Source organism: Oncorhynchus clarkii, chromosome 20, assembly GCF_045791955.1.
Source record: "Oncorhynchus clarkii lewisi isolate Uvic-CL-2024 chromosome 20, UVic_Ocla_1.0, whole genome shotgun sequence".
NCBI classification, from domain to species: Eukaryota; Metazoa; Chordata; class Actinopteri; order Salmoniformes; family Salmonidae; genus Oncorhynchus; species Oncorhynchus clarkii.
The window spans coordinates 72,453,260-72,525,348 of NC_092166.1; the positions used below are offsets into that span (position 1 = coordinate 72,453,260).

The 72,089-nt window shown below is 43.0% G+C and overlaps 1 protein-coding gene across 1 annotated transcript; it reads right to left on the bottom strand.

The window, feature by feature from the left end:
* Positions 1–10,038: 10,038 nt before the first annotated feature.
* Positions 10,039–52,820, bottom strand: LOC139375683 (lutropin-choriogonadotropic hormone receptor-like). The gene is made up of 14 exons (XM_071117490.1): positions 52,630–52,820; positions 51,584–51,700; positions 41,297–41,371; positions 40,752–40,826; positions 40,486–40,566; positions 35,137–35,214; positions 34,753–34,821; positions 33,218–33,292; positions 22,701–22,889; positions 14,916–14,981; positions 14,541–14,765; positions 14,102–14,213; positions 12,546–12,803; positions 10,039–10,602 (listed from the first exon to the last, which is right to left on the bottom strand). The coding sequence occupies exons 1-14, from the start codon at positions 52,818–52,820 to the stop codon at positions 10,039–10,041; spliced, it is 2,175 nt and encodes a 724-aa protein (XP_070973591.1).
* Positions 52,821–72,089: the final 19,269 nt, after the last annotated feature.

The window sequence follows — 72,089 nt, forward strand, 5'->3', positions numbered from 1 at the left end:
GCTACTAGCTACCAATGAATCAGGCTAAAGGCAAATTCAAAATGGTGTTCCCCTTTTAAAATGTACACAAGCAAAAATACAATACAAACAATGCACTTTAATCAACTCACCAATACACTCAACAACAATACTTTAAAACACTTTTGCAAAAACCAGTGTGGCAGCAGCTACCTCACCCTGATCTGGTTTGTATGCCAAGATAACTCCATGTGCTTCTCTTGTATTTAACTAGGCAAGTCAGTTAGGAACAAATTCTTATTTACAATGACCGCCTACTGGGGAACAGTGGATTAACTGCCTTGGTCAGAGGCAGAACAACATATATATATTTTTTAACCTTGTCAGCTCAGGGATTTGATCCAGCAATCTTTCGGTTACTGGCCCAACACCCTAACCACTTTCACTTGAGAAATACTACACCAAACATCTTATTTAGAAATAAAGTTGCACAACTAAGTCCTAAGCAAAAAAAACTTTAAAATGTATTAGATTTCTTGATTTATCTTAATTCAGACTATTTTGGGGAAGTGTATAATGGCTGTTGCTACGGCGTCCCAAGAGGGACAAACCATAATATAATATTGTCTTTTAAGGGAGCATGTGTAGCACAGACATTAATGTGTAGCACAGACATTCACTTTGCCTAGCCGAGTTCTGCTAGGAGCAAACCGAACCTAGTAGGGATGTTTCGATTCACCGATAGGGTTCCCTGGTTCAACTATTCTTGATAGTTCTGCTTTAAAAGGTCAGTGCAGTCATTTTTAAATAAATAGTGTAAATCTGTAATTTCATAACAAGGACAAGTTTTATGAGCTGCACTGGTCTGAATCAGCTCTCCTCAGTAAAGTTCAAAACAGTCAAAACTATTCGCTTTTAGAGAGTGAAATTCAATCCACAGTATCTTATATTAATTGGCTATGTATGTCATAGCTCATTTCTAAAGATACATATTGACATATTACTAGCTCAAAAAAAAATTCATCTGCTATATGACAAGTGACAACAGTGGGGACAAAAATATAAAATGCCCCCCCTAATCTGATAGTGTTAGATGCTCAGTCTGCCCTATGGCTATATACAGTTGAAGTCAGAAGTGTACATACACCTTAGCCAAATGCATTTAAACTCAGTTCTTCACAATTCCTGACATTTAATCCTAGTAGAAATTCCCTGTTTTAGGTCAGTTAGGATCACCACTTTACTTTAAAAATGTGAAATGTCAGAATAATAGTAGAGTGATTTATTTCAGCTTTTATTTCTTTCATCACATTCCCAGTGGGTCAGAAGTTTACATACACTCAATTAGTATTTGGTAGCATTGCCTTTAAATTGTTTAACTTGGGTCAAACGGTTTGGGTAGCCTTCCACAAGCTTCCCACAATAAGTTGGGTGAATTTTGGCCCATTCCTCCTGACAGAGCTGGTTTGTAGGCCTCCTTGTTCACACACTCGTTTTCAGTTCTGCCCACATATTTATGGGATTGAGGTCAGGGCTTTGTGATGGCCACTCCAATAACTTGACTTTGTTGTTAAGCCATTTTGCTACAACTTTGGAAGTATGCTTGGGGTTATTGTCATTTGGGGTGGCAGGATAGCCTAGTGGTTAGAGTGTTGGACTAGTAACCGGAAGGTTGCAAGTTCAAATCCCCAAGCTGACGATGTACAAATCTGTTGTTCGGGGTTTTGGATCAGTGGCTTCTTCTTTGCTGAGCGGCCTTTCAGGTTATGTCGATATAGGACTTGTTTTACTGTGGATATAGATACTTTTGTACCCATTTCCTCCAGCATCTTCACAAGGTCCTTTACTGTTGTTCTGGAATTGATTTGCACTTTTTGCACAAAAATATGTTCATCTCTAGGAGACAGAACTTGACTCCTTTCTGAGAGGTATTACGGCTGCGTGGTCCCATGGTGTTTATACTTGCATACTATTTGTACAGATGAACTTGGTACATCCTGGCGTTTGGAACTTGCTCCCAAGGATGAACCAGACTTGAGGAGGTCTACAATTTTTTTTCTGAGGTCTTGGCTTATTTTCCGACAAGTCCTTCAGCGCCTCCTGGGGAACCAGTTTGTGAAAGTTGAGAAGTGCGAGTTTGACCACTCTACAATCTTCCTTCTGGGATACATCATCGCTGGCTGAAAGCAATGTCCAGATGGATCCTGAAAAAGTGAGAGCGGTGGTGGATTGGCCCCAACCCACGTCCAGAGTGCAATTGCAACATTTCCTGCAGTTTGCCAACTTCTACCGCCGCTTCATCTTGGGCTACAGAACCCTGGCGGCTCCCCTCTCTGCACTCACTTCCCCCAAGGTACCATTCACATGGTCCCCAGCTGTTGACAGGGCTTTTGTAGATCTTTGATTCACTACTGCCCCCATCCTCGTCTATCCCGACCCGTTGCCGTCAGTTTTTGGTTGAGGTCAATGCTTCTGACTTTAGAGTGGGGCCCATCCTGTCCCAGCGATCTTCCCAGGACCAAAAGCTCCATCCTTGTGCCTTCATGTCTCATCGTCTCAATACCGCTGAGAGAAACTACGACGTAGGTAACCGGGAACTTCTGGCGGTCAAGATGGTGCGGGAGGAGTGGAGACACTGGCTGGAAGGCGCGTAACATCCATTTTTGGTTTGGACCGACCATAAGAATTTGGAATATCTCCGCACAGCCAAGCGCCTCAACTCCAGGCAGTCCCGTTGGGCTCTGTTATTCACCAGGTTCAACTTCCCCATCTACTACCGCCCAGGGTCTAAGAATGTGAAGCCAGATGCTCTAGCTTGCCTGTACAGTTCCACCGCCTTACCCTCTGACTCTGAGACCATCCTACCTATCTCATGCCTTGCGGCTTCAGTTGTCTGGGGTATTGAGACCCTGGTCCATAAGGCACAACGGACCCTGGAGGGTTCCCAGCTGACCAGATATTCAGCCCGGTCCGAGGTCCTGGAATGGGCTCATTCCTCCAGGCTTACCTGTCACCCTGGCTCCCGTCGAACCCTGGCCTTCCTCTGACAATGCTTCTGGTGGCCCACTATGGTTCCTGACGCCTCTGCCTTCATCACCACATGTGCGGTATGTGCCCAGAATAAGACTGCGTGGCAAGCTCCGTCGGGCCTCCTTCAGCCACGGCCTGTTCCTCATCGCCCCTGGTCACATATTTCCCTGGATTTTGTCACTGGGCTTCCTCCGTCTGATGGCAACACTTACTTACTTACTGACTTTATTGTCCCCATGGGGAAATTGTTGCAGTGTCATATACACGTTTAAAGTGGCGTTTTAAATACTAAACAAAATTACAATACAACTTTCATAACGGTTACATACCAATAAAAAGACTAGCCTGCTGGCCTTACTGAATTGATAGGAACATTAGCTAGAGCTATTTAGGAGGGATATAACACCTGGCACAAATTATTGTCTAGTTCCTTGACAGTAGTGGATCAGTTTTCCAAAGCCGCCCATTTCATTCCTCTCCTCAAACTACTCTCTGCCAAAGAGACGGCCCAGCTCATGGTGCAGCATGTCTTCTGGATCCATGGACTTCCTGTGGACATGGTCTCCTACCGGGGTCCTCAGTTCTCGTCCCGGTTCTCGAAGACGTTCTGCACCCTTAATGGGTCGTCGGCCAGTCAGAGCGAACGAAACAAGACCTGGAAACGACACAATGGTGCCTCATCTCGACCAACCCCACTATCTGGAGCCACCAACTGGTCTGGGTGGAGTATGCCGGGGACACTCTTCCCTGCTCAGCCACTGGATTTTCCCCTTTCGAGTGCTCCTTGGGGTATCAGCTCCTGCTCTTCTCGGAAAAAGAACACTAAGTCAACATACCCTCGGCTCAGATGTTCGCTTGGGCGGCTCTTCTCCAGGTATCGTCAACAAGCGGACCGCCGCCGGACTCCAGCTCTCCGCTATCGGCTTGGGCAAAGGGTATGGCTATCAACACTGGACCTGCTCCTCCGGGTGAAGTCCCGCAAACTTTCCCCTCGTTTCATTGGTCCCTTTCCCATCTCTAGAGTCCTTAGTCCCACTGCTGTTTGTCATCTGTTACCCCGTGCCCTCCGTATACACTCTACATTTCATGTGTCCAGGATTAAGCCCTTGTCTCACAGCCCTTTGTCTTCTGTTTCCAGGCTCACCCCACTTCCCCGTGTCCTCGATGGCCAACCGGGGTACATGGTGAGACGCCTCCTGAATGTTTGACCACGGGGCAGTGGTTTCCCGTACCTGGTTGACTGGGAGAGTTATGGCCCGGAGGAGAGGTGCTGGGTCCCTGCTAAGGACATCCCGGACCTGGCTCTCATCGCCGACTTTCGCTGCCAGCACCCCGATCAACCAGGTTTGCACGCCCAAGTTAGGATGCCAGGTGGCGCCCCTGGGGATTGGGGGGTGGGTACTGTCACACCCTGATCTGTGTCACCTGTCCTTTGAGCTTGTCTCCACCCCCTCCAGGTGTCACCCATCTTCCCTATTACCCTCCGTGTATTTATACTTGTGTTCTCTGTTTGTCTGTTGCCAGTTCGTCTTGTTTTGTCAAGTAAACCGTGCTCCTGCTTTTTCTAAGTCTCTGTTTTTCTAGTCCTCCCGGTTCGGACCTTTGCCTGCCCTGACCTTGAGCCTGCATGCCACTCTGTACCTCCTGGACTCTGACCTGGTTTATAATCTTTTGCCTGTTCACGACATGTCTCTTGCCTGTCCCTTGTTTTCTAATCAATATCAGAGACTCGAACCATCTGCATCTGGGTCTCGCCCTGTATCGTTATACAGAGAAGTCAGTTCAGACAAATCCAGCTCAGCTTCTGAGCTCCATCAATATCAGATATAAATTTAGAATGAAAAATGTGTTCATGCAATCATTTTTAGTGCATTGAATCATTTCAAACTAAAAGTAGTGTTCCTGTATTGGAGCCCATGCATCTGGAGGCGTATCAAAACGAACTTGTAAGGACTTTAACTTTAATGGGTTACGGAGTTAATGTTTACAGTTAATTAATTGAGCTGTATCTAAATATTTCTTTTACACAGTTATTTACATATGTACAGGAGTAATTGTATTATAATTCATGTAATGGAGATTGTAGAGAACTATGTACATATTTATGTTGTATTGGATTACACTATTGACTGCAAGTACCAGCATGCCTTGCGACAGGACGTAAGAAAAAACAAACGAGAACCCTCCAGTTATGTACAGTTGAAATCGGAAGTTTACATACACTTATGTTGGAGTCATTAAAACTCGTTTTTCAACCACTCTACAAATTTATTGTTAACAAACTATAGTTTTGGCAAGTTGGTTGGGACATCTACTTTGTGCATGACACAAGTCATTTTTCCAACAATTGTTTTAAGACAGATTATTGAAATTATAATTCACTGTTTCACAATTCCAGTGGGTCAGAAGTTTACATACACTAAGTTGACTGTGCCTTTAAACAGCTTGGAAAATTCCAGAAAATTATGACATGGCTTTAGAAGCTTCTGACAGACTAATTGACATCATTTGAGGCAATTGGAGGTGTACCTGTGGAGGTATTTCAAGGACTACCTTCAAACTCAGTGCCTCTTTGCTTGACATCATGGGAAAATCAAAAATAAATCAGGAACAAGACCTCAGAAAAAAATGTAGACCTCCACAAGTCTGGTTCATCCTTGGGAGCAATTTCCAAACGCCTGAATATACCACGTTCATCTGTACAAACAATGGTACGCAAGTATAAACACCATGGGACCACGCAGCCATCATACCGCTCAGGAAAGATACGTTCTGTCTCCTAGAGATGAACCTACTTTGGTGCGAAAAGTGCAAATCAATCCCAGAACAACAGCAAAGGCCCTTGTGAAGATGCTGGAGGAAGCAGGTACAAAAGTATCTATATCCACAGTAAAACAAGTCCTATATCGACATAACGTGAAAAGCCATTCAGCAAGGAAGAAGCCACTGCTCCAAAACCGCCATAAAAAATACAGACCTAGGTTTTCAGCTGCACATGGGGACAAAGAAAGATAAATGGAGAAATGTCCTCTAGTTTGATGAAACAACAATAGAACTGTTTGGCCATAATGACCATCATGTTTGGAAGAAAAAGGGGGAGGCTTGCAAGCCGAAGAACACCATCCCAACCGTGAAGCACGGGGATGGCAGCATCATGTTGTGGGGGTGCTTTGCTGCAGGAGGGACTGGTGCACTTCACAAAATAGATGGCATCATGAGGATGGAAAATTATGTGGATATATTGAAGCAACATCTCAAGACATCAATCAGGAAGTTAAAGCTTGGTCGCAAATGGGTTTTCCAAATGGACAATGACCCCAAGCATACTTCCAAAGTTATGGCAAAAGAGCTTAAGGACAACAAAGTCAAGGTATTGGAGTGGCCATCACAAAGGCCTGACCTCAATCCTATAGAAAATAATGTGGGCAGAACTGAAAAAGCGTGTGTGAGCAAGGAGGCCTACAAACCTGACTCAGTTACACCAGCTCTGTCAGGAGGAATGGGCCAAAATTCACCCAACTTATTGTGGGAAGCTTGTGGAAGGCTACCCGAACCGTTTGACCCAAGTTAAACAATTTAAAGGCAATGCTACCAAATACTAATTGGGTGTATGTAAACTTCTGACCCACTGGGAATGTGATGAAATAAAAGCTGAAATTAATCACTCTCTACTATTATTCTGACATTTCACATTCTTAAAATAAAGTGGTGATCCTAACCTACCTAAAACAGGGAATTTTTACGAGGATTAAATGTCAGGAATTGTGAAAAACTGAGTTTAAATGTGGTGTATGTAATCTTCCGACTTCAACTGTACAAGTGATTATCCTGGCTTTCGCTAGCATCATTTTTTATTGTTTTGTATAATCTAAAGTGGTTAAATGTAACGTGAACAAGTGTTATTACTAAAAACAAGCTTTTATCTTACAACCAACATCCCGAGTCATTCATTTAAAGATGGTCATTCTATACTTTTGAGAGAGATGCAAATCCCTAGATCCTAGTATGCGGGCGCCTTTAGTCAGTAGCCTTGCACGAGCCATGGCTTGTGTGAGCCGGAACAGCTCATAGGCTCCTGCTCCGATCACCTGGTTCTGTAGCATGAGGCAGCTTGATGTACAAGTTCGCCTCTTGGGTATGACGCTACAAGCTTGGCACACCTGTAATTGGAGATTCTCCCATTCTTCTCTGCAGATCCTCTCAAGCTCTGTCAAGTTGGATGGGGAGTGTTGCTGCACAGCTATTTTCATGTCTCTCCAGTCTCTCCAAATGTTCAAGTCCAGGCTCTGGCTTGGCCACTCAAGAACATTCAGAGCGCTCAGAGCCACTCCTGTGTTGTCTTGTATGTGTGGTTAGCGTCGTTGTCCTGTTGGAAGGTGAACCTTCACCCCAGTCTGAGGTCCTGAGCGCTCTGGAGCAGGTTTTCATCAAGGATCTCTCTGTACTTTGCTCCGTTCATCTTTGCCTCGATCACGACTAGTCTCCTAGTCCTTGCCGCTGAAAAACATCCCCACAGCATGATGCTGCCACCACCATGCTTCACCAAAGTGATGGTGCCAGGTTTCCTCCATATGTGACACTTGGCATTCAGGCCAAAGAGTTCAATCTTGGTTTTATCAGACCAGAGAATCTTGTTTCTCATGGTCTGAGACTCACTAGGTGCCTTTTGGCAAACTCCAAGCAGGCTGTCATGTGCCTTTTACTGAGGAGTGGCTTCCAACTGACCATCATAAAGGCCTGATTTGGTGGAGTGCTGCAGCGATGGTTGTCCTTCTGGAATGTTCTCCCATCTCCATAGAGGAACTCTGGAGCTCTGTCAGAGTGACCATGGGGTCCTTGGTCACCTCCCTGACCAAGGCCCTTCTCCCTTGATTGTTCAGTTTGGCCAGGCGGCCAGCTCTAGGAAGAGACTTGGTGGTTCCAAACTTCTTCCATTTAAGAATGATGGAGGCCACTGTGTTCTTAGGGACCTTCAAAGCTGCAGACATTTTTTGGTACCCGTCCCCAGATCTGTGCCTCAACACAACCCTGTCGTCTCGGAGATCTAAGGACAATTCCTTCGTCCTCATGGCTTGGTTTTTGCTGTGACATTCACTGTCAACTGTGGGACCTTTAAAGGACAGTTGTGTCCCTTTCCAAAACATATCCAATCAATAGAATTTACCACAGGTAGACTCCAATCAACTTGTAGAAACATCTCAAGGATGATCAATGGAAACAGGATGCACCTGAGCTCAATTTCGAGTCTCATAGCAAAGGGTCTGAATACTTATGTAAATAAGGTATTTCTGTTTTACAAATTTGCAAAAATATCTTAACATGTTTTCACTTTGTCATTATTGGGTATTGTGTATAGATTGCTGAGGATTTTTATTTTATTTAATCTATTTTGCAATAAGGCTATAACCTGACAAAATTTGGAAAAGGTCAAGGGGTCTGAATACTTTCCAGTACCAGTCAAAAGTATGGGTTTTCTTTATTTTTTACTATTTTCTACATTGTAGAATAATAGTGAATACCTCAACCATGAAATAACACATATGGAATCATGTAGTGACCAAAAAAGTGTTAAACAAATCAAAATATATTTTATATTTTAGATTCTTCAAAGTAGCCACCCTTTGCCTTGATGACAGCTTTGCACACGCTTGGCATTCTCTCAACCAGCTTCATGAGGTAGTCACTTGGAATGCATTTCAATTAACAGGTGTGCCTTGTTAAAAGTTAATTTGTGGAATTTCTTTCCTTAATTGCGTTTGATCCAATCAGTTGTGTTGTGACAATATAAGGTTGGTACACAGAATATAACCCTATTTGGTAATAGACTAGAGTCTATATTATGGCAAGAACAGCTCAAATAAGCAAAGAGAAATGACAGTCCATCATTACTTGAAGACATGAAGGTCAGTCAATACGGAACATTTCAAGAACTTTGAAAGTTTCTTCAAGTGCAGTCGCAAAAACCATCAAGCGCTATGATGAAATTTGCTCTCATGAGGACTGCCACAGGAAAGGAAGACCCAGAGTTATCTCTGCTGCAGAGGATAAGTTCATTAGAGTTACCAGCCTCAGAAATTGCAGCCCAATTAAATGCTTCAGAGTTCAAGTAACAGACACATGTCAACATCAACTGTTCAGAGGAGACTGTGTGAATCAGGCCTTCATGGTCGAATTGCTGAAAAGAAACCACTACTAAAGGACACCAATAAGAAGAAGAGACTTGCTTTGGCCAAGAAACACGAGCAATGGACATTAGACCGGTGGAAATCTGTCCTTTGGTCTGATCAGTCCAAATTTGAGATTTTTAGTTCCAACCGCCATGTTCCAACCGCCAAGGATTATCTCTGCATGTGTGGTTCCCACCGTGAAGCAGTGCGGAGGGTGTGTGATGGTGTGGAGGTGCTTTGCTGCTGACACTGTCAGTGATTTATTTAGAATTCAAGGCACACTTAACCAGCATAGTTACCACAGCATTCTACAGCGATGCGCCATCCCATCTGGTTTGCGCTTAGTGGGACTATCATTTGTTTTCAACAGGACAATGATCCAAAACACATCTCCAGGCTGTGTAAGGGCTATTTTACCAAGAAGGAGAGTGATGGAGTGCTGTATCAGATGACTTGACCTCAACCCAATTGAGATGGTTGGGGATAAGTTGGACCGCAAAAGGAAAAGTAGCCAACAAGTGCTCAGCATATATGGGAACTCCAGCAAGACTGTTGGAAAAGCATTCCAGGCTACTACCTCATGAAGCTGGTTAAGAGAATGCCAAGAGCGTGCAAAGCTGTCATCAAGGCAAAGGGCGGCTACTTTGAAGATAAAAAAAAAATGGGTTACTAAGTGTTATTTCATTGTTTTAATGTCTTCACTATTATTCTACAATGTGGAAAATAGAAAAAATAAAGAAAAACCCTTGAATGAGTAGGTTTGTCCAAACTTTTGACTGGTTATGTATATATATATATTTTTTTACAGACAATTGTTTTTGTTGTCATTCAACCATTGGCTTAAAATGTGATTTTACCCACAGTTCTGATTTACTGAGACTAGTCATGTTGCTCCGCCTCCCTCGCAGAGAAAGCATCCTTGCATCTTGATGTGGTAGGTGTAGAACCTGAAAGAGTGATGTTTTCTGGGGGACGTAGTACTACCCTTAGGCGGTATAGTGTGTGCTTCCAGGTTCTGTGCCCTGTAGAACTCAGCTCTGGCATGGCAAAAACTACAGCGACTCAACAACAAACGTATATCCTTCTGAAACGATCGAGTAAAGATGGTGTAGAGGAAGGGGTTACAGAGGGAGTTGATTGGGTAGAAGAGGACGAGCAGGATCTTGGAGTGGGAGACGGTGATGAGGGGCATGCGGAGAGCCGCCGAGATGCCGAAGAAAGAGATGGGTGCCATGCAGATGAAGTCGGTGAAGATTAGGACGGCCATGCGCTTGGCGATCTTGGAGTCACCGTGGCGGATTGCTAGGTCGGGGTTGTGGATGGACAGGTAGATGCGTACGTAGCAGCAGCAGATGATGAAAAAGGCAGTGACGTTGAGGAGGAGGAGGGCTACAACATACACCTGGGAGGCTAGGGACTCGATGTCCATGGGCAGGCAGATTGACACCTGGAGGATAAAATATCAAAGAAAGTCAGTCAATCAGGTAAATGTGTAAAGCCCGTTTTACATCAACAATTGTCAGGAAGTTATTTTACAGCAGAAATAAAAAGGCTGTGAATGTTCACCTACTACAGTATATGTTCTGTGTAAAGTGAATGTTTGAATACGGGCCCAGGTTTACAGAAAGCATCACAGATTAAGCCTAGTCCTGGTCTAAAAAGCAAGTTCAATGGAGATTGAAAGTGCTGTATAGTCTAGGACTAGGCTTAATCTGTTTCTGATAAACCGGCCCTTTGTTAATACATGCCCTAAACTTAAATGAAAAAAATATATATATACAGTGGGGCAAAAAAGTATTTAGTCAGCCACCAATTGTGCAAGTTCTCCCACTTAAAAAGATGAGAGAGGCCTGTAATTGTCATCATAGGTTCACTTCAACTATGACAGACAAAATGAGAAAAAAAAATCCAGAAAATCACATTGTAGGATTTTGAATGAATTTATTTGCAAATTATGGTGGAAAATAAGTATTTGGTCAATAACAAAAGTTTATCTCAATACTGTTATATACCCTTTGTTGGCAATGACAGAGGTCAAACGTTTTCTGTAAGTCTTCACAAGGTTTTCACACACTGTTGCTGGTATTTTGGCCCATTCCTCCATGCAGATCTCCTCTAGAGCAGTGATGTTTTGGGGCTGTTGCTGGGCAACACAGACTTTCAACTCCCTCCAAAGATTTTCTATGGGGTTGAGATCTGGAGACTGGCTAGGCCACTCCAGGACCTTGAAATGCGTCTTACGAAGCCACTCCTTCGTTGCCCGGGCGGTGTGTTTGGGATCATTGTCATGCTGAAAGACCCAGACACGTTTCATCTTCAATGCCCTTGCTGATGGAAGGAGGTTTTCACTCAAAATCTCACGATACATGGCCCCATTCATTCTTTCCTTTACACGGATCAGTCGTCCTGGTCCCTTTGCAGAAAAACAGCCCCAAAGCATGATGTTTCCACCCCCATGCTTCACAGTAGGTATGGTGTTATTTGGATGCAACTCAGCATTGTTTGTCCTCCAAACACGACGAGTTGAGTTTTTACCAAAAAGTTATATTTTGGTTTCATCTGACCATATGACATTCTCCCAATCTTCTTCTGGATCATCCAAATGCTCTCTAGCAAACTTCAGACGGGCCTGGACATGTACTGGCTTAAGCAGGGGGACACGTCTGGCACTGCAGGATTTGAGTCCCTGGCGGCGTAGTGTGTTACTGATGGTAGGCTTTGTTACTTTGGTCCCAGCTCTCTGCAGGTCATTCACTAGGTCCCCCCGTGTGGTTCTGGGATTTTTGCTCACCGTTCTTGTGATCATTTTGACCCCACGGGGTGAGATCTTGCGTGGAGCCCCAGGCCGAGGGAGATTATCAGTGGTCTTCCATTTCCTAATAATTGCTCCCACAGTTGATTTCTTCAAACCAAGCTGCTTACCTATTGCAGATTCAGTCTTCCCAGCCTGGTGCAGGTCTACAATTTTGTTTCTGGTTTCCTTTGACAGGTCTTTATTCTAGGCCATAGTGGAGTTTGGAGTGTGACTGTTTGAGGTTGTGGACAGGTGTCTTTTATACTGATAACAAGTTCAAACAGGTGCCATTAATACAGGTAACGAGTGGAGGACAGAGGAGCCTCTTAAAGAAGAAGTTACAGGTCTGTGAGAGCCAGAAATCTTGCTTGTTTGTAGGTGACCAAATACTTATTTTCCACCATAATTTGCAAATAAATTAATAAAAAATCCTACAATGTGATTTTCTGGATTTTTTTTCTCATTTTGTCTGTCATAGTTGAAGTGTACCTATGATGAAAATTACAGGCCTCTTATCTTTTTAAGTGGGAGAACTTGCACAATTGGTGGCTGACTAAATACTTTTTTGCCCCACTGTATTTTCAAATTCTGCTGACCTTAGTGTAGCTGCTGACTCCGAGGACAGGAAGCAGAGCGGCCAATAGGGAGAAGCCCCACCCCCCAGCCATCATGGCTACCACATGCCTCAGCCGCAGCCTTTTGTTCTTGTGCATGGCGTTGGTGATGGTGTGCCACCGCTCTAACGTTATAATGGTCAGCGTGTAGACCGACAGCTCGCTGGCGAACACCGTCAGGAACCCCGCCACACCACAGCCCGCACCCGTCTGCCAGAACGTGGCGTGGTTGTAGTATTCCTACAATAAAATACAACTTTATTATTGGATGTGGACTAGAACTCCTACAATCAAATACAACTTTATTATTTGATATGGACTAGAACTCCTACAATATAACTTTATTATTTGATATGGACTAGAACTCCTACAATAAAATACAACTTTATTATTGGAAATGGACTAGAACTCCTACAATAAAATACAACTTTATTATTGGATATGGACTAGAACTCCTACAAACAATACAACTTTATTATTGGATATAGACTAGAACTCCTACAAACAATACAACTTTAGAATTTGATATGGACTAGAACTCCTACAATACAACTTTATTATTTGATATGGATTAGAACTCCTACAATAAAATACAACTTTATTATTGGATATGGACTAGAACTCCTACAATACAACTTTATTATTAGATATGGACTAGAACTCCTACAATACAACTTTATTATTAGATATGGACTAGAACTCCTACAATACAACTTTATTATTGGATATGGACTAGAACTCCTACAATACAACTTTATTATTAGATATGGACTAGAACTCCTACAATACAACTTTATTATTGGATGTGGACTAGAACTCCTACAATACAATGCAACTTTATTATTGGATATAGACTAGAACTCCTACAATACAACTTTATTATTGGATATGGACTAGAACTCCTACAATAAAATACAACTTTATTATTGGATATGGATTAGAACTCCTACAATAAAATACAACTTTATTATTGGATATGGATTAGAACTCCTACAATAAAATACAACTTTATTATTGGATATGGATTAGAACTCCTACTATAAAATACAACTTTATTATTGGATATGGATTAGAACTCCTACAATACAACTTTATTATTGGATATGGATTAGAACTCCTACAATAAAATACAACTTTATTATTGGATATAGACTAGAACTCCAACTTCACAACTTTATTATTGGATATGAACTAGAACTCCTACAATAAAATGCAACTGTATTATTGGATATAGACTAGAACTCCTACAATAACATACAATACAACTTTAGTGTCCAAATAGGAAAGAGTCATTACAAAAATATAAACATTGGAAAGCAAGCATTACAGGGTCAGCCGCAGTGCAGCCCCCCTGGAGAAGTTTAGGTGTTAAGTTCTGCCTTGCTCAAGGGTTCAATGGTAGGTGGTTGGTAGTAATGTACTCAACTGAAAAGAGCAGCCCTACAGAAGCCAGTTCAGTCTCCACCTTTTCATAGCCCAACTTGAGACTTGAACCAGTGACCTTCTGATATACCTCTCTAAGCCTTTGGGCTATGTACCTTGCGTGAGTGGTAGTCCATGGCTGCAATGAGGAGGAGGTAGACCCCCATGCAGAGGTCTGCGAAGGCCAGGTTACACATCAGGAACCGAGAGACATTGAGCTTCTGGTGGCTGGTGAGCAGAATGATAAAAAATGTAAAAAATATAATCAATTACTTGAATATAAGTTGCAATTAAAGCATTGTTTTAATTATATTTTTCTTATTCAAGCAACATTTCTTAGTAGACCACACATGGTCAGTTTACGCAAGAGGATAAGAGTTGAGCACATTCTTCACTATAGAATTAAATCGATTACAAACCATTAATTCAAATTCAATTGGTTTGGAATCTATCCCTGACAAAGATGGTTGGCATTATCAGCACACTTGTCCAGAGACATGCAGGTCTATGACATTGACCACTAGTTAATCCTAAATCTATTTTCTCTCCCTTTACCTGATGATCAGTACGACCAGCACGGCCATGTTCCCGGCCACAGCGAATACAATGATGAGCCAGGTGACTGAACGGAGGAAGGAGTATCCCAGCAGATCCTCACAGGGGTTGAAGGCGTCGGACTCCGGGGTGCACTGGAAGGGTCCAGGACACAGGCTCAGCTGCAGGTCTGGGTATTGGAGGTTGATGTCGTACAGGTCTGTCACATTGTCTGCCGAGTGGTCCCTGTAGAAAAGGGGAAGACAACATGGATTTGTTCAACATTAGGTGTAGGAGGTAGAGACCGCCCCCCAAAAAAGAAAATGGGCAATCAAGGGAAAAACATTACGAAAGCCTTTAACTTTCCCCTGATACATGGTGGAAATATTGTCTTACATGATTTCATCATCGTCATCGCACAGCCTTCTGAGGTTCGGAGAGAGTGCAAGGACAACTTTTTCCCTTTGGATGCATAAAGAGAAAAGGTTAGAGTAGACCCTTGAGTGTCAACCTTTTTGTGTACCTGTGATGAGCACCTATGTGCTAAAATATTACATGACATTACATTTCCTAACACTTTACCCAATACATTTAGTGTGTTCCCTCAGGCCACTACTCCACTATGTGGCAGAGGAATCAGAATTAGTTGGGTAACATAGATAAATAAGATGTTTTATTCATCTAATATGCTTATGTGAGATACTTGTCATTAGAATGTATCCTTTTGGACTATAGTGTTGGCAGTTGCACTTTTTTCTAAGCTGGGGCTCAGTCATTTGGGGCCCAGAGAGGGGAGAGGTCAGGCTTGTCGTTTACATGTCTCTGGTGCTATGCAGAATATCAGAAAGGGAAGAGGACAGGATGGAACCTTGCCTTTACATGTGAATGTATCTGTTAAACCATGTGAAGGGATGGCGTGATTAAGGGGGGAACCAATTAAGTCACTCCCCTCAGTGAGCTTGTCCAGGAGTGGGGAGAAGAGGGGGTTTACTTGAGATGGGAGTATATAGAGTTGACAATTGAGTTATGGCTTGGATGAGGTAATGTTTTGGTACTATGAAGTACCAGGAACGAGATTAGAACCTCGTTTTAGAGACCAAACTGAGAGATAATTATAGTGAATGCAATCTGGCTAAGGGATACTCCTTTCTCAAGTAAAAGGCCCTTTGTGAAGAGTTCCTAAGATCTGTGGTTCTTCATGTACAGTGAGGGAAAAAAGTATTTGATCCCCTGCTGATTTTGTACGTTTGCCCACTGACAAAAAAATGATCAGTCTATAATTTTAATGGTAGGTTTATTTGAACAGTGAGAGACAGAATTACAACTAAAAAAATAAATAAATTGATTTGCATTTTAATGAGAGAAATAAGTATTTGACCCCTCTGCAAAACATGACTTAGTACTTGATGGCAAAACCCTTGTTGGCAATCAGAGGTCAGACGTTTCTTGTAGTTGGCCGCCAGGTTTGCACACATCTCAGGAGGGATTTTGTCCCACTCCTCTTTGCAGATCTTCTCCAAGTCATTAAGGTTTTGAGGCTGACGTTTGGCAACTTGAACCTTCAGCTCTCTCCACAGATTTTCTATGGGATTAAGGTCTGGAGACTGGCTAGGCCACTCCAGGACCTTAATTTTCTTCTTCTTGAGCCACTCCTTTGTTGCCTTGGTCGTGTGTTTTGGGTCATTGTCATGCTGGAATACCCATCCACGACCCATTTTCAATGCCCTGGCTGAGGGAAGGAGGTTCTCACCCAAGATTTGACGGTACATGGCCCCGTCCATCGTCCTTTTGATGCAGTGAAGTTGTCATGTCCCATTAGCAGAAAAACACCCCCAAAGCATAATGTTTCCACCTCCATGTTTGACGGTGGGGATGGTGTTCTTGGGGTCATAGGCAGCATTGCTCCTCTTCCAAACACGGCGAGTTGAGTTGATGCCAAAGAGCTCCATTTTGGTCTCATCTGACCACAACACTTTCACCCAGTTGTCCTCTGAATCATTCAGATGTTAATTGGCAAACTTCAGACGAGCATGTATATGTGCTTTCTTGAGTAGCGGGACCTTGCGGGCGCTGCATGATTTCAGTCCTTCACTGCGTAGTGTGTTACCAATTGTTTCTTGGTGACTATGGTCCCAGCTCCCTTGAGATCATTGACAAGCTCCTCCTGTGTAGTTCTGGGCTGATTCCTCACCGTTCTCATGATCATTGCAACTCCACGAGGTGAGATCTTGCATGGAGCCCCAGGCCGAGGGAGATTGACAGTTCTTTTGTGTTTCTTCCATTTGCGAATAATCGCACCAACTGTTGTCACCTTCTCACCAAGATGCTTGGCGATGGTCTTGTAGCCCATTCCAGCATTGTGTAGGTCTACAATCTTGTCCCTGACATCCTTGGAGAGCTCTTTGGTCTTGGCCATGGTGGAGAGTTTGGAATCTGATTGATTGATTGCTTCTGTGGACAGGTGTCTTTTATACAGGTAATACGCTGAGATTAGGAGCACTCCCTTTAACCTGTTGCGTCTACCAAACCCGGATCCGGGATTCTATTTACAGACCTAAGCTCATTACCATAACGCAACGTTAACTATTCATGAAAATCGCAAATGAAATGAAATAAATATGCCATCTCTCAAGCTTAGCCTTTTGTAAACAACACTGTCATCTCAGATTTTCAAAATATGCTTCTCAACCATAGGAAAACAATCATTTGTGTAAAAGTGGCTAGCTAGCGTAGCATTGAGCATTAGCATTAGCGTTAGCATCCAGCACGCAAGATTTCAACAAAAACATAAAAGCCTTCAAATAAAATAATTTACCTTTGAAGAACTTCGGATGTTTTCAATGAGGAGACTCTCAGTTAGATAGCAGATGCTCAGTTTTTCCAAAAAAAGATTCTTTGTGAATTCCAAATAGCTCCGTTTTCTACATCACATTTGGCTACCAAAAAAAAAAAGAAAATTCAGTCCTCAAAACGCGAACTTTTTTCCAAATTAACTCCATAATATCGACTGAAAACATGGCAAACGTTGTTTAGAATCAATCCTCAAGGTGTTTTTCACATATCTCTTCAATGATATATTGTTCGTGGAAGCATGGTTTCTCCCCTCAATCAAATGGAAAAGTACAAGCAGCTGGCGTTTGCGCACCGAATTCCACGCAGGACACCAGGCGGACACTTGGAAAATGTCTCTTATGGTCAATCTTCCAATGATATGCCTACAAATACGTCACAATGCTGCTAACACCTTGGGGGAACGACAGAAAGTGTAGGCTCATTCCTTGCGCAATCACAGCCATATAAGGAGACAATGGAAAACAGAGCTTCAGAGATTCTGCATAATATGCATAGTCGAGCATCTTTTCATGACAAAATATCGCGCTTAAAACGGGAACGTTTTTTATCCAAAAATGAAATAGCGCCCCTAGAGATCCAACAGGTTAAGAGTGTGCTCCTAATCTCAGCTCGTTACCTGTATAAAAGACACCTGGGAGCCAGAAATCTTTCTGATTGAGTGGGGGTCAAATACTTATTTCCCTCATTAAAATGCAAATAAATGTACAGTGCCTTGCGAAAGTATTCGGCCCCCTTGAACTTTGCGACCTTTTGCCACATTTCAGGCTTCAAACATAAAGATATAAAACTGTATTTTTTTGTGAAGAATCAACAACAAGTGGGACACAATCATGAAGTGGAACAACATTTATTGGATATTTCAAACTTTTTTAACAAATCAAAAACTGAAAAATTGGGCGTGCAAAATTATTCAGCCCCCTTAAGTTAATACTTTGTAGCGCCACCTTTTGCTGCGATTACAGCTGTAAGTCGCTTGGAGTATGTCTCTATCAGTTTTGCACATCGAGAGACTGAAATTTTTTCCCATTCCTCCTTGCAAAACAGCTCGAGCTCAGTGAGGTTGGATGGAGAGCATTTGTGAACAGCAGTTTTCAGTTCTTTCCACAGATTCTCGATTGGATTCAGGTCTGGACTTTGACTTGGCCATTCTAACACCTGGATATGTTTATTATTGAACCATTCCATTGTAGATTTTGCTTTATGTTTTGGATCATTGTCTTGTTGGAAGACAAATCTCCGTCCCAGTCTCAGGTCTTTTGCAGACTCCATCAGGTTTTCTTCCAGAATGGTCCTGTATTTGGCTCCATCCATCTTCCCATCAATTTTAACCATCTTCCCTGTCCCTGCTGAAGAAAAGCAGGCCCAAACCATGATGCTGCCACCACCATGTTTGACAGTGGGGATGGTGTGTTCAGCTGTGTTGCTTTTACGCCAAACATAACGTTTTGCATTGTTGCCAAAAAGTTCAATTTTGGTTTCATCTGACCAGAGCACCTTCTTCCACATGTTTGGTGTGTCTCCCAGGTGGCTTGTGGCAAACTTTAAACAACACTTTTTATGGATATCTTTAAGAAATGGCTTTCTTCTTGCCACTCTTCCATAAAGGCCAGATTTGTGCAATATACGACTGATTGTTGTCCTATGGACAGAGTCTCCCACCTCAGCTGTAGATCTCTGCAGTTCATCCAGAGTGATCATGGGCCTCTTGGATGCATCTCTGATCAGTCTTCTCCTTGTATGAGCTGAAAGTTTAGAGGGACGGCCAGGTCTTGGTAGATTTGCAGTGGTCTGATACTCCTTCCATTTCAATATTATCGCTTGCACAGTGCTCCTTGGAATGTTTAAAGCTTGGGAAATCTTTTTGTATCCAAATCCGGCTTTAAACTTCTTCACAACAGTATCTCGGATCTGCCTGGTGTGTTCCTTGTTCTTCATGATGCTCTCTGCGCTTTTAACGGACCTCTGAGACTATCACAGTGCAGGTGCATTTATACGGAGACTTGATTACACACAGGTGGATTGTATTTATCATCATTAGTCATTTAGGTCAACATTGGATCATTCAGAGATCCTCACTGAACTTCTGGAGAGAGTTTGCTGCACTGAAAGTAAAGAGGCTGAATAATTTTGCACGCCCAATTTTTCAGTTTTTGATTTGTTAAAAAAGTTTGAAATATCCAATAAATGTCGTTCCACTTCATGATTGTGTCCCACTTGTTGTTGATTCTTCACAAAAAAATACAGTTTTATATCTTTATGTTTGAAGCCTGAAATGTGGCAAAAGGTCGCAAAGTTCAAGGGGGCCGAATACTTTCGCAAGGCACTGTATAACATTTTTGACATGCGTTTTTCTGGATTTTGTTGTTATTCTGTCTCTCACTGTTCAAATAAACCTACCATTAAAATTATAGACTGATAATTTCTTTGACAGTGGGCAAATGTACAAAGTCAGCAGGTGATCAAATACTTTTTCCCCTCACTGTAAGTTGAGAGGTGTATCTTTGCTATAAAAGATCTCAGTTGCCATTATGTTGGGACTCTCAACAATTCATTATAGATAGTGAGTTGTTGAAAGTCAAAGGGCTATTGTAAAGCTCATATTATTAAAGATGAAGTTTAAGTATAACTCTGACTGGTGTGTGGTTTATAACTCTCCTCATTTGGTAATACAGGAAATTGCCACGACAACTATCACATACAGTTGAAATCGGAAGTTTACATACACTTAGGGTGGAGTCATTAAAACTTGTTTTTCAACCACTTCACACATTTCTTGTTAACAAACTATAGTTTTGGCAAGTCGGTTAGGACATCTACTTTGTGCATGACACAGGTACTTTTTCCAACAATTGTTAACATACAGATTATTTCACTTATCATTCACTGTATCACAATTTCAGTGGGTCAGAAGTTTACATACACTAAGTTAACTGTGCCTTTAAACAGCTTGGGAAATTCCAGAAAATTATGACATGGCTTTAGAAGCTTCGGACAGGCTAATTGACATAATTTGAGTCAAATGGAGGTGTACCTGTGGAGGTATTTCAAGGCCTACCTTCAAACTCAGTGCCTCTTTGCTTGACATCATGGGAAAATCAAAAGAAATCAGCCAAGACCCCAGAAAAAAAATTGTAGACCTCCACAAGTCTGGTTCATCTTTGAGAGCAATTTCCAAACGCCTGAAGGTACCACATACATCTGTACAAACGATAGCACGCAAGTATAAACACCATGGGACCACGCAGCCGTCATACCGCTCAGGTAGGAGATGCGTTCTGTCTCCTAGAGATGAACCTACTTTGGTGTGAAAAGTGCAAATCAATCCCAGAACAACAGCAAAGGCCCTTGTGAAGATGCTGGAGGAAGCAGGTACAAAAGTATCTATATTCACAGTAAAACGAGTCCTATATCAACATAACCTGATAGGCTGCTCAGAAAGGAAGAAGCCACTGCTCCAAAACCGCCCAAAAAAAGCCAGACTACGGCATGCAACTGCACATGGGGACAAAGATCGTATTTTTTGGAGAAATGACCGCTGGTCTGATGAAACAAAAATAGAACTGTTTGGCCATAATGACCATCGTTATGTTTGGAGGAAAAAGGGGGAGGCTTGCAAGCCGAAGAACACGATCCCAACCGTGAAGCACAGGGCTGGCAGCATCATGTTGTGGAGGGACTTTGCTGCAGGAGGGACTGGTGCACTTCACAAAATAGATGGCATCACAAGGCAAGAAAATTATGTGGATATATTGAAGCAACATCTCAAGATATCAGTCAGGAAGATAAAGCTTGGTCGCAAATGGGTCTTCCAAATGGACAATGACCCCATGCATACTTCCGAAGTTGTGTCAAAATGGCTTAAGGACAACAAAGTGAAGGTATTGGAGTGGCCATTACAAAGCCCTGACCTCCATCCTATAGAAAATGTGTTGGCAGAACTGAAAAAGCGTGGGCGAGCAAGGAGGCCTACAAACCTGATTCATTTACACCAGCTCTGCCAGGAAGAATGGGCCAAAATTCACCCAACTTATTGTGGGAAGCTTGTGGAAGGCTACCCAAAACGTTTTACCCAAGTTAAACCATTTAAAGGCAATGCTACCAAATACTAATTGAGTGTATGTAAACTTCTGACCCACTGGGAATGTGACGAAATAAATAAAAGCTGAAATAAATCATTCTTTCTACTATTATTCTGACATTTCACATTCTTAAAAGAAAGTGGTTATCCTGACTGGCCTAAGATAGGGAATGTTTACTAGGATTAAATGTCAGGAATAGTGAAAAACTGTTTTTAAATGTATTTGGCTAAGGTGTACATAAACTTCCGACTTCCCTGTAAATACAGTACAACATCCATGTGTACGTGCGTGTCTTATCATGTGTATGTGTGTCTGAGCCTGTGTGTGTCCAGTCTCCGCTGTTCCATAAGATGTTTTTTTTAAATCAGATTCTACTGCTTGCATTAGTTACCTGATGTGGAACAGAGTTCCATGTAACCATGGCTCTATGTAGTACTATGCACCTCCCATAGTCTGTTATTGACTTGGGGATTGTGTAGAGAGGCCTATGGTGGCATGTCTTGTGGAGTATGCATGGGTGTCTGAGCTGTGTGCTAGTAGTTTAGACAGATGCCTCGGTGCATTCAGCATGTCAACACTTCTTACAATAACTGTGTGGCAAAATCCTGCACAGAGCCTTCACCGTGCGCTGCCACTTTAAGAGCGCATCAGCAGTAAGGAAGGAGGAAATAAAGACAGCTCGTTCAGCTCTTTGGGGAGGGGCTCTTGGGTGGCGCGACAGTTTGATTGTGTGTGCTGTGCTGCAGAAGTTTTGTTTTCAGCGTGTGTAGTTTATAAAGTATTTAACTCAATCATCGGTGTGATCGCTACAACTCAATCCATCCTCCACTTTGAGCCATGAGAGATTTACATGTTTATTATTCATGCTAGCTCTCTGTGTACATTTAAGGGCCAGCCGTGCTGCCCAGTTCTGAACCAATTGTAATTTGTTCGAGGTCTCTCTTTGTGGCACCTGACCACACAACTGAAGAGTAGTGCAGGTGCGACAAAACTAGGGCCTGTAGGATCTGCCTTGTTGATGGTGTTGTTAAAAAGGCTTTATTATGGACAGACTTCTCCCCATCTTAGCTACTGGTGTATCAACATGTTTTGACCATGACAGTTTACACTCCAAGCAGTTTAGTCACCCCAACTTGCTAAATTTTCACATTATTTATTACAATATTTAGTTGAGGTTTAGGGTTTAGTGAATGATTTGTCCCAAATACAATGCTTTTAGTTTTAGAAATATTTATAGATGTGTACCTACTTGTCTTTGCGTCGCCAGGTGTGAAAGGCACAGCAGTGGCTGGGGTAAGTAATCTCTGCCACCTCCAGCTCTAGGAGGCTTTCTAGAGGAGGTAGAGTCTTCAGGTAGGGGGTAGAACGGGCAATCAGGACCTTTAAATGTTCCAAACCTCGACGGGGGAGTGTGTCGAGAGCTGTGGAGGAGACGTCACTGGGCAACACACACAAGATACAGGAAACACCCAAGTCAAATGTTGACACATTTTTTCCTACCTGTTACAATATAACTTTATTGTCCATAGTTACAGCGAACAATGAAAAATGATCTTCTACTCTCTTCATTTCTAAACCCCTCCCACACATCACACAGAGTAGCACAGGGTAAAGCTGCAGTGCAGCACCCCTGTATGGAGCGCATGGTGTGGTTAAAGGCCTTGCTCAAGAGCCCAATGGTAGGGGATTATTATTAGGATATGAACCCAGCAGCTCTCCAGGTGCCAGATCAATTTCTCCCTTTTTTTCCAAGCGCCTAGCCCGGGAATCCAGAAGGCGACCTTTCGGCTACAGGCCCAACTCCTTAGCCGCTCGGGCTACCTACCCCCAAGACCTAACCCTAAACTTTCACCGTAACAAATTTTTACACTCTTTTGTTTTTAACAATGTCAAGCAGGGTGCAAACAAACAATACAACAAGACAAGACAACATACCATTACAATCTAACAAATACAGAAGGAGACCTGGCCGCCAAATTGTGTATATACACTGAACAAAAATTAAAACGCAACATGCAACAATTTCAAAGAGTTACAGTTCATATAAGAAAATCTGTCAATTTAAATAAATTCATTAGGCCCAAACCTATGAATTTCACATGACTGGGAATACAGATATGCATCTGTTGGTCACAGTGAGCATTTGCCCACTGAATTCGGTTACGACGCAGAACTGCAGTCAGGTCAAGATCCCGGTGAGGATGATGAGCATGCAGATGAGCTTCCCTGAGACAGTTTCTGACTGTTTGTGCAGACATTCTTTGGTTCTGCAAACCAATAGTTTCATCAGCTGTCCGGATGGCTGGTCTCAGACGATCCCCACAGGAGAAGCAGGAGGATGTGGAGGTCCTGGGTTGGCGTGGTTACACTTGGTCTGCGGTTGTGAGGCCGGTTGGACGTACTGCCAAACGATGTTAGAGGCGGCTTATGGTAAAGAAATTAACATTAAATTCTCTGGCAACAGCTCTGGCGGACATTCCTGCAGTCAGTATGCCAATTGCACACTCCCTCAACTTGAGACATCTGTGGCATTGTGTTGTGTGCCAAAACTGCACATTTTAGTGGCCTTTTATTTGACCCCAGCACAAGGTGCACCTGTGTAATGATCATGCTGTTGAATCAGCTTCTTGATATGCCACACCTGTCAGGTGGATGGATTATCTTGTCAAAGAAGAAATGCTCACTAACAGGGATGTAAACAAATTTGTTTTTTGTGCATATGGAAAATATTCGGGGATCATTTATTTCAGCTCATGAAACATGGGACCAACACTTTCAGTGTTCACTTTCGTTCAGTATATCTTCAATATTAAAGCTGATCTGTTCAGGAGTTTGAGTGGTTACATTACCCCAGCGCAATCCCTCAGCTGTGTTCTCTTTGTTATCATTCAAATCAAATCAAAGTTTGTCACGTGCGCCGGATACAATCGGTGTAGACCTTACAGTGAAATGCTTACTTACAGGCTCTAACCAATAGTGCAAAAAGGTATTAGGTGAACAATAGGCAGGTAAAAAAATAAAACAACAGTAAAAAGACAGGCTATATACAGTAGCGAGGCTATAAAAGTAGCGAGGCTACATACAGACAGCGGTTAGTCAGGCTGATTGAGGTAGTATGTACATGTACAGTGCCTTGCGAAAGTATTCGGCCCCCTTGAACTTTGCGACCTTTTGCCACATTTCAGGCTTCAAACATAAAGATATAAAACTGTATTTTTTTGTGAAGAATCAACAACAAGTGGGACACAATCATGAAGTGGAACGACATTTATTGGACATTTCAAACTTTTTTAACAAATCAAAAACTGAAAAATTGGGCGTGCAAAATTATTCAGCCCCTTTACTTTCAGTGCAGCAAACTCTCTCCAGAAGTTCAGTGAGGATCTCTGAATGATCCAATGTTGACCTAAATGACTAATGATGATAAATACAATCCACCTGTGTGTAATCAAGTCTCCGTATAAATGCACCTGCACTGTGATAGTCTCAGAGGTCCGTTAAAAGCGCAGAGAGCATCATGAAGAACAAGGAACACACCAGGCAGGTCCGAGATACTGTTGTGAAGAAGTTTAAAGCCGGATTTGGATACAAAAAGATTTCCCAAGCTTTAACATCCCAAGGAGCACTGTGCAAGCGATACTATTGAAATGGAAGGAGTATCAGACCACTGCAAATCTACCAAGACCTGGCCGTCCCTCTAAACTTTCAGCTCATACAAGGAGAAGACTGATCAGAGATGCAACCAAGAGGCCCATGATCACTCTGGATGAACTGCAGAGATCTACAGCTGAGGTGGGAGACTCTGTCCATAGGACAACAATCAGTCGTATATTGCACAAATCTGGCCTTTATGGAAGAGTGGCAAGAAGAAAGCCATTTCTTAAAGATATCCATAAAAAGTGGCGTTTAAAGTTTGCCACAAGCCACCTGGGAGACACACCAAACATGTGGAAGAAGGTGCTCTGGTCAGATGAAACCAAAATTGAACTTTTTGGCAACAATGCAAAACGTTATGTTTGGCGTAAAAGCAACACAGCTCATCACTCTGAACACACCATCCCCACTGTCAAACATGGTGGTGGCAGCATCATGGTTTGGGCCTGCTTTTCTTCAGCAGGGACAGGGAAGATGGTTAAAATTGATGGGAAGATGGATGGAGCCAAATACAGGACCATTCTGGAAGAAAACCTGATGGAGTCTGCAAAAGACCTGAGACTGGGACGGAGATTTGTCTTCCAAAAAAACATAAAGCAAAATCTACAATGGAATGGTTCAAAAATAAACACATCTAGGTGTTAGAATGGCCAAGTCAAAGTCCAGACCTGAATCCAATCGAGAATCTGTGGAAAGAACTGACAACTGCTGTTCACAAATGCTCTCCATCCAACCTCACTGAGCTCGAGCTGTTTTGCAAGGAGGAATGGGAAAAAATTTCAGTCTCTCGATGTGCAAAACTGATAGAGACATACCCCAAGCGACTTACAGCTGTAATCGCAGCAAAAGGTGGCGCTACAAAGTATTAACTTAACTTCTTGCTACTACTTGAGACGTCTGCGTCTCAAGTAGGCACCTGGAAATGCAAATGCGCTACGCTAAATGCTAAATGTACTCGTTAAAACTCAAACGTTCATTAAAATATACATGTAGGGTATTGAATTAAAGCTACACTCGTTGTGAATCTAGCCAACAAGTCAGATTTTTAAAATGCTTTTCGGCGAAAGCATGAGAAGCTATTATCTGATAGCATGCAACACCCCAAAATGCCTGAAGGCGACGTAAACAAAATAATTAGCGTAGCCGGCGCTACACAAAAACGCAGAAATAAAATATAAAACATTCATTACCTTTGATGATATTCTTTGTTGGCACTCCTATATGTCCCATAAACATCACAAATTGGTCTTTTTCCCGATTAAATCCGTCCATGAATGCCCAAAATATCCATTTGTATGGCCTGTCTGCATCACGAAAAAAGCTCTCTTCCAACACGCAACGTCATGTTTAAAAATTATATAAGTTGCCTATATTCTTTGACAAAAAACTTCAACCTACTTTTATAACCCAACTTTAGGTATTTGTAAACGTTAATAAGCGATCAAATTGATCACTGGGCGATCTGTATTCAATAGCAGCTACAAAAGAAAACAGTGTCCATTTTTCAATCTTCCAAAATCGATTGAGGTAGGCTGGATGGAATCAAGGATCTATTCGTAATGTCTCAATGGATTTTTGTCAATGAAAATGACGTTTTTGGCGACATCGTGTGGAAGCTGTAGGAATTGCATCCGTCTCCATATTAAATTTGGTTTCCTTTAAATAATTCATGAAAGGGGCGCATGGATATTTTTTCAGATTTCAGTGACCAGTTTTTCTTGCGCTTTTTGATGAAACACACGCTCTGTTATAGTCACTGCCGTGATTTAACCAGTTTTAGAAACTTCAGAGTGTTTTCTATCCACACATACTAATCATATGCATATACTATATTCCTGGCATGAGTAGCAGGACGCTGAAGGAGGGGGTAGGATAATAAGGGGGCTGAATAATTTTGCACGCCCAATTTTTCAGTTTTTGATTTGTTAAAAAAGTTTGAAATATCCAATAAATGTCGTTCCACTTCATGATTGTGTCCCACTTGTTGTTGATTCTTCACAAAAAAATACAGTTTTATATCTTTATGTTTGAAGCCTGAAATGTGGCAAAAGGTCGCAAAGTTCAAGGGGGCGGAATACTTTCGCAAGGCACTGTAGATATGGTTAAAGTGACTATGTAAATATGATGAACAGAGAGTAGCAGTAGCGTAAAAGAGGGGTTGGCGGGTGGTGGGTGGGACACAATGCAGACAGCCCGGTTAGCCAATGTGCGGGAGCACTGGTTGGTCGGCCCAATTGAGGTAGTATGTACATGAATGTATAGTTAAAGTGACTATGCATGTATGATAAACAGAGAGTAGCAGCAGCGTAAAAAGAGGGGTTGGGTGGGGCACACAATGCAAATAGTCCGGGTAGCCATTTGATTACCTGTTCAGGCATCTTATTGCTTGGGGGTAAAACTGTTGAGAAGCCTTTTTGTCCTAGACTTGGCACTCCGGTACGGCTTGCCATGCGGTAGTAGAGAGAACAGTCTGTGGCTGGGGTCTTTGACAATTTGTAGGGCATTCCTCTGACACCGCCTGGTGTAGAGGTCCTGGACGGCAAGCAGCTTAGCCCCAGTGATGTACTGGGCCGTACGCACTACCCTCTGTAGTGCCTTGCTGTCAGAGCCCGAGCAATTGCCGTACCAGGCAGTGATGCAACCAGTCAGGATGCTCTTGATGTTGCAGCTGTAGAACCTTTTGAGGATCTCAGGACCAATGCCAAATATTTTTAGTTTCTTGAGGGCTTTGTCGTGCCCTTTTCACGACTGTCTTGGTGTGTTTGGACCATTCTAGTTTGTTGTTGATGTGGACACCAAGGAACTTGAAGCCCTCAACCTTCTCCATTACAGCCCCGTCGATGAGAATGGGGGTGTGCTCAGTCCTCCTTGTCCTGTAGTCCACAATCATCTCCTTAGTCTTGGTTACGTTGAGGGATAGGTTGTTATTCTGGCACCACCCGGCCAGGTCTCTGACCTCCTCCCTATAGGCTGTCTCGTTGTTGCCTAATGCCAATGTCTGTCTATGGTGGTAAATAAACTGCCACGAAAAGTATAGATGAAAACTCTCTAGGCAAGTAGTTTGGCCTGCAATCACAATATACTCTACTTCAGGGAGGCAAAATCTAGAGACTTCCTTAGATTTCGTGCACCAGCTGTTGTTTACAAATATGCACAGACGTCTTATCTTGAGTGTGCAGTTCTATCTTGCCGGTGCAGCGTATATCCCGCTAGCTGAATATCCATGTCGTCATTCAGCCACGACTCCGTGAAACATAGGATATTACAGTTTTTGATGTCCCGTTGGTAGGATATTCGTGATCATACCCTGTCTTTTTTATTGTCCAATGAATGCACGTTGGCGAGTAGTATCAACAGTAACGGAGGCTTTCCCACTCGCCTTTCCCGGGTCCTGACCAGTCATCCGGCTCTTTGTCCTCTGTACCTGCGTTGCTTCCTCTTGCAAATAACGGGGATGTTGGCCCTGTCGGGTGTTTGGAGAGTGTCCTGTGCGTCTTGCTTGTTGAAGAAAAAAATCTTTGTCTAATCCGAGGTGAGTGATCGCTGTCCTGATATCAGAAGCTCTTTGTCTAATCCGAGGTGAGTGATCGCTGTCCTGATATCAGAAGCTCTTTGTCTAATCCGAGGTGAGTGATCGCTGTCCTGATATCTAGAAGCACTTTGTCTAATCAGAGGTGAGTGATCGCTGTCCTGATATCCAGAACCTCTTTTTTTGCCGTAAGATACGGTTGCAGAAATATTATGTACAAAATAAGTTGCAAATAACGCGGGAAAAAACACATAATAGCACAATTGGTTGGGCACCCGTAAAACTGATGCCATTTCTTCCGGTGCAATTTTTCGACCTGCAGATTGGCCTTTTCTGGGATCTTTTATTTCATGAAACATGGGAACAACATTTTACATGTTGCGTTTATATTTTTGTTCAGTATAGATTACTGCATGCCTTTGTCAACAAGCATCAAACTTGTTTTATTTAACTTTTTAATGAATAATAATTAAGAAACCTCTCCAATCAGGATTAGACCCACCCGTTGTATAACACACCATAAACCACAAGGTCTCTATGATAACAGGTCTCAGTAGTCAGATTTAGTGTCCATGTAATCTTTACATGTACTGTATAACTAATGTGTATCTTTGACATTTCCAGTTATAGATAGGAAATACTGGGACTCCATAGAGGTCAGTGTGGCAGGAAGAATCCCACTGGGCACACAAATAAAATACATTTTTATTTGTCACATGCTTCGTAAACAACAGGTGTGGACCTACAGTGAAATGCTTACTTACGTGCCCTTCTGTTACGGATACAGGTATCCTGTGTCTGTGTGTATCCTGTGTGTGTTTCTTTTCACTACCATCCCCCCTAGACTGTCGGGCCAAAAGAGATTCGTAACATAAGTGGAGCCTCATCCGGGATATGTCTTTACTGACACCCATGCCGCTCATGTAGATTGTTGTAGTGGTATAGTTCAGTGTTGAGCGTCATAGCAGATTCCGCAGAGTGTAGTTAAGGCGGAGGTTAAACAGCTAGTGTTAAATGTATTGTTGGAAGAGCAGGTGCTTGTGTTACCGCTGCCTGAGTCTACTAACCCTGTAGGGGATGTAACTGCTCCTATAAGCCCATTGGTATCTGATAATGAGGGTGAGGCTAAAACACCAGCCACATTGTCCCATTTTGATCCACTCTCCCCACTGTCAAACGGTGATGCCAGAAGGGATGTCCGTTTAGCACAGTTCCAACTAGAGGTGGAAGAGAGAGCCCAAATTAGGCGAGAGACTCTCCAGTTGGAGATGTGTAAAATTGAGGCAGAAAAAGAACGAGAACAACGGCAGATGATGTGTAAAATTGAGGCAGAAAGAGAACAGCGGCAGATGACGTTTAAAATGCGCCAGATGGAACTGGAGGCAGAGACAGCGAGGCTAGCCTTCTTTCCTACTGTGCCTGTTTGTGAGCCGTCCTCACCTGCTGTGTCCTCAAACACGTTTGACATTAGTAGGCAGATAGCCTTAGTACCTTTGTTCAGAGAGTCGGAGGTTGACTCCTATTTTTGTGTATTTGAGCGTATAGCCGTAGCATTGAAGTGGCCTGAAGAGGTATGGTGCCTATTACTTCAGTGTAAATTAACTGGTAAAGCCCAAGAGGTTTTGTCAGCGCTACCTCTGGAGGACAGTTTGAATTATGAAGTGGTCAAAGCTACTGTTCTTCGTGCCTATGAGCTTGTGCCTGAGGCATACCGACAGAGATTTAGGTCTCATAGAAAGTCTTCTAGTAAGACTTATGTGGAATTTGCTAGAGATAAGGGAAATCTGTTTGATAAATGGCATGCTGCTAGTAAGGTAACTGATTTCAACTCTCTCCGGGAGTTAATCTTGTTGGAAGAGTTTAAAAATTGCTTACCCGAACGCATTGTAGTTTACCTAAACGAACAGAAAGTATCCTCCCTGGCAGAAGCGTCTGTGTTGGCAGACGAGTTTGTGTTGACGCACAAGAGTGTGTTTTCGGCTCAAACTGAGAGTAGAACCACTGAGTTTCCTACCTTTAGCCCTAGTCGGCCAGCAGTAGTATATCAAGCACGGCAGAAGAATGAGCGTTCCTGTTTCTATTGTCATAAAGTGGGACATATGATTAATGATTGCTTCCTGCTTAAACGCAAACGAGGGATGCCTCTTCGTGCCAAGCCACCAACAGGTGTTGCTCTAATTCGTACGGTTGTGAGGTCTACAACAAAACAGGTGCCTCAGAGTAACTGTAGTTTGAAAGACCCAGTCCCCGACCGTAGTTATGAACCATTCATTTCCGATGGGTTTGTGTCCCTAGAGAATGACGAAGCGTCTCAGCGTCCGGTTAAAATCCTTAGAGATACTGGTGCGGCGCAGTCGTTTATATTGTCTGATGTGTTGCCCTTATCTGACGATACATACTGTGGTTCCAGTGTGTTAGTGCAGGGTATTGAAATGGGTTTTGTCCCAGTGCCGTTGCACTTTGTGAAAGTACACTCTGAGTTAATCAGTGGAATATTCAGAGTGGGGGTACGTCCTATGTTGCCAGTGAAAGGTGTGACCTTTATACTGGGTAACGATATTGCCGGAGGAAAGGTAGTACCCGTATTGGAAGTATTGGATAAAAGTGACCACTCTCTCTCGAATGAGTTGGCACAGAGTTATCCACATGTGTTCCCCGCTTGTGCTGTCACTCGTGCTCAGGCACTACAAGAGGGTGACGTGATAGATTTGTCGAACACTGTTCTGTTCAAAGAGGATGATCAAGAGGATGGATTGTGTGATACCTCTGAGAAGTTGATCACCTCTGACAAACAGCCCAGGAAAGAATTAAAGAACGTTGAACTTATTGCTGATGCAATACCAGTTACTCGTGAGCAGCTGATTGCTAACCAAAAGGTTGACAACAAGCTTGCTAAATGTTTTTCTAGTGTTGTCTCGTTAGAAGAGGTGAAGAAGAAGAATGTGGCTTACTTCATTGATGGTAATCTCCTCATGCGTAAATGGAAATCCCATGTTGACGCGGGTGGAGATTGGAATGCTGTTTACCAAATAGTGATTCCTACAGCCTTTCGACAAAATGTGTTATCCCTTGCTCATGATCACCAGTGGTCTGGTCATTTAGGAATTACAAAGACGTATGATCGGATCCTTCGACATTTCTTTTGGCCAGGTTTAAAACAAGATGTGGCTCAGTTCTGTCGGACATGCCACACCTGTCAGATAACAGGAAAACCAAATCAGGTTATTCCTCCTGCTCCTCTTTGTCCCATACCTGTCATAGGTGAACCATTTGGGCATGTGGTGGTTGATTGTGTCGGACCGTTACCGAAGACAAAATTGGGTAACCAGTTTGTGTCTCGTGTGTGAAAATGATTTTTGTATGTTTTGGCAAGGTTGACGTTGTTGTTGTAAGTATTAATTGTAATACTGTGGTCGCAATCCCTAGGGTTGCTCTTTTAAGGGTGGGAGTGTTACGGATACAGGTATCCTGTGTCTGTGTGTATCCTGTGTGTGTTTCTTTTCACTACCATCCCCCCTAGACTGTCGGGCCAAAAGAGATTCGTAACACCTTCCCAACAATGCAGAGTGAAAGAAGATATAAAAAATAACACATAATAATAATAAAAGTAATAATACTGTAGATACACAATGAGTTGGCTATACGATAACTTGGCTATATGCAAAGGGTACCAGTACAAAGGATACCAGTACAAACGGTACCAGTACAAACGGTACCAGTACAAACGGTACCAGTACAAAGGATACCAGTACAAAGGATACCAGTACAAAGGATACCAGTACAAAGGATACCAGTACAAATGGTACCAGTGAGTCAAAAAAGGTTTGCTCAAAAAGGGTCAATGCAGAAAGTCCAGGTAGGTGATTTGGTTTTAACTATTTAACTAACTATTTAGCAGTCTTATGGCTTGGGGGTAGAAGCTGTTCAGGGTCCTGTTGGTTCCAGACTAGGTGCATCGGTACCGCTTGCTGTGCTGTAGCAGAGAGAACAGTCTATGACTTGGGTGGCTGGAGTCTGACAATTTTAAGGGCCTTCCTCTGACACCTCCTGGTATCGAGGTCCTGAATTGCAGGGAGCTCGGCCCCAGTGATGTACTACAATGTACACACTACCCTCTAGCGCCTTGCAGTTTGATGCCAAGTAGTTGCCATACCAAGCGGTGATACAGCCAGTCAAGATGCTCTCAACGGTGCAGCTTCAATACTTTTTGTGGATCTGAGGACACATGCCAAATCTTTTCAGCATCTTTAGGGGGAAGAGGCGGTGTCATGCCCTCTTCACGACTGTGTTGGTGTGTGTGGACCATGATAGATCCTTAGTGATGTGGACACTGAGGTATTTGAAGCTCTTGACCCGCTCCACTACAGCCCTGTTGATGTGAATAGGGCCGTGCTCAGCCCTCCGTTTCCTGTAGTCCTGGTTGAATCACGTTGTTTCCACGTCATTTCAATGAAATTATGTGGAACCAACGTGGAATAGACGTTGAATTGACATCTGTGCACAGTGGGATGATTATGTTATAGGAATGGACTGTATTGAAGGTGAATGTTACATAAGAGTTCTCTAAGGAAGTATTCACTTACAGCACAGTTGGCCCTGATGCTCCCTCAAAGGCATCTTCATGAATGTTCCTCAGATACCTGTTGTCTTTCAGAATCCTACACGAGAAAACCATCACATGATACACATAGTATTAAATCATGTTTGTCTTTATCACAATGGAAGTTATATACTTGCAATAAATGAGTGGAACATGGGTGTTTTGCTTTTGTATTCTGATGTTTGACCCTTTTGTTTTCTCTTCTCTAAAACCTAGTAGTTTTTCTATGGATGCCCGACAGATCCTCAGCTCTACTAACTAAGCTTTGTTTGTTTAGACTCATGTTTTTGTGATCACGTTTTTATTATTTTCAATTAGGTACACAAGACAGATTGGACAAGGAAACAAGTGACAAGACCGAACAAGACAAACAGTTCACAGGATTTCCTCAACCCAAATTTAGATTAGTGGTGTAAAAAAAACAGCAGTGTTTTTACAGAGTCATAAGTTGATGAAAGAGAAAATATGTTTCTTTCACTCACCCCATGCATGCGTCCTACAGATATTTCCATGTTTATAATGTCCATGAATGATAACAGCCACTGCTGTCTGCTTAAAGAATGAGGAGCCTGCCAACGTGAAGCTATCATCTTTTTGGCTGTTGTTAATCCAGCCAGCCAAATACGTTGCTGTTTGACAGATAGAGTCATGTCCTCATTTAACAATAAAATAGATGGTGAACATTTCTAACCATTATGTCAATGAGACCGGATGAAACACAACCACAGAAACGTAAAACCCCTGGGCACTCACAGACCATATGAAAAAATTGCCAGGAGCCCCCTGAGGGTACAGTGAGCAAATTGAGGATTGTCTGGCTTTCACCTTGAATAGTTTGCATGGTGTGCAGTAAGTTCTATGGGCAAAATTGTAATGTATCATTTGGTGGTTGGGGTTTCTTGAGGAAAATTATATGTTGGACAAAAAACCCTTTTCCAATTAGTCACAGTACTACACACAGAGAGGTCTTTCTTCCACGATGCATGGGTAGGGATTGGTTTATGACAAATTTTCAGATAATGTAATTTAGAGACAATCCCTGGCTCCCAGTGGGTGGGCTGATGACCGAAATCCATAGATTAGGGCCTAATGAATTTATTTCAATTGACCGTTTTCCTTCTATGAACTGTAACTCAGTAAAATCGTATAAATTGTTGCATGTTGCGTTTCTATTTGTGTTTGGTATATGAATGTTTAGACTCATTGAAAGCGATTCTGGCGAGATCAAGATGTTGCAACCCACCGCCACAGCGTGGCGCAGGGTAAAGTAAACAACATGGCACCCACTCAATGTTGTGTCTTCCAAGATGTTATTTTACTGGGTTTCTTTGATTAACCAAGCCTTTGACACATCTCTAATAACAGCAACCAAGGCTTAGCAAAAACCACAAGAGCAGCTCCTGTTTAGATGTTGTGTGAGTGCTTGCACGTGTTTGTGTGTTCAGGCACTTCATTGTAAGAACTGAAACAAAGCAGGAAGCGGAAGAAAAGGTTAATTGTTTGAGAGGAATTACGTACAGTTTATCCAGCTTTGTTCCGTTGAAAGCGTGCGACTTGATTTCCTTGAATCCATTTTTTATAATTTTCCTGAAAGAAACATTTTCACACATTTAATTTCAATTGGTTGTTATCAGCTTGACCGATTTACAATTGCTTACATACAGCAGTAATGGATTGAAAAACATAATTCACAAGTGCTGTCCTAAACCCTGGATTTGATGAAAATGATCATGGTTACCGCAATCAATTAGATGAGATTTAATTAAATCAGCAGTGAAACAATTCTTACATTAAACAGCCAGATGAGATCTTTTTCTCATCACTGATCTGAACACGTGGTGAGACAAAATGAAATTCTCACGAAAATTGGATATCCTATATTATGGCTGTTTGGATACTCACATGTACACACTCTCCTCTGTGATCCCTTGAAAGGCATTGGCAGGTATACTGTGGAGCTGCATGTTGTCTCCCAGCTCACTGCACACAGAAGAGAGAAGAGAAGAGCAGAGGATAGGAGAGAAGAGGATAGGAGAGAAGAGGAGAACAGAGGATAGGAGAGAAGTGGAGAGAAGAGCAGAGGATAGGAGAGAAGAGGATAGGAGAGAAGAGGATAGGAGAGAAGAGGAGCGGATAGGATAGGAGAGAAGAGGATAGGACAGAAGCGGATAGGAGAGAAGAGGATAGGAGGGAAGAGGATAGGAGGGAAGAGGATAGGAGGGAAGAGGAGAGAAGAGGATAGGACAGAAGAGGAGAGAAGCGGATAGGACAGAAGAGGAGAGAAGAGGATAGGACAGAAGATGAGAGGAGCGGATAGTAGAGAAGAGAGGATAGGAGAGAAGAGGATAGGACAGAAGATGAGAGGAGCGGATAGTAGAGAAGAGAGGATAGGAGAGAAGCGGATAGAAGAGGAGCGGATAGGAGAGAAGAGAGGATAGGAGAGAAGAGGAGAGAAGAGGATAGGACAGAAGAGGAGAGAAGCGGATAGGAGAGAAGAGGAGAGAAGCGGATAGGAGAGAAGAGGAGAGAAGAGGAGAGAAGCGGATAGGAGAGAAGAGGAGAGAAGCGGATAGGACAGAAGAGGATAGGACAGAAGAGGAGAGGAGCGGATAGTAGAGAAGAGAGGATAGGAGAGAAGAGGATAGGACAGAAGAGGAGAGAAGCGGATAGGATAGAAGAGGATAGGAGAGAAGAGGATAGGACAGAAGAGGAGCGGATAGGAGAGAAGAGAGGATAGGAGAGAAGAGGATAGGAGAGAAGAGGAGAACAGAGGATAGGAGAGAAGAGGATAGGACAGAAGAGGAGGGAAGCGGATAGGAGAGAAGAGGATAGTAGAGAAGAGAAGAGGATAGGACAGAAGAGGAGATAAGCGGATAGGAGAGAAGAGGAGAGAAGAGGATAGGACAGAAGATGAGATGAGCGGATAGTAGAGAAGAGAGGATAGGAGAGAAGAGGATAGGACAGAAGAGGAGAGAAGCGGATAGGAGAGAAGAGGATAGGAGAGAAGAGGATAGGAGAGAAGCGGATAGGAGAGAAGCGGATAGGAGAGAAGAGGAGAGAAGAGGATAGGACAGAAGCGGATAGGAGAGAAGAGGATAGGACAGAAGAGGAGAGGAGCGGATAGTAGAGAAGAGAGGATAGGAGAGAAGAGGATAGGACAGAAGAGGAGAGAAGCGGATAGGAGAGAAGAGGATAGGAGAGAAGAGGATAGGACAGAAGAGGAGCGGATAGGAGAGAAGAGAGGATAGGAGAGAAGAGGATAGGAGAGAAGAGGAGAACAGAGGATAGGAGAGAAGAGGATAGGACAGAAGAGGAGGGAAGCGGATAGGAGAGAAGAGGATAGTAGAGAAGAGAAGAGGATAGGACAGAAGAGGAGAGAAGCGGATAGGAGAGAAGAGGAGAGAAGAGGATAGGACAGAAGATGAGATGAGCGGATAGTAGAGAAGAGAGGATAGGAGAGAAGAGGATAGGACAGAAGAGGAGAGAAGCGGATAGAAGAGAAGAGGATAGGAGAGAAGAGGATAGGAGAGAAGCGGATAGGAGAGAAGCGGATAGGAGAGAAGAGGAGAGAAGAGGATAGGACAGAAGCGGATAGGAGAGAAGAGGATAGGACAGAAGAGGAGAGGAGCGGATAGTAGAGAAGAGAGGATAGGAGAGAAGAGGATAGGACAGAAGAGGAGAGAAGCGGATAGGAGAGAAGAGGATAGGAGAGAAGAGGAGAGAAGAGGATAGGACAGAAGAGGAGAGAAGCGGATAGGATAGAAGAGGATAGGACAGAAGAGGATAGAAGCGGATAGGAGAGAAGAGAGGATAGGAGAGAAGAGGATAGGAGAAAAGAGGAGAGGAGGGGAGAGAAAATAAGAGAAGGGATAGGAGAGAAGAGAAGGGGAGTGAAAATAAGAGAAGGGATAGGAGAGGATAGGAGAGAAAAGAAGTGGATAGGAGTGGAGAGGAGAGGAGAGAAAAGAAAAGAAGGTTTAAGGTTTAATTTATTTGCACCAAAGAAAATAAGTGATAAACAACAATACAGATGAAAACAAATAAAGATAAACAATGTGCAGGTTGGAAGCCCAAGGGATTACATAAAAACCACACCCCAAAAAAACAATACACAATACATAAGTAAAAAAATAAAGCTTTGTTAAAACAGATAACAAAACCCACTAATCATAAATGTACAAATGAACCAATCGGCAATCACAAAAAAAACTAAAACAGTATATGCTTTGTTTAAATGTGTGTGCATGTGTAGATAGATGTGAGAGTTGGGCTATATGGAGGAGATTACTGAGTAGTTTGGTTCATCAGGCTGACCCCCAGTCTTCGCTTGAAGTTATTGAGGAATGATGAGGTTTTGGCAATGTGAAGATAAGAATTCCAGAGTATGGTACCTCTGTATCTGATAGAGAATTGACTATGTGAGGTGCAGCAGTGGGGAGGGTGAAGGTTATCGCAGTGTCTTGTGTTATATAGATGGATTTCAGAATTAACCTGGAAGAATCCATTGAAGGGTTTAGGTAAATGGTCTGGGTGGTATGAGTATTTGTAAAAATTGGCGTACATTAATGTAGACAAGATATTGAGTTTCTTAAACAAAGGTGCATGTACTGGCTTAAGCAGGGGGACACCTCTGGCACTGCAGGATTTGAGTCCCTGGCGGCATAGTGTGTTACTGATGGTAGGCTTTGTTACTTTGGTCCCAGCTCTCTGCAGGTCATTCACTAGGTCCCCCCGTGTGGTTCTGGGATTTTTGCTCACCGTTCTTGTGATAATTTTGACCCCACGGGGTGAGATCTTGCGTGGAGACCCAGATCGAGGGAGATTATCAGTGGTCTTGTATGTCTTCCATTTCCTAATAATTGCTCCCACAGTTGATTTCTTCAAACCAAGCTGCTTACCTATTGCAGATTCAGTCTTCCCAGCCTGGTGCAGGTCTACAGTTTTGTTTCTGGTGTCCTTTGACAGCTCTTTGGTCTTTGCCATAGTGGAGTTTGGAGTGTGACTGTTTGAGGTTGTGGACAGGTGTCTTTTATACTGATAACAAGTTTAAACAGGTGCCATTAATACAGGTAACGAGTGGAGGACAGAGGAGCCTCTTAAAGAAGAAGTTACAGGTCTGTGAGAGCCAGAAATATTGCTTGTTTGTAGGTGACCAAATACTTATTTTCCACCATAATTTGAAAATAAATTAATTAAAAATCCTACAATGTGATTTTCTGGATTTTTTTTCTCCTTATTTTGTCTGTCATAGTTGAAGTGTACCTATGATGAAAATTACAGGCTTCTCTCATCTTTTTAAGTGGGAGAACTTGCACAATTGGTGGCTGACTAAATACTTGTTTGCCCCACCATGGCTGTCAGCCAATCAGCATTCAGGGCTCGAACATTAAGAACATACAGCTGGCGGGTTATACACTCTATCAGCAAGACAAAACAGCAGCCTCTGGTAAGACACGGGGCGGGGGCCTATGCATTTATGTAAACAACAGCTGGTGCACGATATCTAAGTAAGTCTCAAAGTTTCTCTCACACTCAATGCGCTGTATTCCACCATAAGCAAACAGGAAAACGCTCATCCAGAGGCGGCGATCCTTGTGGCCGGTGAATGCAGGGAATTTTAAATCAGTTTTACCAAATTTCCATCAGCATGTTAAATGTGCAACCTGAGGGAAAAAAAATCTAGACACTTTTACTCCACACACTGAGACGCGTACAAAGCTCTCCCTCGCCCTCCATTTGGCAAATCTGACCATAACGCTATCCTCCTGATTACAAGCAAAAATTAAAGCAGGAAGCACCAGTGACTCGGTCTATAAAAAAAGTGGTCAGATGAAGCAGATGCTAAACTCTAGGACTTTTTTTCTAGCACAGACGTGCCTTTTCCCACCTGGACAAAAGGAACACCTGTGTGAGAATGCTATTCATTGACCACAGCTCAGCGTTCAAACACCATAGTGCCTTCAAAGCTCATCACTAAGCTAAGAACCCTGGGACTAAACACCTCCCTCTGCAACTGGATCCTGGACAGGTTGCACCCAGGTGGTAAGGGTAGGTAACAACACATCTGCCATGCTGGTCCTCAACACGGGGGCCCCTCAGGGGTGCCTGCTCAGTCCCCTCCTGTACTCCCTGTTCACTCATGACTGCATGGCCAGCCACAATTCAAACACCATCATTAAATTTGCCGATGACACGACAGTGGTAGGCCTGATCACTGACAACGATGAGACAGCCTATAGGGAGGACATCAGAGACCTGGCCGTGTGATGCAAGGACAACAACCTTTCCCTCAAAGTGATCAAGACAAAGGATATGATTGTGGACCACAGGAAAAGGAGGACCGAGCACGCCCCCATTCTCTTCGACGGGACTGTAGTGGAGCAGGTTGAGAGCTTCAAGTTCCTTGGCATCCACATCATGAACAAACTAACATTGTCTAAGCACACCAAGACAGTTGTGAAGAGCGCACGACAAAACCTATTCCCCTTCAGGAGACTGAAAAGATTTGGCATGTGTCCTCAGATCCTTACAGCTGCACCATCGACAGCATCCTGACGGGTTGCATCACTGCCTGGTATGGCAACTGCTCGGCCTCCGACCGCAAGGCACTACAGAGGGTAGTGCTTATGGCCCAGTACATCACCGGGGCCAAGCTCCCTGCCATCCAGGACCTCTATACCAGGCGGTGTCAAATGAAGGCCCTAAAAATGGTCAAAGACTCCAGCCACCCTAGTCATAGACTGTTCTCTCTAGTCATAGACTGTTTTCTCTGCTACCGCACGGCAAGCAATACTGGAGCGTCAAGTCTAGGTCCAAGAGGCTTTTAAACAGCTTCTACCCCCAAGCCATAAGACTCCTGAACAGCTAATCAAATGGCTAACCAGACTATTTGCACCCCCGATACACTGCTGCTACTCTCTGTTATCATCTATGGATAGCCACTTTAATAACCCTACCTGCATTTACATAATTACCTCAACTACCTCGACACCGGCGCCCCCGCACATTGACACATTAACTCTGTACCGGTACCCCCTGTATATAGCACCCGCTATTGTAATTTACTACTGCTCTTTAATGATTTGTTTTTCTTACTTTTTTAAAGGTATTTTCTTAAAACTGCGTTGTTGGTAAGTAAGTATTTCACTGTAATTGTATTCGGCGCATGTGACAAATAAAATTTGATTTGAACCACCCAGTTTAGAATATTATGTCATCGAGTTTTAGATTGATCAAGTTCTGGATACATACAGGAAGAAGTACTCCAGTATGACCAGGGAGGAGATGGTGGAGAAGTCTGGAAAGTGTATTATTCCTGTGTTACAGATACTCCTGGAAGAGAGAGAAGAGGGGGAAAGAGGTTTTTAAAAAAGTGGGTGAAATGTGTGTGTTACAAAGCTGTGACAGCATTTCATCAAGTAAACAAAATGCCAAAATGGAATATTGACAAACTGAGTTGTTGTAGCTGGAATTACAGTAGTATGGTAACTAACAATAATATTGCCATAAAAGCTTACAGGTATCTCAGCTTGGGCAGATCAGTGAAGGCCCCCTTCTCTATACTGATCAGATTTCTGATGTTCTGTATCTGTCTAAGGAATAAAAGAAAGCATCACAATAAACATTTATTTAGAAAACTTTAACACTGATTTCCAACATCCCAATCAAGCAACATATTTTTACTCGTGATAAGTGCACTTGTGAATCATACGTGTACATTTTTTTGTTACTGTAATATTCTGTCCAGGAATGAAGAGGATTAAGTAAATAAGTAAAATTCTGCATGAATTGTTGTGTTCAATCCAGACAAATGGATTTAGAAAAAAGTTCAAAGACCCACAACAAAATCCTCAAACAAACCAGTCTATTACAGTAACTTATTAGGGTAGGAGACACATACTAAGAAAATGTAAACACAGTCAAATACAAAACCTTCAATGGAACAAAACGTTATCTCAACAATTAAAACCTTCAGAACTGGGAGAGGAAAATGCTGTAATATGGTGTGTGTGTGTGTGTGTGTGTGTGTGTGCGTGTGTGTGTGTGTGTGTGTGACACTTACATCTCAGTTAGGCTGTGGAGAGAGAGGAATGCATGGTTTCTTATGTACCTGGTGCAGTCACTCTGAGATATCTCACTGTAGAAGAAAAAGAGACAGCATAATGTAAATTCACATTCTAAAGGAATATTCTCCTTAATAATTAAATAGAGACAGAATATGCAGAGAGTAAACTACAAATGGATCGCAAAGTGAAATGAGAAGTATTCTGATAAGGCCAAAGGGGATAGGATCAGAGAGGCTCTAGTGACATGCCCTTGACAGTTTCCTGTCTTCCTGATGATGCCCTTGCTACCCTCCAACCCATCCTCCATCCCAAACCAACCTTCCACACCCTCTCAACCCCTTTCTTCTATTGTTAATTATACTTTTTTTATAGACCTCAATACGTTTTACCCTTCCAGTCCACCGTACCACCCACTGATATGTAATTAACCAACACTTTTCTTTAGCTAGCCTTTTAGATTCCATCTTAAACCAGATAATTAAACCTAGCGACCCACTCTGCTTATATTTTCCCTCAGCCCTGTGTGAGTGTATGTGTTTGTTTGTGTGTGTGTGTACCTCTCTTCTTAAGTTGTTGCATAACATCTTAATTACTGTTACTTTTGTGAAACGATTAAAAAGCCATTTCATTTCAGAGCATCCTCACACATGGAGGAGAGGCTGGGCCATGATTTCCAGACAATGTGAGTCATCCGTGACAAGACAATGCCATCTGAACTCCACCACAGCAAATTAGCCAGTGTGACCTAGGACTGGATTAAATCAGATTGACATCGGCATATTGGTTGTTTTGGTGGTGTCGGAGGTGGAACTGAGTTCGAGCTGTCATATCCACAAGCGGCTCGTTGCAACCTACTATGATCCGACAAATCCCATGCAGCTGTGTTAGAAATTCATGCAGCTGTGTTACAAGTTCAAACACTCAAATTAGACTGGTAGGCTATAAATCCCACATCCAAATTAACATGAAAACATGCAATGGCCTAACATCAATGGTTTGACATTTGAGAGTCATTATTTCTCACATAGATGCAGCCTACACTTTCCAGCATCATTTTGAACTTCTAACACAGTAGGCATAATAAGAAAGTGAGTGGTTTGTGACACAAGAGCAGCAGCTTACCGATATGTCAGTTTTAACCACGGTAACACCTCGAACACCGTCAAAACATCTGCGGTGTTGGCCAAAGCTGGTTAACACTCGATCTGATTGAATCTATGCCCTAGTGTTGATTTTTCAGTGTAACATTTCTAGAGTTGCAAAGTCTTGATTCAGGAGTTGATTTAACACTGCATCAGATAACATTGTCCCACTCAAGTGTAAATGTGGGACAATGTGCATAACAAAAACATTTATTGTGTCACCACAAACTTGAAGACATGAGTTACACAGGGGTCATGTAGGCTATTTGTTAGGAGGAGATTGAAGTGACAGAGACGTCACATCATAATGGAAACAAAAAACAAAGCCTCCATCGATGCACTACTGCTTGGATTTAAAAAATGATCATAACACGATGAGAACCAGACCTGGCCCACTTCTGGACCGCAATTCCAAGTGGTAACTGGGCTTCATAGTAAATGGTAACCTTGCAGATGTGGTGGATACATGTGGTGTCTGGACTGTCCTTAACTTTCTGACCTCATAAGCATGGGGTGAACCTCTCTTGGATCAGGGTATTATGATACTGTTAGCTAGCTATAACACAATATTTGGTTCAATGCTTAACTGATTAATGGTGTTAAGAATTAACAAAAATTCAGGAGAGAGGACCACACTTGAATGTAACACTTAGCTAGTTGCCAATTTAACAAGCACCAGCTGCTAACCATTGACAATCAGCCTCCACTACTGTTGGCAACACTTAACAAGCAAGGTGCCTTGAACGTAGCACCTCAAACAAGCTCTAGCTGCTACTAACTGATAACCAGTCTCCACCTGTTCTCACTCTCCTTAATCACCAATACCACCCTGTTTAAACCTGACCAAACAGTCATTCCTCCTCTTTGTTTTGTGTTGCATGCTCTCTGTGCTGCATTTCATGACACTGAGTTACCAGCCTCCAAATCATTGCCACTTTCTATCTCATATTACTTACATTCCTTCAAGGATCTCCTTAGGGGATTGCCATCCTTACAGAAGCCCAACTACCACGGCCTGACGGTGATGTCTACCTGAAACTCCTGGCCAAAACCTACAGAGTAAATACCTAAGGATCCTTATTCTGCAGTCCATGGCTTCATCTGGTCTATTCTCATTCCCCTCCTGAATCCTTATTCTTACATCCATTCCATTTCTGCAATAAATATTCTAAACCCATTTCAATTGCTGGTCCTTAAACTCATATAAAGAGATAATGATAGCTAAGGGGGCTGCAATAAACCTCAACCAAAATCTCAATCGGACACTAATTGAGTTATCAGTAAGAAGACAGCTGCATCCTGATCAGATCAGGGGAAGCTTGTTCCCCTGGCCATAGGAGTTGGCAAGTCAGCACAAACAGATCTGGAACCAGGCTACAGTAAGCCATCCCCCCTGATGGAATACCATAATATGGGTCTTGCCAATTGACTTGTGAGTGGTGAGGGGTCCTTGACTCAAAGGCCAAGCTGGGGTAAAGCTGTCAGCCCAGATGAGGGATTCACCCAGCTATACATGCAATGCATTCGTTAGATGGGATCTGGATGTACAGTTGTGGCCAAAAGTTTGAGAATTACACAAATATTAATTTCCACAAAGTTTGCTGTTTCAGTGTCTTTAGATATTTTTGTCAGATGTTACTATGGAATACTGATAGTATAATTACAAGTATTTCATAAGTGTCAAAGGCTTTTATTGACAATTACATGAAGTTGATGCAAATATTCAATATTTGTAGTGTTGACCCTTCTTTTTCAAGACCTCTGCAATCCTCCCTGGCATGCTGTCAATTAACTTCTGGGCCACACTGATGGCAGCCCATTCTTGCATAATCAATACTTGGAGTTTGTCAGAATTTGTGGGTTTTTGTTTGTCCACCCGCCTCTTGTGGATTGACCACAAATTCTCAATGGGATCAAGGTCTGGGGAGTTTCCTGGCCATGGACCCAAAATATCGATGTTTTGTTCCCCGAGCCACTTAGTTATCATTTTTGCCTTATGGCAAGGTGCTCTATTATGCTGGAAAATACATTGTTTGTCACCCCCAAAGATTTGTAGACCTCCACAATTCTGGTTCATCCTTGGGAGCAATTTCCAAATGCCTGAAGGTACCGCGTTCATCTGTACAAACAATAGTACGCAAGTATAACCACCATGGGACCTCGCAGCCGTCATACCGCTCAGGAAGGAAACGCGTTCTGTCTCCTAGAGATGAACCTACTTTGGTGTGAAAAGTGCAAATCAATCCCAGAACAACAGCAAAGGCCCTTGTGAAGATGCTGGAGGAAGCAGGTACAAAAGTATCTATATCCACAGTAAAACAAGTCCTATATCGACATAACCTGAAAGGCTGCTCAGAAAGGAAGAAGCCACTGCTCCAAAACCGCCATAAAAAAGCCAGACTACAGTTTGCAACTGCACATGGGGACAAATATCGTACTTTTTGGAGAAATGTCCTCTGGTCTGATGAAACAAAAATAGAACTGTTTGGCCATAATGACCATTGATATGTTTGGAGGAAAAAGGGGGAGGCTTGCAAGCCGAAGAACACCATCCCAACTGTGTTGTGGGGGTGCTTTGCTGCAGGTGGGACTGGTGCACTTCACAAAATAGATGGCATCATGAGGGAGGAAATTATGTGGATATATTGAAGCAACATCTCAAGACATCAGTCAGGAAGTTAAAGCTTGGTCGCAAATGGGTCTTCCAAATGGACAATGACCCCAAGCATACTTCCAAAGTTGTGGCAAAATGGCTTTAACAAGGTAATAGAGTGGCCATCACAAAGCCCTGTCCTCAATCCCATAGAACATTTGTGGGCAGAACTGAAAAAGCATGTGCGAGCAAGGAGGCCTACAAACCTGACTCAGTTACACCATCTCTGTCAGGAGGGGATGGGCCAAAGTCACCCAACTTTTTGTGGGAAGCTTGTGGAAGGCTACCCAAAACATTTGACCCAAGTTAAACTATTTAAAGGCAATGCTACCAAATACTAATTTAGTGTATGTAAACGTCTGACCCACTGGGAATGTGATGAAAGAAATAAAAGCTGAAATAAACCATTCTCTCTACTATTCTTCTGACATTTCACATTGTTAAAATAATGTGGAATTTTTACTCTGATTAAATGTCAGGAATTGTGAAAAGTTTAAATGTATTTGGCTAAGATGTAGACTTCCGACTTCAACTGCAGCTTAACATGAGTTGACAAGTACTAAGTGTTTTTTGTGGTGAGGATACTTGGGATTCAGCCTCACCTGGCCTCAACCTCTTGGTTGACAGCAAACTGACCTTCCTGCCACACCATCAGGTCAGTAAGAGTGACAGATCAGCCAAAGTAAGTTACAGTGTATTTTACAATAACTACTTGCAGCAAGCTGACCATAAATTATAATGAAATAAGCATGAACTAGGCTGGGCGATATGGCCAGAATATCAAATCACAATATTTTTCAAGTTTTTGATGGTATTTGATGTTTTGGAATAATTCAAGTTCTAAATATGCTTTATGAGTAGTTCATGACCCTAGAGTGGCAACACATAAATTATACGTGATTTCAATGGGGCATTCTACATTCTGATTGTTTTATACTGTTCAATCCAACTTCAACCCCAAAAATGTTTCAGCATTTTCAAAAATATTCTGCATTTCCTGCACTCATGTTACAATTTCAGCACTTTGTCACGTAGGGCTGCATGATATGAACCAACAACCTAGGCCTAATTATTTGGTGAACTGTTGGAATCGTAGAAATATATTGATTATTCAAATTCTACATTTGGATAGCAGGCAGTACTTTAAATACATTGTTTTTTTGGGAACTCAGTCTGGTCTCAACTTTTGCAAGGTAGAATTGTTGAATACACAAGGTGCAATATCGAAATGTGGTTGTGCACCAACAGTTTTTCTCTTGTTATGTCAGTCACTAATAGTCACTCAATTATCCCATGTCAGCTAAAATGTTTTAGATTGTTAAATTAGTGTAGCATCCAGCTATCTAAATTTACAGTAACCAAGGTCAGATTATTTCCCTACAAAACCATCAACTCCCTACTAAACCATCAACTCCCTACTACATCATCAACTCCATATTAAACCATCAACTCCCTACTAAACCATCAACTCCCTGCTACACCATCGACTCCCTACTACACCATCGACTCCCTACTACACCATCGACTCCCTACTACACCATTGACTCCCTGCTACACCATCAACTCCCAACTAAACAATAAGCACCCACTTTTCCCATCTGGTTCCACCCACCTTGTGTAAGAAAGATGGCTTAGTAAAACATGTTTGCGGCTTTTGTTCAGTGTGCTAACACAGTCTTGTGTCTCACAAGAAACCAGGGTTTGATACCCAATCAGTCACATTGAGACTTTATTATGTGTCTATGAGACTGAAAAACAAAAGTGATTAATGAAATTTATAATGAAAACTGTGATGCTATTTCTATCCACACAATGCCTAATTGTCACGCCCTGACCTTAGAGAGCCTTCTTATCTCTATTTGGTTTGGTCAGGGTGTGATTTGAGTGGGCATTCTATGTTCAGATTTCTATGTTTTGTTTTTCTATGTTTTGGCCAGGTATGGTTCTCAATCAGGGACAGCTGCCTATCATTGTCTCTGATTGGGAATCATACTTAGGCAGCCTTTTTCCCTTTTGTTATTGTGGGAAGTTATCTTTGTTAGTGGCACTATAGACCCTGTAAGCGTCACGGTCGTTTCTTTTTTTGTTGGCGACATTTATATAAATAAACGCAAATGTACGCTCACAACGCTGCGCTTTGGTCCACTTCTTCAGACGATCGTGACACTTATATTCAGACCAAGACCCTCTATGCTGTTCACTGTGTGTGTTTGTATGTACAAATAGTATCTTTGGGCTGCATTGTGTGTGTCCCAAGTGGCGCTCTATTCCCTAACTATGACCGATGAAGTCTACTTTATCTAACTACACTGAACATAAATATAAATGCAACATGCAACAATTTCAAAGATTTTATTGAGATACAGTTCATATAAGGAAACCAGTCAATTGAAATAAAGGAATTAGGCCCTAACCTATGGATTTCACATGACTGGGAATACAGATATGCATCTGTTGGTCACAGATACCTTAAAGGTAGGGGCTTGAATCAGAAAACCAGTCAGTATCTGGTGTGACCATAATTTGCCTTATGTGGCGTGACACATTTCCTTCGCATAGAGTTGATCAGGCTGTTGATTGTGGCCTGTGAAATGTTGTCCCACTCCACTTCAATGGCTGTGCGAAGTTGCGGGAACTGGAACAAGCTGTTGTACACGTCGATCCAGAGCATCCCAAACATACTCAATGGGTGACATGTCTGGTGAGTATGCAGGCCATGGAAGAACTGGGAAAGTTGCAGCTTCCTGGAATTGTGCACAGATCTTTGCGACATGAGGCCGTGTATTATCATGCTGAAACATGAGGTGATGGTGGCGAATGAATGGCATGACAATAGGCCTCAGGATGTCATCACGGTATCTCTGTGCATTCAAATTGGCTTTTATAAAACGCATTTGTGTTCATTATCCGTAGCTTATTCCTGCGCATTACGGAGGTAAAGAAGCCGGATGTGATGGTCCTGGGCTGGCGTGGTTACACGTGATCTGAGGTTGTGAGGCCGGTTGGACGTACTGCCAAATTCTCTAAAACAACGTTGGAGGTGGCTTATGGTAGAGAAATTAACATTCAATTCTCTGGCAACAGCTATGGTGGACATTCCTGCAGTCAGCATACCAACTGCACACTCCCTCAAAACCTGAGACATCTGTTTAATTGTGTTGTGTGACAAAACAGTCCCCAGCTCAAGGTACAGCTGTGTAATGACCATGTTGTTTAATCAGCTTCTTGATATGCCACACCTGTCATGAAACATGGGACCAACACTTTACGTTGCGCTTATATTTTTGTTCAGTTTAGATAAAGCAGACACATTTTATATGGAGATAGTGTGGTGCCTTATCTTTGAAAATGTATGCAGTATCAGATTATTTTAAACAGCAACCCCCATTATCTACAGTTTTTTGTCTTCAGAAATAGACCGTGGAAGAACATCAGCCATGAGTAGACCTAAGTTTAGCCTTGCACGAGCCTTGGCTCATAGTTTCAAGTTTTATTAGTCGTATGTGGGGATAGACATGGTATACACCACCCAATGAAATGCTTACTTGCAGGTTCCTTATCGACAATACACCAACAATAAGAAATAATACAAGATAAGAATACTCATAGGAGCAGGAGACTATTTCCTGTTTCTGTAGCATGAGGCAGCTTGATGTACAAGTAATCCCTCAGAACAGGTTGCTAGTCTATCACAGGGCCTTACTCCCACTCCATCTCCTAAATGCTGAGTGTCAAGCAGAGACGCATTGGGTCCCATTTTCAGTCTTTGGTATGACTCGGCCGGGGAACAAACTCCCAACCTTCCGGCTGTCATAACTCTCCTGTGACGATCTGAAGGATCGGGTTACAGGGGGGTCCGCTCTACAGCGTGCTCTCTCTCAGAGGTGGAGAGCGGGAAGTAGACTGTTTTATGGTCGGTCATAAAATGCCCCTATGCTCTGTAGTGTTCGAGATTGGAATGTAAACTGTGGAACACAGAGACACCCTTGGACATCAAACGTTTGAATAATTAAACAATGTTTCTATTTTGAATGAGAATGATCCATGGACACTTAAAGGACAGTTATGTTGAGTGTGTTTCATTTAGTGATCTCATGAAAGACAGGAAACATACATAACTGTATCTCTGTCAGGTTTACATATAAATATTGTGAAACGTATGTGATTAAACATTAAACTATTTGTGAAAAGATGTAATGTGATGTTAACCTTCTAAATGAGAGTATGGATTTTCATAAAGTTGTAACTAGTCAGTGGCCACACCCCCGTGAGCCCAGACATCACATTAGGCGTCATAGAACCAACCCTTCTTCCACAGAGTATAAAACCTAGTTCCTATGAAATGTACATTAGACCAGAAAATATGGAGCAACGCTAAATGTTGAAATGGTTAAGAACTACAACGCTATTGACCACGCAAACCACGGTGTAAGCTAAGGTCGCAAATGGTTGAATTTACAAGACCAAAACGTGCTGGGTGATGCTGGACGCTGGTGTGTGAAGCAGTTTAAACTACTACTCTACCAAAGGACAAGACCAGAGGACGTGGAGATCATTCCCATGTTGAAATGGTGAAGAAATCTAGAAAAGTAAGAATAATTATTCAGACTGCAGCTGTTTAAATACTTTAGTCTGGTAAACGCATCCTGTTCTAATAAGATTTCTGAATGGTTCTCTGAAGTATCCATTATAACAACTACGACAGACTGTGACTTCCGGGGAACGCAACCAGAGACTTTTCTGTCAACTCTCTCCAGCAGATGGACCGGTAACCACAGAGAGAGACAGCAAGACATACACTCGTAAATATGTAAATTGCCATTTATTTTCAAATAAGCGGTCGTTCATGTAAAGTATTAGCACTTTCTATGAGTGTAGTTATCAGCTATGTTTCCCGCTATTGAGCGATCCCTACCCCATTTCCTTTGTCTACCAAGCCATCATAACGGTTTGTCCTCTAGGGACTTTCTTTGTATCATGTATGAACTAATTGTGTGTGTTTTCATGTATTTCTGTGATTTGATTATTTAGCTAGTAAATAAATAAATAAATAAGCCAATTTGTATATCACTGATTCATAATTTATGCTAGGGTTCGTGCAGATATCCAAGGGTTTGCGATGTTCAGTAATGAGAACTGATGAGGTACAATTCATTAATAAGCGACTGTTTTGATAACATATTAAAATATCTGAAGAGGTGTTTCGGGAAATAGAGACTATATAAACTTTTTCCCGTGGTGCCCCGACTTCCTAGTTAATTAAAGTTAACATGATTAGTTTAATCACGTAATAATAATTGTACATAGAGAATTGATTTGATAAAATAAGTCTTCACATTTAATGGTAGTCACAGACACAACACAGCGGACACTCTAATCATAAGGCCAGTGAGTTGGTTCATCAACCACGCTTATCATTATTTCACAAATAGTAACCAACAATTTGTTCATATGAATTGACATGCTTTTGATCTCCTAAATAGTGGGTGAAAGGTAATACATCATAAATAAATGTAGGTCAAACTACTTCCTCTAAAAGGATGTGTGTATGTAGGCTTTTCATCTGTAGTGTCTTAGCTCTTATTACTTATTTATATAATAAGAAAGACTCCGAATACAAGGAAATGAACTGGAGCCTCACATTTCCTAAAATGAGTTAGTACCAGAATAACAGAACAACACTGTGCATGATCAAGGGTGCTCCATTCTTAAAGGGGACATCAGTAATTAACAGAACATAACATCATCCAAAGATACCCATCCAAAGTGGACATCTCCTTTCCTCTTCTTAAAGCCCCCAGACAGTCTTTCACTGCATGTCTATTGAATCACAGTGTGTGTTTATTTAATGAAAATAACTCCAAACATATTTTTTATATTTCCCTGAGCCTCCTTTTGCCATTGAAATGCTCAGTCTGACAGTGTGGGTGTGTTGATAAAAATGTAAATATTTAAATACACAGCCCTGGTAGATAAAATCATCTCTAGACTCTAGAGCCTACTCGCTTCCAAAAGTCATTGGTCAGACTAATAGGTCTGATTGCGATGTCATGCTTTGGGCCAAAAACCCCATCCCACCTGAACAGGCTGAAATTCCAGGGCGCCCCCTTACACACAAAACAACCACCTCTTACACTAAAAGGTCATTATCTGAGTGTTACTTTGACCTCATAATGTGGAAATATTATAAAAATGACGACTGTACTGCCACTTTAACATCCATTTAGATACATGTTTCATACAACATAATGTTAGATTATCACACCTTTCATAAAAGCTACCAGCAGTATGTCTTCCACAAAACAAATACGTTTATAACTGGGCACTAGTCAAGTTTTAAACAGCCTCATGAAGCTTTGCAGATCTATAACATTGAAAAGGTAAACCCAGAATGAAACTGAAAATGTGTGATAGGGCTAAAGGAATACTGACAATGCTATATGTCACAGGTGAAAAGGGCTTAATAAATACATTTAATTGAAACTTACATTCTGGACACGTTGATCAGTCCTCTGAAGGCATTGCTTGGAACTTCATTCAACGGCAGATGAGTTAGTCTTCTAAAGATTATACACAAGGAAAAACTTGTTTTAAAAACATGTAGTCTAAGGTAATGCTGGCTGCTGGCAACCAGATCACAGAGCAGTTCTTATTATTCTGTATGTAAATCTGTGACAGTCCATTTAGTTTCATATGGTATGTATTCATATGGTATGTATTAATTTGTATATATCCATCACCCATTTTGTCTGATATGTTTTACATTACAAAGCGGAAAATGTATTTACAAAGCGGACAATATGTTAAAAATTTGTAAAACATGTGATATGTTATGAATTCTAGGTGGCTAGGTGGCTAACATTAGCTAGCTGGCTAAAATTAGCTAGACTAAGGGTTAGGGTTAAGTTTAGGAGTTACGTTAAAAGGGTTAAGGTTAGGGTTCGGGGGAAAGTTTAGCTAACATGCTAAGTAGTTGAAAAGCAGCAAAAAATTAGTAAGTAGTTCAAAAGTAGATAATAAGCTAAAATACAAAAGTTGTAATGAGATTTAAACTCGCAACCTATGGGTTGCTAGATGTTCGTGTTAGACATACATTTTTGCGTTATGTAAGCATCTGTACTATGTAACCATACCAAAGATAACATATCATACCAATTTGATTGGATTTACATTTACTATGTTATGTCTAGTCTATGAGACCAGGCTGAGTATTAGGCTACTATGGTGGCCTGAATTTTAATAAACTGAAGTGAAGAGGGTAAAGCACAATCAGTAGCTAGGTACTGTACTACAGACAGTACTGTCCTGATAAAAGGCCATCATTGTATCTACTGTAAATTGGATTGTGTTTCCTAATTGACTGGTTGAATTCAAAGGTTAAATAAATAATCAAATAATAAATAAATCAACGACAAAAGTGTCGGGCAAATTTTTAAAAAACATGGGGAGATATTGACGCTATAATGTAATATATGCACAATCCCTCCACCAAAACGGAATGACATTTTAGGGTACTTACAAGTTTCGAATAAACGATGGAGCGGCTTGGGACCTCAGTTGCGTTTCCCTCGTGCAACTGAGTTTATCTCCCGTGTCTTTGTAACATGTATCGCTCTTCAATGAACATTTGCAAATTGACGGACAAGTGAAAGTCCAGCAGGAGCGCAAATTCAGAACACCCGACAGCGCGAGAAGAACCCACACCGCCCGCCTTGCTGGTGCCATCCTGTAGGCTACCTGGGCATTGATCAACCGCTTCCCCTTTCTCCCCAATCGTCACTTTCTAAAGAGAACTCAAATAAAACCGACCTCAGATAGACGAACCTAGGTAGCCAACCTAACAAAGCAAATTGAAGCGGAGGAGAAGAGAGAACCATTATCATTTCCACCTGCCCTGCGCTAATGCAAAGTCCTGTATTTTCCTGGGGTGCGTCACTCAGTAAGTCAGCATTCAACAAGGTTACAGTTATAGCCCAGCCCTGACAGGATCACAACATAACTGCTCTACTCTCTCCACATTAAAAATAAAAATTATACAAGACAAAAATGCTGGGTTAAAAACAACTCAATTTGGGTAAATGTTTGGTTATTTTGAGCCAGCTAGTTCACAAACAACAGATTGTTTTCCTTAAATTGGGTTGTTGATGCTGGGTTATTGAGCTATGATCCACTGGGTCAGAGCAGAAGACTGGAGGCGTGGCTTAGTAGGGGCGTGGCTTTTAGATCATATTTTTTCGGGTCACTTTTGAGAGTAAATGTAATTCCGGTTAATCTGTTCTGTTGCATTGTTAATGCATGTTATGGTTGAGCACTGACACTTTTGTAGCTTAAATAGGGTTTACACAATAGTATGAGTTCCTTAAGAGCCTATGCACATCCCAATGTAGGGATAGTTACTACTTTCTTATAATATTTAAATATACATTTTATATTAAAATATGTAATTTCAAAAATATTGAATGAACATTTAAATTTGCAGAGTACACACTTAAAATTATGAACATGAGTGACATTTACTCTCATGGGTGGCCAAAAAAGAGCTGAAAGTCAGGCCCCTACTAAGCCACGCCTCCAGTCTTCTGATCTGACCCAGTGGATCATGGCTCAATAACCCAAGTAAGTGACCCAACTGGCTCGGTCAAAAATAACCAAACGTGTGTTCTGTCCACTATTTACCCAGCACTGGGTTGTTTTTAAAGCAGTATTTTTTTTGTGTAGGCGGCAGGTTAGGTAGGTTAGACTGCACGTCACTCACGTCACTGGTTAAATGCCATTTAGTGGTTCCTATAGGCCACTGCTTTGTGCAGTTTTGAGTTGTTTCCTTAGCTACTACTTTGTAATACACATTAAGTTAGTTCATTTATTCTTCAAAAGTATGCAGTTTAAGCCTATTCGACATGGTGTATCCCCCCAATCCCATGGCACTGGCCTACATTAAATAAAAGAATGTGAACATGAATGTCATTTTACGAGGGGTGCAGGAAACCTTGGAGAGGCAGCTGTGCGGCTATATAACCCTCACTGGTGAATGGATTTAGCCTTCAGTCCTGTCAAGCAGTGGACTTCTTCCTTAATTGGTCATCACTGGTCACCTCCTCTGCTTCTCTGTAATAGTGAGTGGATTGTTGAGCATTGACTATCCAGACCTAGCATGTTTTAAGCATTTCATTGTACTGTGTACACCATGTGTATCCTGTGCATATGGCAAATACACTTGACTTGATATGGAGTGGTGGGAAGAGACACATGCGATGCGATACATTTAGTAAAAAAATTCTTAATTTACACTGATAATTAAGAGAGCAGTTTTATTGTGCAATACAACAGTTTACTGGTTTGGAACAGATGTGCAAGCCAGATATATAAATGACAAAACAAAGATTTAATTAGGCAAACATTCACAGGATAAACCAATCTTAAGGGCACTTGTTATATAAATAATAGTATATATAAATAACATTTATATTATCTTATTTATCTTCACACACATTACCATATTAACTTAAACAATCACTTTTCTTACAGAAGGAAAAATAAGGAAGTAATGAGAAATAGAAATTAGAGAATAAACAGAATGAGCTGCAGGAAAGAGGGATGGTGCCATCGTGAGCATCTTTAGTGGCTTGTGAAAGTCCTTTGGCATTTTTCCTATTTTGCCTTACAACCTGGAATTAAAATTGATTTTTTGGGGGGTTTGTATCCTTTGATTTACATAACATGCCTACCACTTTGAAGATGCAATATACAGTGCCTTGCGAAAGTATTCGGCCCCCTTGAACTTTGCGACCTTTTGCCACATTTCAGGCTTCAAACATAAAGATATAAAACTGTATTTTTTTGTGAAGAATCAACAACAAGTGGGACACAATCATGAAGTGGAACGACATTTATTAGATATTTCAAACTTTTTTAACAAATCAAAAACTGAAAAATTGGGCGTGCAAAATGATTCAGCCCCCTTAAGTTAATACTTTGTAGCGCCACCTTTTGCTGCGATTACAGCTGTAAGTCGCTTGGGGTATGTCTCTATCAGTTTTGCACATCGAGAGACTGACATTTTTTCCCATTCCTCCTTACAAAACAGCTCGAGCTCAGTGAGGTTGGATGGAGAGCATTTGTGAACAGCAGTTTTCAGTTCTTTCCACAGATTCTTGATTGGATTCAGGTCTGGACTTTGACTTGGCCATTCTAACACCTGGATATGTTTATTTTTGAACCATTCCATTGTAGATTTTGCTTTATGTTTTGGATCATTGTCTTGTTGGAAGACAAATCTCCGTCCCAGTCTCAGGTCTTTTGCAGACTCCATCAGGTTTTCTTCCAGAATGGTCCTGTATTTGGCTCCATCCATCTTCCCATCAATTTTAACCATCTTCCCTGTCCCTGCTGAAGAAAAGCAGGCCCAAACCATGATGCTGCCACCACTATGTTTGACAGTGGGGATGGTGTGTTCAGCTGTGTTGCTTTTACGCCAAACATAACGTTTTGCATTGTTGCCAAAAAGTTCAATTTTGGTTTCATCTGACCAGAGCACCTTCTTCCACATGTTTGGTGTGTCTCCCAGGTGGCTTGTGGCAAACTTTAAACAACACTTTTTATGGATATCTTTAAGAAATGGCTTTCTTCTTGCCACTCTTCCATAAAGGCCAGATTTGTGCAATATACGACTGATTGTTGTCCTATGGACAGAGTCTCCCACCTCAGCTGTAGATCTCTGCAGTTCATCCAGAGTGATCATGGGCCTCTTGGCTGCATCTCTGATCAGTCTTCTCCTTGTATGAGCTGAAAGTTTAGAGGGACGGCCAGGTCTTGGTAGATTTGCAGTGGTCTGATACTCCTTCCATTTCAATATTATCGCTTGCACAGTGCTCCTTGGGATGTTTAAAGCTTGGGAAATCTTTTTGTATCCAAATCCGGCTTTAAACTTCTTCACAACAGTATCTCGGACCTGCCTGGTGTGTTCCTTGTTCTTCATGATGCTCTCTGCGCTTTTAACGGACCTCTGAGACTATCACAGTGAAGGTGCATTTATACGGAGACTTGATTACACACAGGTGGATTGTATTTATCATCATTAGTCATTTAGGTCAACATTGGATCATTCAGAGATCCTCACTGAACTTCTGGAGAGAGTTTGCTGCACTGAAAGTAAAGGGGCTGAATAATTTTGCACGCCCAATTTTTCAGTTTTTGATTTGTTAAAAAAGTTTGAAATATCCAATAAATGTCGTTCCACTTCATGATTGTGTCCCACTTGTTGTTGATTCTTCACAAAAAAATACAGTTTTATATCTTTATGTTTGAAGCCTGAAATGTGGCAAAAGGTTGCAAAGTTCAAGGGGGCCGAATACTTTCGCAAGGCACTGTATATATTTTTTGTGAAATAAACAAGAAATAAGACAAAAAACTGACAACTTGAGCGTGCATAACTATTCACATCTCCAAAGTCAATACACCCCCAAAGTCAATACTCTAGAGTCACCATTTGCAGCAATTATAGCTGCAAGTCTCTTGGGGTATGTCTCTATAAGCTTGGCACATCTAGCCACTGGGATTTTTGCCCATTCTTCAAGGCAAAACTGCTCCAGCTCCTTCAAGTTGGATGGGTTCCGCTGGTGTACTGCAATCTTTAAGTCATACCACAGATTCTCAATTGGATTGAGGTCTGGGCTTTGACTAGGCCATTCCAAGACATTTAAATGTTTCCCCTTAAACCACTCAAGTTTTGCTTTAGCAGTATGCTTAGGGTCATTGTCCTGATGGAATGTGAACCTCCATCCCAGTCTCAAATCTCTGGAAGACTGAAACAGGTTTCCCTCAAGAATTTCCCAGTATTTAGCACCATCCATAATTCCTTCTATTTTGAACAGTTTCCCAGTCCCTGCCGATGAAAAACAACCTAACAGCATGATGATGCCACCACCATGCTTCACTGTGAGGATGGTGTTCTCGGGGTGATGAGAGGTGTTGGGTTTGCACCAGACATAGCGTTTTCCTTGATGGCCAAAAAGCTCAAATTTAGTCTCATCTGACCAGAGTACCTTCTTCCATATGTTTGGGGATTCTCCCACAAGCCTTTTAGCGAACACTAAACGTGTTTGCTTATTTTTTTCTTTAAGCAATGGCTTTTTTTCTGACTACTCTTCCATAAATCCCAGCTCTGTGGAGTGTACGGCTTAAAGTGGTCCTATGGACAGATACTCCAATCTCCGCTGTGGAGCTTTGCAGCTCCTTCAGGGTTATCTTTGGTCTCTTTGTTGCCTCTCTGATTAATGCCCTCCTTGCCTGGTCCGTGAGTTTTGGTGGGCGGCCCTCTCTTGGCAGGTTTGTTGTGGTGCCATTCCATTTTTTAATAATGAATTTAATTGTGCTCTGTGGCATGATAAAAGTTTAAAATATTTTTTTTATAACCCAGAAGCTTACAAGAAATTCTCGACATATATATCGACATAACCTGAAAGGCCGCTCAGCAAGGAAGAAGCCACTGCTCCAAAACCGCCATAAAAAAGTCCGACTACAGTTTGCAACTGCACATGGGGACAAAAATAGATGGCATGATGAGGGAGGAAAATTATGTGGATATATTGAAGCAACATCTCAAGACATCAGTCAGTTAAAACTTGGTCGCAAATGGGTCTTCCAAATGGACAATGACCCCAAGCATACTTCCAAAGTTGTGGCAAAATGGCTAAAGAACAGCAAAGTCAAGGTATTGGAATGGCCATCACAAAGACCTGACCTCAATCCTATTGAAAATTTGTTGGCAGAACTGAAAAGTGTGTGCGAGCAAGGAGGCCTACAAACCTGTTTCAGTTACACCATCTCTGTCAGGAGGAAAGGGCCAAAATTCACCCAACTTATTTTGGGAAGCTTGTGGAAGGCTACCCGAAATGTTTGACCCAAGTTAATCTATTTAAAGGCAATGCTACCAAATACTATTTGAATGTATGTAAACTTCTGACCCACTGGGAATGTGATGAAATAAATAAAAGCTGAAATAAATCATTTTTTCTACTCATATTCTGACATTTCACATTCTTAAAATAGTGGTGATCCTAACTAACATGATACAGGGAATTTTTCCTCGGATTAAATGTCAGGAATTGTGAAAAACTGAGTTTAAATGTATTTGGCTAAGGTGTACGTAAACTTCAGACTTCAACTGTACATTTTGAATCTGCGCTAAATCAGCTTGCCAGTACTTTTTAAGGTCATGTTCATTTTGCACCGTAGATTGAATCTGTATCTCACACAAAGAGAGCTAGAGAGAACATGACTTTAGGAGGAGCTCTCCTGTTGCTGTTCTGCTTGTCCTGTCTAGATTGTTGATTGTGCATTTCCTCCCTCCTCTCCTGCTTACCCAGCTGCTCTCTCTCTCTCTTGTTAGTGTCATTCAGTGTGTGATTGTGATTCTGTTGTTGCACTGCCTCAGTAGACGTCATGACATCCCCAAGCAGACCCAGATCGTTAGCAGCCGTCTTAATTATGTTCCACAGGCCGGGTCTCTGACTGGAGCTCTCTCCCATAAAGACCTGGGTTCAAATACTATTCGAAATCTTCCTCAACACGGGGGCTCCACAAGGGTGCGTGCTCAGCCCCCTCCTGTACACCCTGTTCACCCATGACTGCATGGCCACGCATGTCTCCAACTAAATCATCAAAATTGCTTACAACACAACAGTGTTAGTCCTGATTACCAACATCGATGAGACAACCCCCAGGGAGAAGGTGGTGCCAGGAAAATAACTTATCCCTTAATGTCAACAAAGTGAAGGAGCTGATCATGGACTTCAGGAGACAGCAGAGAGAGCACGCCCCCATCCACATCAACGGACCGCAGTGGGGTGAAAAGCTTCAAGTTCCTCGGCGTACACATCACTGACAACCTAAAATAGTCCACCCACACAGACAGTGTGGTGAAGAAGGTGCAACAGAAACCTCAGGAGGCTGAAGAAATTAGTCTTGGCCCCTAAGACCCTTACGAACTTCTACAGATGTACCATTGAGAGCATCCTGTTGGGCTGTATCACCGCCTGGTACGGCAATTGCACCGTCCGCAACAGCAGGGCTCTCCAGAGGGTGGTGCAGTCAGCCCTACAAATAACCAGGGGCACACTGCCTGCCCTGCAGGACATCTACAGCACCCAGTGTCACAGGAAGGCCAAAAAAGATCATCAAGGACCTCAGCCACCCAAGCAATGGTCTGTTCACCCTATTACCATCTACAAGGTGGAGACAGTACAGGTGCATCAAGCTGGGACCGAGAGACTGAAAAACATATATCTCCAGGCCATCAGACTGTTAAATAGTCAACACTAGCCAGCCCAGTACCCTGCCCTGAACCTTAGTCACTGTTACTAACCGGCCCAGTACCCTGCCCTGAACCTTAGTCACTGTTACTAACTGGCCCAGTACCCTGCTCTAAACCTTAGTCACTGTTACTAACTGGCCCAGTACCCTGCTCTGAACCTTAGTCACTGTTACTAACCAGCCCAGTACCCTGCTCTGAACCTTAGGCACTGTTACTAACCAGCCCAGTACCCTGCTCTGAACCTTAGGCACTGTTACTAACCAGCCCAGTACCCTGCTCTGAACCTTAGTCACTGTTACTAACCAGCCCAGTACCCTGCTCTGAACCTTAGGCACTGTTACTAACCAGCCCAGTACCCTGCTCTGAACCTTAGTCACTGTTACTAACTGGCCCAGTACCCTGCTCTGAACCTTAGTCACTGTTACTAACCGGCCCAGTACCCTGCCCTGAACCTTAGTCACTGTTACTAACCAGCCCAGTACCCTGCTCTTAGTCAATCTTAGGCACTGTTACTAGTACCCTGCTCTGAACCTTAGGCACTGTTACTAACTGGCCCAGTACCCTGCTCTGAACCTTAGTCACTGTTACTAACCGGCCCAGTACCCTGCTCTGAATCTTAGGCACTGTTTAGGCCCACTGTTACTAACTGGCCCAGTACCCTGCTCTGAACCTTAGGCATTGTTACTAACTGAACCTTAGGCAACCTGCCCTGAACCTTAGGCACTGTTACTAACTGGCCCAGTACCCTGCCCTGAACCTTAGGCACTGTTACTAACTGGCCCAGTACCCTGCTCTGAACCTTAGGCACTGTTACTAACTGGCCCAGTACCCAGTACCCTGCTCTGAACCTTAGGCACTGTTACTAACTGGCCCAGTACCCTCCTCTGAACCTTAGGCACTGTTACTAACTGGCCCAGTACCCTGCTCTGAACCTTAGTCACTGTTACTAACTGGCCCAGTACCCTGCTCTGAACCTTAGGCACTGTTACTAACTGGCCCAGTACCCTGCTCTGAACCTTAGTCACTGTTACTAACTGGCCCAGTACCCTGCCCTGAACCTTAGGCACTGTTACTAACTGGCCCAGTACCCTGCCCTGAACCTAGGCACTGGCCCAGTACCCTGCTTACTACCCTGCTCTGTAGGCACTGTTACTAACCAGCCCAGTACCCTGCTCTGAACCTTAGTCACTGTTACTAACCAGCCCAGTACCCTGCTCTGAACCTTAGTCACTGTTACTAACCAGCCCAGTACCCTGCTCTGAACCTTAGTCACTGTTACTAACCAGCCCAGTACCCTGCTCTGAACCTTAGTCACTGTTACTAACCAACCCAGTACCCTGCTCTGAACCTTAGTCACTGTTACTAACCAGCCCAGTACCCTGCTCTGAACCTTAGTCACTGTTACTAACCAGCCCAGTACCCTGCTCTGAACCTTAGTCACTGTTACTAACCAACCCAGTACCCTGCCCTGAACCTTAGTCACTGTTACTAACCAACCCAGTACCCTGCTCTGAACCTTAGTTCTTTCTTTTTCTTTTTGGGGTTTGTGTGTATTGTTTTGTATTGTTAGGTATACTGCACTGTTGTAGCTAGAAACAAGCATTTCGTGTGTATGTGACCAATAACATTTGATTTGATTATTTTTTGTTGTTGATACTGTCCTGACATTGGCCTGGGGATAGGTTTATGACAGTCATAAATACCTATTTCCCCCTTTTTCCTCTCTCTACCCTACTGATACATTTGCAAAACCCTTGGTTAACATAGAGATTCTGGGAACATCAGAAGATGGGGGGAAATGAACTATATTCTGGTAATCCGACCATGTCACGCCCTGGCCATAGAGAGGCTTTTTATTCTCTATTTTGGTTAGGCCAGGGTGTGACTAGGGTGGGCGTTCTGTGTTCTTTTTTCTATGTTTTTGTTCTATGTTTTTGTTCTATGTTTTGTATTTCTTGTTTTGGCCTGGTATGGTTCCCAATCAGAGGCAGCTGTCAATCATTGTCTCTGATTGAGAACCATACTTAGGCAGCCTGTTTTCCCACTATGGGTTGTGGGTAGTTGTTTTCTGTTGTGTGTCTGCACCAGCCAGAACTGTTTTGGTCGTTTGCTTTGTTATTTTTGTTATTTCTGTGTTCATTTAATAAATATGGACACATACCACGCTGCACCTTGGTCCTCTCCTTCCAACAGCCGTTACAGAACTACCCAGCACAACCGGACCACGCAGTGTGGTAACCAGGAGCAGAGGGTTCCGGACTCCTGGATATGGGAGGAGATTTTGGACGGTAAGGGACCCTGGGCACAGGCTTGGGAATATCGCCGCCCCAGGGAAGAGCTGGAGGCAGCCAAAGCCGAGCGGCGGCGATATGAGGAGTTAGCACGGCAGCGCAACAGGGACGAGAGGCAGCCCCAAAAATGTATTGGGGAGGGGGGGGGCACACGGGGAGTGGGGCTAAGTCAGGTAGGAGACCTGAGCCAACTCCCCGTGCTTACCGTGGCGAGAGGTGGACCGAGCAGGCACCGTGTTATGCTGTGAGGAGCACAGTGTCCCCAGTGCGCAGGCATAGCCTGGTGCGCTACATCGCAGCTCCTCGTATCGGCCCGGGCTAGAGTGGGCATTGAGCCAGGAGCAATGAAGCCGGCTCAGCGCATCTGGTCTCCAGTGCGTCTCCTAGGGTTATATGGCATCAGCCCTACGCACGGTGTCCCCAGTTCGCCAGCACAGCCCAGTGCGGTCTGTTCCACCCCGCCGCACTTGCCGGGCTACGGGGTGTATCCAGCCAGGACAGGTTGTGCAGGCTCGGTGCTCGAGACCTCCAGTGCACCTCCATGGTCCGGTCCATCCGGTGCCTCCTCCACGCACCAGGCCTCCTGTGGCAGCCCCACACACCAGGCTGTCTCTTCGTCTCCTCCCTCCAGGTGCTCCCGCCTGTCCGGCGCTGCCAGAGCCTCCCGCCTGTCCGGCGCTGCCAGATCCGCCCTTCACTCTGGACTTTCCCCTTTAGATTCAGGTTTTGCGGCCGGAGCCCGCACCTTTGGGGGGGGGGGGGTACTGTCACGCCCTGGCCATAAAGAGGTTTTTTGTTCTCTATTTTGGTTAGGCCAGGGTGTGACTAGGGTGGGCATTCTATGTTCTTTTTTCTATGTTTTTGTTCTATGTTTTGTATTTCTGGTTTTGGCCTGGTATGGTTCCCAGTCAGAGGCAGCTGTCAATTGTTGTCTCTGATTGAGAACCATACTTAGGCAGCCTGTTTTCCCACTATGGGTTGTGGGTAGTTATTTTCTGTTTAGTGTGTTTTGCACATGACGGAGCTGTTTCTGTTGTTTCTTTTGTTCCTTGTTGTATTTAGTGTTCAGTTTATTAAAATAATGATGAACACTTACCACGCTGCATTTTGGTCCTCACCTTCTTCCACCAACTGTCGTTACAGTCCAATTGAACATATGCGGTGGTACTTAATGAATATGATGTCAGTTCGGTTGTCATCCGAGACATTCTCATCAATGATAAGATGACAAACTCTACAGTGGAAAGTCTACACATCAGAGTTATCGGATTGACATGGAATTGTTGTTAAATTTAAACGTTTGAATATGAAATTATTCAAGATGCGATTAAATGTGATTTTAGCTTCTAAAATGTGAGATTTTGGTTTTCATAAGATAGGGCTCTGCTCAATCAGTGGCCCGTCCCTGTGAAGGGACATGGGCTATAAAACTTTTCAATCACGCCCTCCTCTCCCTTCCTATACAAGCCAACATCAGCGTGAGCTTTGGTTGCGAATGGTATGAACTTTGAACTCTTATTCACTACAGAAGTGATACCTCCTATCCGTTGAGTTAGCAACAGCCGCTGCAAACAAGGGTTAGGAAGGAACAGACAGAGTATCCCGTCTACCACACAAAGACGTTACTACAACGTATCCAATTTACCACCAGAGACATTCTTCAAAGGACAAAGGACTCGGTTGGGCAACACGGCCTTCCATCTACGACCAACCTACCGAAGCGCAGCTCAGAGTAAATATTTATTGCATTTCCCTTTTCCAAATGGGCGGTAATTTAGAATGCAGAAGATACTGTATTTACAATAGCACAGCTTCGCCCTTTGTTCTTCAGTCTTCCCGCTCTTTCACTCAATCCCAGCCCCTTTTCCTTTGTGTAACCAGCTGTCATATCTGTTCCGCCCGCTAGGGACGTCTTCCTTTATGACGTCATTTGTAATCAAGTTATGATTTAATTATGTGTACGTGTAATTCTGTGTGATTAGTTAGGTATTTAGTAAATAAATAATTAAACCCAATTTTGTATTGCTGATTCAAATTGTTAGCCAGGGTTTGTGCAGATAACCAAGAATTTATAACTTTCAGATGAGACTGAATTAAGATTATTAATATTGACTGCTATTGATGTAAAATATTACTAGGTCTTTAAGGGTTTATTTGGAAGAAAACAGCTCTATAAATATTATTTCGTGGTGCCCTGACTCTCTAGTTAATTACATTTACATGATTAGCTCAATCAGGTAATATTAATTACGGAGAAATTATTTTATAGAATAGCATGTCATATCACTTAATCCGGCATAGCCAAAGACACAACAATACATTTTAAATGATTTCAAGTAGTAATTGAACCCAGGTCTGCTCTGTCATGCCACTCACTCTTTAATGCCACTAAAGGTAGCTTTTTAGGGAGCTTTCTGGCACCTCTCGCTGGATGGCTGTTGACATGTCAGTATCCTGCTGTTTGATAATCAGAGGACACCAGGGGTGTTACACGAGGTGGTTTGTGTGTGTGTGTGTGCGTGTGTGTTTGGAAGACTGAGATGTGCTCATGTGGAGAGCAGGGAGACCATTTTTAGTGCTTGGTCCTGTGTGGCTCAGTTTTTAGGAGTGTGGCATAAGCAACACCATGGTTGTGGGTTCAATTCATGGAGACTGGGGAGGTGTGTTCAATTGGTGAGACTGCAATCTACCTGTAACTTGCTTATAATACTTACTCAATATCAGGGACAGGGAGATTCAAACACGTACATACTGTGTCAGAGATTGGTAGGAGAGAGGGGTAAGTTGAGCCATATTTTACATTCAGCATTACTACTTCAATGGAAATATAGTATTATTTCTAACAAAGATATCTAAATAATATTTCAGGGTGCTGTGTATCACTGGAAATAATCAGAATGAGCATAGGGTCAGGGTCCGTTGAGCCGCCTTATGGTAAGTGGGTGATGGTGTCTTGTGACAGTGGGTGATAGTGCTTGTCGGCAGTGTTGGGGAAGCTACTTTGAAAGGATAGTTTACTAAGCTACCAATTACTTCACACTGAAAGAAGTCAAGCTACACTAAAGCTGCCCCTATGAAAAATATAGTTTACCATAAATAAAGGTACTTTGAAAAAGTAGTTAACTACAGTGGGGCAAAAAAGTATTTAGTCAGCCACCAATTGTGCAAGTTCTCCCACTTAACAATATGAGAGAGGCCTGTAATTTTCATCATAGGTACACTTCAACTATGACAGACAAAATGAGAGAAAAATCCAGAAAATCACATTGTAGGATTTTTAATGATTTTATTTGCAAATTATGGTGGAAAATAATTATTTGGTCAATAACAAAAGTTTATCTCAATACTTTGTTATATACCCTTTGTTGGCAATGACAGAGGTCAAATGTTTTCTGTAAGTCTTCACAAAGTTTTCACACATTGTTGCTGTTTTTTTGGCCCATTCCTCCATGCAGATCTCCTCTAGAGCAGTGATGTTTTGGGGCTGTTGCTGGGCAACACGGACTTTCAACTCCCTCCAAAGATTTTCTATGGGGTTGAGATCTGGAGACTGGCTAGGCCACTCCAGGACCTTGAAATGCTTCTTATGAAGCCACTCCTTCGTTGCCCGGGCGGTGTGTTTGGGATCATTGTCATGCTGAAAGACCCAGCCACGTTTCATCTTCAATGCCCTTGCTGATGGAAGGAGGTTTTCACTCAAAATCTCACGATACATGGCCCCATTCCTTCTTTCCTTTACACGGATCAGTTGTCCTGGTCCCTTTGCAGAAAAACAGCCTCAAAGCATGATGTTTCCACCCCCATGCTTCACAGTAGGTATGGTGTTCTTTGGATGCAACTCAGCATTCTTTGTCCTCAAAACATGACGAGTTTAGTTTTTACCAAACAGTTCTATTTTGGTTTCATCTGACCATATGACATTCTCCCAATCTTCTTCTGGATCATCCAAATGCTCTCTAGCAAACTTCAGACGGGCCTGGACATGTACTGTCTTAAGCAGGGGGACACGTCTGGCACTGCAGGATTTGAGTCCCTGGCGGCGTAGTGTGTTACTGATGGTAGGCTTTGTTACTTTGGTCCCAGCTCTCTGCAGGTCATTCACTAGGTCCCCCCGTGTGGTTCTGTTTTTTTTCTCTCACCGTTCTTGTGATCATTTTGACCCCACGGGGTGAGATCTTGCATGGAGCCCCAGATCAAGGGAGATTATCAGTGGTCTTGTATGTCTTCCATTTCCTAATAATTGCTCCCACAGTTGATTTCTTCAAACCAAGCAGCTTACCTATTGCAGATTCAGTCTTCCACACCAAAGACTCCATCCAACCAAGCCATAGACTGTTCACTCTGCTACTGTCCGGCAAATGTTACCAGACCAACAGGCAGCTAGTACCCCAAGCCATAAGACTATTAAATAGGCATAAGAATGCTAAATAGTTCATTAAATGGTTAACTGGACTATCTGCACTGGCCCTATCTTGCACTGACTCTATGTACACTCATAAGACTATATATACACACTACAGTATGCACTGGGACCGTTTCTACTTGTATTTAGCTCATAGGAGTGGACGTGGGCTGCAATAGCCCATCCGTGACAAGGACCGACTAGTTGTTGCTTTCCGAGACACCACTGTTGTACTGCACTGTTATTTGCCTGTTTGTGACCCGCCTGCTTGCACGATTTTTGTCATTTTCTTTCGACCTCTCATCATACCACGCTCAAAGTCGCTTAGGTCACTTGTTCTGCCCATTCTAACGTTCAATTGAACAGTAACTGAATGCCTTGATGCCTGTCTGCCAGTTTTATATAGCAAGTTGTATATGGCAAGTCATGAAAACGTGACTCACTGTTTTTAGGAGAGAACCATTTTTGTTGAACGGGTGTATACACTGCTGCTGCCTTGCTCTCCCTGACCATCTGAGATCTGCTCCATCAATCAGAACTTTTAAAACAGGCCTTAAAACACATTTCTACAGACTCTTATAGTCCTAATCTGAAAAAACCCTTTAGCGCCTAGCCTACAATTACTATTTCCTTGATTATAAATGTTTTTATTGTATTAAAAAAATACATATAATCATTTTCTCCTATATAGAGTTGAGATAACGCTGCAATGAAAAGTGCTATTCAAATTAAATGTATTGTTTTATTATATACACACTCACACACACTACATTGACACGCTCACACAAAACCCACACACATTCACATACACTAAATTTGCACACACACACACACACATGTCGACACCACGCACACATACACACACTCTTTTACACTCATCATTTGCTGCTGCTACTCTGTTCTATATTTTACTATTATTATCATCTATCCTGATGCCAAGTCACTTTACCTTGTCTTCATGTACAAATCTACATCAAAAGCCTCGTACCCCTGCACATTGATCTGGTGCTGGTACTCTCTGTATTCGTCTCCATTCTTGTGTATTTTATTCCTCGTGTTACTATTTCTCTTTTTATAATACGTTAACACTGCATCGTTGGGAAGGGCTCGTAAGCAAGCACTTTGCGATGAAGTCTACACACATTGATTTCACACACACTTTAAACCCACTACGCTCTTTTGAGACCCCTTTTTCAAAGTCCTTTAGACCTCTTCCTCTAGCCATTGTAGGCAAAATAATCACCCTAAGCATGATGGGATTTTAAAATGCTTAATTAACTCAGGAACTACACCTGTGTGGAAGAACCTGCGTTCAATATACTTTGTGTCCCTAATTTACTAATGTTTCCTTTATTTTGGAAGTTACCTGTATGTTAAATACTCATGCACTTGCACATTGGTTGTGTGCAAATAAAGAAGGGGACTGAGCATCGTAGACTAGCCTATATAATTTCTGAAGAGGTATCATTCCAGAATGAGGGGTGCTGTAGCAGTGGCAGTGTCACGGTCGTCCTCTTCATCTGAAGAGGAGAGGCGAAAAGGATCAGAGGACCAATATGCGGCGTGGTAAGTGTCCATGGTAGATCTTTAATAAAGAAAGACTGAACACTATACAAAAGAGTAACAAAAACAATAAACCAAATTCGACCGTAAAGCTACAAAATGAGACCTGTGCTGACACAAGCCACTAACATAGACAATCACCCACAAACAAACAGTGCAACCCAGGCTACCTAAATATGATTCTCAATCAGAGACAACTAATGACACCTGCCTCTGAGAACCATACTAGGCCGAAACATAGAAATGCCCCAAAACATAGAAAAAACAAACATAGACTGCCCACCCAACTCACGCCCTGACCATACTAAATAAATACAAAACAAAGGAAATAGGTCAGAACGTGACAGTACCCCCCCCCCCCCAAAGGTGCGGACTCCGGCCGCAAAACCTTGACCTATAGGGGAGGGTCTGGGTGGGCGTCTGTCCGCGGTGGCGGCTCTGGCGCGGGACGCGGACCCCACTTCGCCATTGTCTTAGTCCGCCTCATTGTCCGCCTCCGTGGCTTCCTAACCATGGCCACTCCTCTCAAATGACAGAGGGGCGGCAGCTGCTCGGGACAGAGGGGCGGCAGCTGCTCGGGACAGAGGGGCAGCTGCTCGGGACAGAGGGGCAGCTGCTCTGGGCAGAGGGGCTCCGGCAGCGGCGCCGGACAGGCGGGAGGCTCCGGCAGCGGCGCCGGACAGGCGGGAGGCTCCGGCAGCGGCGCCGGACAGGCGGGAGGCTCCGGCAGCGGCGCCGGACAGGCGGGAGGCTCCGGCAGCGGCGCCGGACAGGCGGGACCACCTGCAGGGAGGAGACAGAGAGACAGCCTGGTGCGTGTGGCTGCCACAGGAACCACCAGGCTGGGGAGACCTTCAGGAGGCTTGGGGTTAGGAGGCACCTGAAGGACTGGGCTGTGGGGGAGCACTGGAGCTCTGGTGCGCAACCTTGGCACCACTTCCCCAGGCTGGATAACCACTCTAGCCCGGACCCTCCAGAGTGCAGGCACAGGTTGAACCGGGCTGTGGGTAAGCACGGGAGATCTAGTGCTTACTACACGCACCTCTCCCTTAGGCTCCATTCCCACATTCGCCCGGCACGAGCGGAGCGCAGGCAGAGGACGCACTGCACCCTCCCAGCGCCCCGGAGACACAGCACGCAGAGCCGGCAGCAGGATACCCTGGACCAAAACTGCGTACCGGCGACCAGACCCGCTGAGCAGGCACCCTACGCCCTGGCTCGATGCCCGCGCTCGCATGACACTCTCGGGGCTGTCCTATAGCGCACCGGGCTATGGACACGTACTGGCGACACCGTGCGCTTAACCACATAACACGGTGCCTGACCAGTAACGCTCTGCTTATAATAAGCACAAGGAGTGAGCGCAGGTCTGGCTTAGCTCCACCCCTCGTGTGCCCCCCCCCCAAAAAAATGTTTGGGGCTGTCTCTCGTACCTGTCGCACTGCCGTGCTGCCTCCTCATATCGCCGCCGCTCAGCTTTCGCTGCCTCCAGCTCTGCTTTGGGGCGGCGATATTCCCCAGCCTGTGCCCAGGGTCCCTCTCCGTTCAGTATCTCCTCCCATGTCCAGGAGTCCTGTGATACCGGCCGCTGTTGTTGCTGCTGCTGCTGCTGTCGTCGCTGTTTTTTACCACGCCGCTTGGTCCTTGGTTGGTGGGTGATTCTGTCACGGTCATCCTCCTCTTCATCTGAAGAGGAGAGGCAAAAAGGATCAGAGGACCAATATGCGGCGTGGTAAGTGTCCATGGTAGATCTTTAATAAAGAAAGACTGAACACTATACAAAAGAGTAACAAAAACAATAAACCAAATTCGACCGTGAAGCTACAAAATGAGACCTGTGCTGACACAAGCCACTAACATAGACAATCACCCACAAACAAACAGTGCAACCCAGGCTACCTAAGTATGATTCTCAATCAGAGACAACTAATGACACCTGCCTCTGATTGAGAACCATACTAGGCCGAAACATAGAAATGCCCCAAAACATAGAAAAACAAACATAGACTGCCCACCCAAACTCACGCCCTGCCCATACTAAATAAATACAAAACAAAGGAAATAGGTCAGAACGTGACAGGCAGGTAGCCTAGTGGTTAGAGTGTTGGGTCAGTAACCGAAAGGTTGGTGGATGGAATCCCTGAGCTGACAAGGTAAAAATCTGTCATTCTGCCCCTGAATAAGGCAGTTAACCCACTGTTTCTAAACTGTCATGGTAAAAAATAATTTGTTCTTAACTGATTTTTCCTAGTTAAACGATGGTAAAATGTAGCTCTGCTGGTGTTGCTATTCTGTCTGTCCTGGGCTCAGGAAGAGAGTGGAGGGGTTAGAGAATGACACCACTCATCAGGGTGAGAGGTTCAGATTAACAGCCTTAGACTATGACACACAAACTGGTTGAAATAAAACCTGGTAATTGAGCATTATTGATTTAAAAGCCACCAAGGGCCAAGGCTGTGGTTAGAATTCCCACATGGACCATATACACATTTACTTAAAATATATATGAAGTTACCATACAGTATCTAAATGGCATGGTTTGTGTCTGGAGTGTTTCTGCACCTCACTCCCCACACCATTGAGATCTGCACCACACCTCCCTTTTGCTCCTGTGTTGTAGTTCATCCATCAGAACAGCAGGTGTCAGTATACACCCTGTAATGTGACAATTAATCATGAGTTTCTGTTATGCTGTAGCAATCATTACACGTCTCAGAGTAATACTGCTGCAGGTAGCCTAGCGGTTAGAGCATTGGGGCAGTAACCGCAAGGTTGCTTGTTTGATCTACCTCAGCCGACAAGGTGAAAAATCTGTAAATGTGCCCTTGAGCAAGGCACTTAACCCTAATTTGCACCAGGGGTGTTGTACTATGTCTGACGCTGTAAAAGCAACACATTTCACTGCACCTATCTGGTATATGTGACATTTTTAACGTTTTTTTTTAAAGCATCTCAGAGTAAGACTGCTGATCTAGGATCGGGTCCTTTCCGTCCATTTACTGTTATTCATTATGATCTAAAAGACAATACTGGTCCAAGATGAACACTCTGAGACACCATAAATACAGGCCCTGAAATTGGATTCCATAAAGAACAGCCTGACAGATGCTCTGTCTTTGATTCATTATTCATTCTGATGAATCCAGAGCTATGAGAACAATAAATGCTATGAAAATGGGACATGAGCTTGTTTACCATTCCCTTTCTGAGGACACTATCTAGCTAATTACAAAATGATGTGAGGAGATTCACATTTCCCCCACAGCTCTGACTAATCAAGACAGGAGTTTTTGTTGTTAAACATAGCTACAGTGACTTTTCCCTCATTTTGTTACATTACAGCCTTATTCTAAAAATGATTAAATATTTTTTACCCCTTAGCAATCTACACACAATACCCCATAATGACAAAGAGGAAACTGTTTTCTAGACATTTTTGCAAATTTATTACAAATGAAAACCAGAAATACCTTATTTACATAATTATTCAGAGCCTTTGCTATGAGATTCGAAATTGAGCTCAAGTTTCCATTAATCATCCATGAGATGTTTCTACAACTTGATTGGAGTCCACCTGTGGTAAATTCAATTGATTGGACATGATATGGAAAGGCACACACCTATCTGAGGTCCCACAGTTGACAGTGCATGTCAGAGCAAAAACCAAGCCATGAGGTCGAAGGAATTGTCCATAGCATGCTGAGACAGGATTGTGTCGAGGCACATATCGGGGGAAGGGTACTAAAAATGTCTGCAGCATTGAAGGTCCCCAAGAACAGTGGCCTCCATCATTCTTAAATGGAAGAAGACCATGAGAAACAAGATTTTCTTGTCTGATGAAACCAAGATTGAACTCTTTGGCCTGAATGCCAAGTGTCAGGTCTGGAGGAAACCTGGCAACATCCCTACGGTGAAGTATGGTGGTGGTAGCATCATGCTGTGGGGAGGTGTTCAGCGTCAGGGACTGGGAGACAAATCAGGATGAAGGCAAAGATGAACGGAGCAAAGTCCAGAGAGATCCTTAATGAAAACCTGCTCCAGAGCACTCAGGACCTCAGACTGGGGCAAAGGTTCACCTTCCAACAGGACAACAACCCAGCCAAGACAACACAAGAGTGGCTTCGGGACAAGTCTCTGAATGTCCTTGAGTGGCCCAGCCAGAGCCAGAACTTGAACCCGATCGAACATCTCTTTAGAGACCTGAAAATAGCTGTGCAGCAACTCTCCCCATCTAACCTGACAGAGCTTGAGAGGATCTGCAGAGAAGAATGGGAGAAACTCCCCAAATACAGGTGTGCCATGCTTATAGCGTCATACCCAAGATGACTCGAGTGTCACGTTCTGACCTTAGTTCTTTTGTTATGTCTTTGTTTTAGTATGGTCAGGGCGTGAGTTGGGTGGGTTGTCTATGTTTGTTTTTCTATGAG

Excerpts from the sequence above, each read along its gene's own strand:
- LOC139375683 (XM_071117490.1), bottom strand. The coding sequence starts at position 52,820 with ATGGCACCAGCAAGGCGGGCGGTGTGGGTTCTTCTCGCGCTGTCGGGT. Across the intron at positions 40,827-41,296 it reads CTCCACAGCCTAACTGAGAT|ACAGATACAGAACATCAGAA; the intron begins GTAAGTGTCACA and ends TTTATTCCTTAG. Across the intron at positions 33,293-34,752 it reads GGAACAAAGCTGGATAAACT|GATTCTGAAAGACAACAGGT; the intron begins GTACGTAATTCC and ends TTTCTCGTGTAG.